We start from the raw sequence: 72,089 nt of genomic DNA on the forward strand, positions 1-72,089 counted from the left end.
CTTCCAAGGATTCATTTCAGTATGGGTAGAAATGAAAAGGAGTTTTGTGCACAATGCCCACCAAGATGCAGGCTGCAAAATTTGAGAAACATGTGACTAATTGGGACAAAAGATTTGTGATCCAAGGGCACAAGTTTCGGTTTCCATGTGTTCTACTGAAACTGAGTTTCCATTGGATTCTTTCTCTATTGAGATACCATATTTCCTCTTCATGATCTTCCGGTCAAACGTTCTGATGCCGTCTTCAAGGAAAAAAGTATTTTGTAAAATATTAACCGTGAAATCCAGTTAGATAGTTAAAAAAATTCATAATGCAAAAGTCAACTTTGTACAATGTTAACCATGAAATTCAATGATATTTAATCACAACAGTGTTGAACCTTGATTGTTTTGTTATTTAAACTGTTAAATGTGTCGACTAGTTTATTCATTTTACCATGTCACCTTTTAATTTTTCCTAGGCGTCTTAATTAAATTAAACTTCTCTTCCCAATAATTCATAGATGGAACTCATTTCATTGATGAATTGTTGTATATACTAAGCTAGCATGCATATGTATTAAGTAGCACCAACAGTTATACAGGTAAACTTGTGCTACTACAAAACTTGGTGAGATAGTTGAATCATAATCACTCAAGCTTTATCGTCCATTGATTTTTTATACTTACATTAGTTATTTAGTAATTCATTTATTTTCCATCTTTAATTTTACTACAAAATCATTCTTTTGCTGGATCATATTAAGAAAATTAAACTACTTGTTTTCCATTTTACAAATGATTAGTGTTTTCACGGTCGGCGATGGGCCATGTCAAGGAGTGTGACGGCCTAGGGCCCATCTCAAATAAGGGCCCAATGCATCAATATATTATGAAACTATGTTTTCAGAACATAAAACCAGCAATAATAAGAAGTTAAAATGAATTTGCTGATGGATACCTAACTCCACCACAATGAAGCATCAAGAAGAAGCAATCATCTTAGGCGATTTGAAATCTCAAGCACACGGGATGCATACAATATATCAACTTTATGGAAGATCTGCATATGATAAGTCCCACATAAATTTGAACTATTATTCTAATAAAGCCAGTGCCCGACAGAGCCCCTTTTTAATGTTGTGTTCATACTAAGCATTTGGAAACTAGGAACTACATTTCTGTAAATACTATGTTGGACAACATAGGAGAAGGATGAGGGCTATGGCGAGTTGGTGCATGAGTGAGCTCAGGTTTACACGAGAGAGATAGGCATCTTAAGAAGATGGTAAGCTCAGCCGAGCTTTCGGTTGAGGTGAGGTGTGAGGTTTTTTGACTGGCTGGAAAGAAAATATGAGTTACATAAACAGAATAAAAGATGAACAAGCTATCTAGGCAAAAAAAATCTAAACCATATTCCCTTGATAGTCTCTATTTTACTACTTTATAGCGACACTATAGGAGAAATTATAGAATAGGAGTGTAAGTTTTGGTAACTGTATTTCTTTGAGTTGAATGTTAGATGATGGTGTGACCTGCTTTTGGCATTGAACCTATAAGATATAGAAGAATATTCACAGTGGTCTCAAGAAAGTTTTATCCCACTCGTCTTATTGGAAGCTATTGTTGTTAATGTTGGTGCTGGGCAAACCACTCTTGTCTCGACTATCCTTGTGAAGGAAATATGCCCTAGAGGCAATAATAAAGTTATTATTTATTTCCTTATATCATGACAAATGTTTATTATTCATGCTAGAATTGTATTAACCGGAAACATAATACTTGTGTGAATACATAGACAAACAGAGTGTCACTACTATGCCTCTACTTGACTAGCTCGTTGATCAAAGATGGTTATGTTTCCTAACCATTGACATGAGTTGTCATTTGATTAACGGGATCACATCATTAGGAGAATGATGTGATTGACTTGACCCATTCCGTTAGCTTAGCACTCAATCGTTTAGTATGTTGCTGTTGCTTTCTTCATGACTTATACATGTTCCTATGACTATGAGATTATGCCACTCCCGTTTACCGGAGGAACACTTTGTGTGCTACCAAACGTCACAACGTAACTGGGTGATTATAAAGGTGCTCTACAGGTGTCTCCGAAGGTACTTGTTGGGTTGGCGTATTTCGAGATTAGGATTTGTCACTCCGATTGTCGGAGAGGTATCTCTGGGCCCTCTCGGTAATGCACATCACTTAAGACTTGCAAGCATTGCAACTAATGAGTTAGTTGCGTAATGATGTATTATAGAACGAGTAAAGAGACTTGCCGGTAACGAGATTGAACTAGGTATTGAGATACCGACGATCGAATCTCGAGCAAGTAACATACCGATGACAAAGGGAACAACGTATGTTGTTATGCGGTCTGACCGATAAAGATCTTCGTAGAATATGTGGGAGCCAATATGAGCATCCAGGTTCCGCTATTGGTTATTGACCAGAGACATTTCTCGGTCATGTCTACATAGTTCTCGAACCCGTAGGGTCCGCATGCTTAACGTTTCGATGACAGTTATATTATGAGTTTATATGTTTTGATGTACCGAAGAATGTTCGGAGTCTCGGATGTGATCGCGGGCATGACGAGGAGTCTTGAAATGGTCGAGACATGAAGATTGATATATTGGAAGCCTATATTTGGATATCAGAAGTGTTCCGGGTGAAATCGGGATTTTACCGGAGTACCAGAGGGGTTACCGGAACCCCCCGGGGGTTAATGGGCCATAGTGGGCCTTAGTGGAGAAGAGGAGAGGCGGCCAGGGCAAGGGCCGCGCGCCCCTCACCCTAGTCCGAATAGGACAAGGAGAGGGGGGGCCCCTTTCCTTCTTCTCCTCCACCTCTTTCCCCCTCTTCTCCTAATCCAACAAGGAGTTGAAGTTAATATTTCAAGTAAATGCCCGGATTGAGAGATATGAAGTCTCCAATAAGTTCTACAGCTGCAAGATGGAGGAGAATAGTTCTGCTAGTGAGCATATACTCAAAATGTCTGGGTATAACAATCACTTGAGTCAACTGGGAGTTAATCTTCCAAATGATAGCGTCATTGACAGAATTCTTTAATCACTGCCACCAAGCTACAAGAGGTTCGTGATGAACTATAACATGCAAGGGATGGATAAGATGATTCTCGAGCTCTTCACAATGCTAAAGGCTGCGGAGGTAGAAATCAAGAAGAAGCATCAAGTGGTGATGGTCAATAAGACCACCAGTTTCAAGAAAAAGGGCAAAGGGAAGAAGAAGGGGAACTTCAAGAAGAACAGTAAGCAAGTTGCTGCTCAATAGAAGAAACCCAAGTCTGGACCTAAGCCTGAGACTGAATGCTTTTACTGCAAGCAGACTGGTCACTGGAAGCGGAACTGCCCCAAGTATTTGGCGGATAAGAAGGATGGCAAGGTGAACAAAGGTATATGTGATATACATGTTATTGATGTGTACCTTACCAGAGCTCGTAGTAGCACCTGGGTATTTGATACTGGTTTTATTGCTAATATTTGCAACTCAAAACAGGGACTACGGATTAAGAAAACACTGGCCAAGGACGAGGTGACAATGCGCATGGGAAACGGTTCCAAAGTCGATGTGATCGCCGTCGGCACCCTACCTCTACATCTACCTTCGGGATTAGTATTAGACCTAAATAATTGTTATTTGGTGCCAGCGTTGAGCATGAACATTATATCTGGATCTTGTTTGATGTGAGACGATTATTCATTTAAATCAGAGAATAATGGTTGTTCTATTTATATGAGTATAATATCTTTTATGGTCATGCACCCTTGAAGAGTGGTCTATTTTTGATGAATCTCGATAGTAGTGATACACATATTCATAATGTTGAAACCAAAAGATGCAGAGTTGATAATGACAGTGCAACTTATTTTTGGCACTGCCGTTTAGGTCATATCGGTGTAAAGCGCATGAAGAAACTCCATAGTGATGGACTTTTGGAACCACTTGATTATGAATCACTTGGTACTTGAGAACCGTGCCTCATGGGCAAGATGACTAAAACACCGTTCTCCGGAAAAATGGAGCGAGCAACAAATTTGTTGGAATTCATACATACAGATGTATGTGGTCCGAGAATATTGAGGCTCATGGTGGATATCGTTATTTTCTCACCTTCACAGATGATTTAAGCAGATATGGGTATATCTAATTAATGAAACATAAGTGTGAAACATTTGAAAAGTTCAAAGAATTTCAGAGTGAAGTTGAAAATCATCGTAATAAAAAAATAAAGTTTCTACGATCAGATCGTGGAGGAGAATATTTGAGTTACGAGTTTGGTCTACATTTGAAAAAATGCGGAATAGTTTCGCAACTCACGCCACCCGGAACACCACAGCGTAATGGTGTGTCCGAACATCGTAATCATATTTTACTAGATATGGTGTGATCTATGATGTCTCTTACTGATTTACCGCTATCGGTTTGGGGTTATACTTTAGAGAAGGCTGCATTCACGTTAAATAGGGCACCATCGAAATCCGTTGAGATGACGCCTTATGAACTATGGTTTGGCAAGAAACCAAAGTTGTCATTTCTTAAAGTTTGGGGCTGCGATACTTATGTGAAAAAGCTTCAACCTGATAAGCTCGAACCCAAATTGGAGAAATGTGTCTTCATATGATACCCAAAGGAGACAGTTGGGTACACCTTCTATCACAGATCCGAAGGCAAGACATTTGTTGCTAAGAATGGATCCTTTTTAGAGAAGGAGTTTCTCTCGAAAGAAGTGAATGGGAGGAAAGTAGAACTTGATGAGGTAACTGTACCTGCTCCCTTATTGGAAAGTAGTTCATCACATAAACGGTTCCTGTGACACCTACACCAATTAGTGAGGAAGTTAATGATGATGATCATGGAATTTCAGATCACGTTGTAACTGAACCTCGTAGGTCAACCAGAGTAAGATCCGCACCAGAGTGGTACGGTAATCCTGTTCTGGAGGTTATGTTACTAGACCATGACGAACCTACGAACTATGAAGAAGCGATGGTGATCCCAGATTCCGCAAAATGGCTTGAGGCCATGAAATCTGAGATGGGATCCATGTATGAGAACAAAGTGTGGACTTTGGTTGACTTGCCCAATAATCGGCAAGCCATTGAGAATAAATGGATCTTCAAGAAGAAGACTGACACTGACGGTAATGTTACTGTCTATAAAGCTCAACTTGTTGCGAAAGTTTTTCGACAAGTTCAAGGGATTGACTATGATGAGACTTTCTCACCTGTAGCGATGCTTAAGTCTGTCCGAATCGTGTTAGCAATTGCCACATTTTATGATTATGAAATTTGGCAAATGTATATCAAAACTGCATTCCTGAATGGATTTCTAGAAGAAGAGTTGTATATGATGCAACCAGAAGGTTTTGTCGATCCAAAGGGAGCTAACAAAGTGTGCAAGCTCCAGCGATCCATTTATGGATTGGTGCAAGCCTCTCGGAGTTGTAATAAATGCTTTGATAGTATGATCAAAGCATTTGGTTTTATACAGACTTTTGGAGAAGCCTGTATTTACAAGAAAGTGAGTGGGAGCTCTGTAGCATTTCTGACATTATATGTGGATGACATATTGTTGATTGGAAATGATATAGAATTTCTGGATAGCATAAAGGGATACTTGAATAAGAGTTTTTCAATGAAAGACCTCGGTGAAGCTGCTTATATATTGGGCATCAAGATCTATAGAGATAGATCAAGACGCTTAATTGGACTTTCACAAAGCACATACCTTGACAAAGTTTTGAAGAAGTTCAAAATGGATCAAGCAAAGAAAGGGTTCTTGCCTGTGTTACAAGGTGTGAAGTTGAGTAAGATTCAATGCCCGACCACTTCAGAAGATAGAGAGAAGATGAAATATGTTCCCTATGCTTCAGCCATAGGCTCTATCATGTATGCAATGTTGTGTACCAGACCTGATGTGTTCCTTGCTATAAGTCTAGCAGGGAGGTACCAAAGTAATCCAGGAGTGGATCACTGGACAGCGGTCAAGAACATCCTAAAATACCTGAAAAGGACTAAGGATATGTTTCTCGTTTATGGAGGTGACAAAGAGCTAGTCGTAAATGGTTACGTCGGTGCAAGCTTTGACACTAATCCGGACGATTCTAAATCGCAAACCGGATACGTGTTTACATTGGACGGTGGAGTTGTTAGTTGGTGCAGTTCTAAACAAAGCATCGTGGCGGGATCCACGCGGGAAGCGGAGTACATAACTGCTTCGGAAGGAGCAAATGAAGGAGTCTGGATGAAGGAGTTCATATCCGATCTAGGTGTCATACCTAGTGCATCGGGTCCAATGAAAATCTTTTGTGACAATACTGATGCAATTGCCTTGGCGAAGGAATCCAGATTTCACAAGAGAACCAAGCACATCAAGAGACGCTTCAATTCCATCCGGGATGTAGTCCAGGTGAGAGACATAGAAATTTGCAAGATATATACGGATCTGAATGTTGCAGACCCGTTGACTAAGCCTCTTCCACGAGCAAAACATGATCAGCACCAAGGCTCCATGGGTGTTAGAATCATTACTGTGTAATCTAGATTATTGACTCTAGTGCAAGTGAGAGACTGAAGGAAATATGCCCTAGAGGCAATAATAAAGTTATTATTTATTTCCTTATATCATGATAAATGTTTATTATTCATGCTAGAATTGTATTAACCGGAAACATAATACTTGTGTGAATACATAGACAAACAGAGTGTCACTAGTATGCCTCTACTTGACTAGCTCGTTGATCAAAGATGGTTATGTTTCCTAACCATTGACATGAGTTTTCATTTGATTAACGGGATCACATCATTAGGAGAATGATGTGATTGACTTGACCCATTCCGTTAGCTTAGCGCTCGATCGTTTAGTATGTTGCTATTGCTTTCTTCATGACTTATACATGTTCCTATGACCATGAGATTATGCAACTCCCGTTTACCGGAGGAACACTTTGTGTGCTACCAAACGTCACCAACGTAACTAGGGGTTTATAAAGGTGCTCTACAGGTGTCTCCGAAGGTACTTGTTGGGTTGGCGTATTTCAAGATTATGATTTGTCACTCCGATTGTCGAAGAGGTATCTCTGGGCCCTCTCAGTAATGCACATCACTTAAGCCTTGCAAGCATTGCAACTAATGAGTTAGTTGCGGAATGATGTATTACAGAACGAATAAAGAGACTTGCCGGTAACGAGATTGAACTAGGTATTGAGATACCGACGATCGAATCTCGAGCAAGTAACATACCGATGACAAAGGGAACAACGTATGTTGTTATGCCGTCTGACCGATAAAGATCTTCGTAGAATATGTGGGAGCCAATATGAGCATCCAGGTTCCGCTATTGGTTATTGACCGGAGACGTGTCTCGGTCATGTCTACATAGTTCTCGAACCCGTAGGGTCCGCATGTTTAACGTTTCAATGACAGATATATTATGAGTTTATATGTTTTGATGTACCGAAGATTGTTCGGAGTCCCAGATGTAATCACGGACATGACGAGGAGTCTCGAAATGGTCGAGACATGAAGATTGATATATTGGAAGCCTATATTTGGATATCGGAAGTGTTTCGGGTGAAATCGGGATTTTACCGGAGTACCGGAGGGGTTACCGGAACCCCCCGGGGGTTAATGGGCCATAGTGGGCCTTAGTGGAGAAGAGGAGAGGCGGCCAGGGCAAGGGCCGCGCGCCCCTCCCCCCTAGTTCGAATATGACAAGGAGAGGGGGGCGGCGCCCCCCTTTCCTTCTTCTCCTCCACCTCTTTCCCCCTCTTCTCCTAATTCAACAAGGAAAAGGGAGGGAGTCCTACTCCCGGTGGGAGTAGGACTCCTCCTGGCACGCCCCTCCTGGCCGGCCGCACCTCCCCCCTTGCTCCTTTATATGCGGGGGCAGGGGGGCACCCTAGAGACACAACAATTGATCGTTTGATCTTTTAGCCGTGTGCGGTGCCCCCCTCCACCATAGTCCACCTCGATAATACTGTAGCGGTGCTTAGGCGAAGCCCTGCGTCGGTAGAATATCATCATCGTCACCACGACATCGTGCTGACGAAACTCTCCCTCTACACTCGGCTGGATTGGAGTTCGAGGGACGTCATCGGGCTGAACGTGTGCTGAACTCGGAGGTGCTGTGTGTTTGGTACTTATCGGTCGGATCGTGAAGACGTACGACTACGTCAACCGCGTTGTGCTAACGATTCCTCTTTCGGTCTACGAGGGTACGTGGACAACACTCTCCCCTCTCGTTACTACGCATCACCATGATCTTGTGTGTGCGTAGGAATTTTTTTGAAATTACTACGTTCCCCAACACTTTGTACTAATCATTTTTATAAGACACTTTGTTATGGTAATATTGATCATAATAAAACTTCTATTGACTTTTGGGAGAACTCGTTGAGCCATAAATTCTACCCACAGATCTATCTTCTTGTAACTAAAGATCATGTTTAACGTTATCATCCGCCATTACTGTATTCATGATGACTCATTAGAAATGGATGTCAATACAAAAAGCTTCTAAAATAGGCACATCTGCATATCATGAACCTATAAATAAAGTGCAATACTAATGCAATTAGCACTTCCAGTGTGTGGAGCATGCATTGGTGGTTAGCTGCATATTTTCTAAAGCATAGCAGACAGAAGTGGTGCTGACGGGACGCTCCTACCACAAAATATATTGATGTCATATGTGGTACACAACTATCGTCATTTTATGTCCTCATTTGACATCAATATCAAGGCATGAATCCTAGTGTACCATTATGTCTCTCACAAGAAAGGAACACAATGGAGATTCGTGAGTGTTGGAGAAGACAACATCAACATTAGAGTTACACTGAATGGAGCAAGGCAAGCACATGACCCAGACGTCTACATATTGGGATTTGTGGTGCTTTGAAAAATTATATTCATGACTTTGTTGTCTTGTGGTATTCAACTAGACAAAGTTTTTCACGATTAAATCCTCTTATCGACAACATTGGATCCCTCCAACCTAAAGCAACAAGTTTCATTAATTGCTTGAACACCTCGCTCCTGGTTGTAGGAGAATGATGACATAAAGTGTGTTTCCAGGGAGAGTTCCATGGTCTATACTATCGCTATAATCGATGATTGGGCAAGTCTATTGAAGGAAAAGTTAATGTAGATATCCATCAAGCATCCAGATGGAGGCCATGAAAGCTGATGGAGGTGTTTGATCGGACAAAACGATTGTACTAGACGGTTCAGGGAAGACATATGGCTTAACGGCGACGTACTTTGAAAAACACCATCTGCCTTTTATTCCAAAGGGGTACGGGGTAATCTCGGTCGTACATGTGTTTAGGCGGGGGGGAGGGGTGCGTTGTACCCAAGTAGAGGCCATTTCCTTTGCACATCCACAGTTTTTTATCAGAATCGACACACTAGTGACACCATATGTCTTCCCTGAAACATCTGGTACAATCCTTTTGCTGATCAAACACCTCCATTGGCTGCCATGGCCGCGAGATTTTTGGATCCTCAGCGGAGATCTGCATTGCCCTTTCCTTCAATAGACTTGCCCAATCATCAACTATAGCAACATGATAGACCACACGAACTCTATATGGAAACACACTTTATCCTATCATTCTCCTACAACCAGGAGGGAGGTGTTCGAGCAATTAATGCAACATTTTGCTTTAGGTTGGAGGGAACTGATGTTGTCGATAAAAGGATTTAACCGTGAAAACCTTTGTCTAGTTAAATATTGTTGGAAATATGCCCTAGAGGCAATAATAAAAGCATTATTATTATATTTCCTTGTTCATGATAATTGTCTTTTATTCATGCTATAATTGTGTTATCCGGAAATCGTAATACATGTGTGAATTCTTTGACACCAACATGTCCCTAGTAAGCCTCTAGTTGACTAGCTTGTTGATCAACAGATAGTCATGGTTTCCTGACTATGGACATTGGATGTCATTGATAACGAGATCACATCATTGGGAGAATGATGTGATGGACAAGACCCAATCCTAAACATAGCACAAGATCGTATAGTTCGTTTGCTAGAGTTTTTTCCAATGTCAAGTATCTTTTCCTTAGACCATGAGATCGTGTAACTCCCGGATACCGTAGGAGTGCTTTGGGTGTGCCAAACGTCACAACGTAACTGGGTGACTATAAAGGTACATTACAGGTATCTCCGAAAGTGTCTGTTGGGTTGGCACGAATCGAGACTGGGATTTTTCACTCCGTATGACGGAGAGGTATCTCTGGGCCCACTCGGTAATGCATCATCATAATGAGCTCAAAGTGACCAAGTGTCTGGTCACGGGATAATGCATTACGGTATGAGTAAAGTGACTTGCCGGTAACGAGATTGAACGAGGTATTGGGATACCGACGATCGAATCTCGGGCAAGTAACGTACCGATTGACAAAGGGAATTGTATACGGGGTTGCTTGAATCCTCGACATCATGGTTCATTTGATGAGATCATCGAGGAGCATGTGGGAGCCAACATGGGTATCCAGATCCCGCTGTTGGTTATTGACCGGAGAGCCATCTCGGTCATGTCTACATGTCTCCCGAACCCGTAGGGTCTACACACTTAAGGTTTGGTGACGCTAGGGTTGTAGAGATATGAATATGCAGTAACCCAAAAGTTGTTTGGAGTCCCGGATGAGATCCCGGACGTCAGGAGGAGTTCCGGAATGATCCGGAGGTGAAGAATTATATATAGGAAGTGCAGTTTCGGCCATCGGGAGAGTTTCGGGGGTCACCGATATTGTACCGGGACCACCGGATGGGTCCCGGGGGTCCACCGGGTGGGGCCACCCATCCCAGAGGGCCCCATGGGCTGAAGTGGGGAGGGGAACCAGCCCATAGTGGGCTGGTGCGCCCCCCTTGGCCCACCCCCTGCGCCTAGGGTTGGAAACCCTAGGGTGGGGGGGGGGGCGCCCCACTTGCCTTGGGGGCCACTCCACCCTTGGCCGCCGCCCCCCCTTGGGGAGCCTATATAAAGCGGGGGGAGGGAGGAGCAGCCGCAACCTTGACTCTTGGCGCCTCCCTCTCCCCTGCTACACCTCTCCCTCTCGGAGAAGAACGACGAAGCCCTGCTGCGGTGACTGCTGCATCCACCACCACGCCGTCGTGCTGCTGGATCTTCATCAACCTCTCCTTCCCCCTTGCTGGATCAAGAAGGAGGAGACGTCACGCTGACCGTACGTGTGTTGAACGCGGAGGTGCCGTCCGTTTGGCGCTAGGATCTCCGGTGATTTGGATCACGTCGAGTACGACTCCCTCATCCCCGTTCTCTTGAACGCTTCTGCTCGCGATCTACAAAGGTATGTAGATGCAATCCGATCACTCGTTGCTAGATGAACTCATAGATGGATCTTGGTGAAACCTTAGGAAAATTTTTGTTTTCTGCAACGTTCCCCAACAGTGGCATCATGAGCTAGGTCTATGCGTAGTTCTCTTTGCACGAGTAGAATACAATTTGTTGTGGGCGTAGATGTTGTCAACTTTCTTGCCGCTACTAGTCTTATTTTGCTTCAACGGTATTGTGGGATGAAGCGGCCCGGACCAACCTTACACGTACGCTTACGTGAGACCGGTTCCACCGACTAACATGCACTAGTTGCATAAGGTGGCTGGCGGGTGTCTGTCTCTCCCACTTTAGTTGGAGCGGATTCGATGAAAAGGGTCCTTATGAAGGATAAATAGAAGTTGATAAATCACGTTGTGGCTTTCACGTAGGTAAGAAAACGTTCTTGCTAGAACCTTATTGCAGCCACGTAAAACTTGCAACAACAATTAGAGGACGTCTAACTTGTTTTTGCAGCAAGTGTTCTGTGATGTGATATGGCCAAAGTTGTGATGAATGATGAATGATATATATGTGATGTATGAGATCATGTTTTTGTAATAGGAATCACGACTTGCATGTCGATGAGTATGACAACCGGCAGGAGCCATAGGAGTTGTCTTTGTTTTTTGTATGACCTGCGTGTCATTGAGAAACGCCATGTAAATTACTTTACTTTATTGCTAAATGTGTTAGCCATAGTAGTAGAAGTAATAGTTGGCGAGCAACTTCATGGAGACACGATGATGGAGATCATGGTGTCATGCCGGTGACAAGATGATCATGGAGCCCCAAGATGGAGATCAAAGAAGCTATGTGATATTGGCCATATCATGTCACTATTATTATTTGATTGCATGTGATGTTTATCATGTTTTTACATCTTGTTTACTTAGAACGACGGTAGTAAATAAGATGATCCCTCATAATAATTTCAAGAAAGTGTTCCCCCTAACTGTGCACCGTTGCGACAGTTCGTTGTTTCGAAGCACCACGTGATGATCGGGTGTGATAGATTCCAATGTTCACATACAACGGGTGTAAGAAAGATTTACACATGCAAACACTTAGGTTGACTTGACGAGCCTAGCATGTACAGACATGGCCTCGGAACACAGAAGACCGAAAGGTCGAGCATGAGTCATATAGAAGATACGATCAACATGAAGATGTTCACCGATGTTGACTAGTCCATCTCACGTGATGATCGGACACGGCCTAGTTGACTCGGATCATGTTATACTTAGATGACGGGAGGGATGTCTATCTGAGTGGGAGTTCATTGAATAATTTGATTAGATGAACTTAATTATCATGAACTTAGTCTAAAACCTTTACAACATGTCTTGTAGATCAAATGGCCAACGTTGTCCTCAACTTCAACGCGTTCCTAGAGAAAACCAAGCTGAAAGACGATGGCAGCAACTATACAGACTGGGTCCGGAACCTGAGGATCATCCTCATAGCTGCCCAGAAAGATTATGTCCTACAAGCACCGCTAGGTGAAGCACCTGTTCTCCCTGCAGAACAAGACGTTATGAACGCTTGGCAGACACGTTCCGATGATTACTCCCTCGTTCAGTGCGGCATGCTTTACAGCTTAGAACCGGGGCTCCAAAAGCGTTTTGAGAGACACGGAGCATATGAGATGTTCGAAGAGCTGAAAATGGTTTTTCAAGCTCATGCCCGGGTCGAGAGATATGAAGTCTCCGACAAGTTCTTCAGCTGTAAGATGGAGGAAAACAGTTCTGTCAGTGAGCACATACTCACTATGTCTGGGTTACATAACCGCTTGACTCAGCTGGGAGTTAATCTCCCGGATGACGCGGTCATTGACAGAATCATTCAGTCGCTTCCACCGAGCTACAAGAGCTTTGTGATGAACTTCAATATGCAGGGGATGGAAAAGACCATTCCTGAAGTATTTGCTATGCTGAAATCAGCAGAGGTAGAAGTCAAAAAGGAACATCAAGTGTTGATGGTGAATAAAACCACTAAGTTCAAGAAAGGCAAGGGTAAGAAGAACTTCAAGAAGGACGGCAAGGGAGTTGCCGCGTACGGTAAGCAAGCTGCCGGGAAGAAGCCAAAGAATGGACCCAAGCCCGAGACTGAGTGTTTTTATTGCAAGGGAAGTGGTCACTGGAAGCGGAACTGCCCCAAATACTTAGCGGACAAGAAGGCCGGCATCACGAAAGGTATATGTGATATACATGTAATTGATGTGTACCTTACCAGTACTCGTAGTAGCTCTGGGTATTTGATACCAGTGTAGTTGCTCACATTTATAACTCAAAGCAGGAGCTGCGGAATAAGCGGAGACTGGCAAAGGACGAGGTGACGATGCGCGTCGGGAATGGTTCCAAGGTCGATGTGATCGCCGTCAGCACGCTACCTCTACATTTACCTACGGGGTTAGTTTTAAACCTCAATAATTGTTATTTAGTGCCAGCTTTGAGCATGAACATTGTATCAGGATCTCGTTTAATTCGAGATGGCTACTCATTTAAATTCGAGAATAATAGTTGTTCTATTTATATGAGAGATATGTTTTATGGTCATGCTCCAATGGTGAATGGTTTATTCTTAATGAATCTCGAGCGTAATGCTACACATATTCATAGTGTGAATACCAAAAGATTTAAAGTTGATAATGATAGTCCCACATACTTGTGGCACTGCCGCCTTGGTCACATAGGTGTCAAACGCATGAAGAAGCTCCCATGCAGATAGACTTTTAGAGTCTCTTGATTATGAATCATTTGACACGTAAAACCATGCCTCATGGGTAAAATGACCAAGACTCCGTTCTCAGGAACAATGGAGCGAGCAACCAACTTATTAGAAATCATACATACTGATGTGTGCGGTCCAATGAGTGTTGAAGCTCGCGGTGGCTATCGTTATGTTCTCACCCTCACTGATGACTTGAGTAGATATGGGTATGTCTATTTAATGAAACGCAAGTCTGAGACCTTTGAAAGGTTCAAGGAATTTCAGAGTGAGATTGAGAATCAACATGACAGGAAAATCAAGTTCTTGCGATCAGATCGTGGGGGAGAATACTTGAGTCACGAATTTGGCACACACTTAAGAAAATGTGGAATAGTTTCACAACTCACGCCGCCTGGAACACCTCAGCGTAATGGTGTGTCCGAATGTCGTAATCGCACTCTATTAGATATGGTGCGATCTATGATGTCTCTTACCGATTTACCGCTATCATTTTGGGGCTATGCTTTAGAGACTGCCGCATTCACTTTAAATAGGGCTCTGTCGAAATCCGTTGAGACGACACCATATGAATTATGGTTTGGGAAGAAACCTAAGCTGTCGTTTCTAAAAGTTTGGGGATGGCGATGCTTATGTCAAGAAACTTCAACCTGAAAAGCTCGAACCCAAGTCGGAAAAATGCGTCTTCATAGGATACCCTAAAGAAACTATTGGGTATACCTTCTACCTCAGATCCGAAGGCAAAATCTTTGTTGCCAAGAATGGATCCTTTCTAGAGAAAGAGTTTCTCTCGAAAGAAGTAAGTGGGAGGAAAGTAGAACTTGATGAAGTATTACCTCTTGAACCGGAAAGTGGCGCAACTCAAGAAAATGTTCCTGAGGTGCCTGCTAGAGAGGAAGTTAATGATGATGATCATGAAACTTCAGATCAAGTTGCTACTGAACTTCGTAGGTCCACAAGGACACGTTCCGCACCAGAATGGTACGGCAACCCTGTCTTGGAAATCATGTTGTTAGACAACGGTGAACCTTTGAACTATGAAGAAGCAATGGCGGGCCCGGATTCCGACAAATGGCTGGAAGCCATGAAATCCGAGATAGTATCCATTTATGAAAACGAAGTATGGACTTTGACTGACTTGCCCAATGATCGGCGAGCCATAGAAAATAAATGGATCTTTAAGAAGAGGATAGACGCGGATGGTAATGTGACCATCTATAAAGCTAGGCTTGTCGCTAAGGGTTATCGACAAGTTCAAGGGGTTGACTACGATGAGACTTTCTCACCCATAGCAAAGCTGAAGTCCGTCCGAATCATGTTAGCAATTGCCGCATTCTATGATTATGAGATATGGCAAATGGACGTCAAAACGGCATTTCTTAATGGTTTCCTTAAGGAAGAATTGTATATGATGTAGCCGGAAGGTTTTGTCGATCCTAAGAATGCTGATAAGGTGTGCAAGCTCCAACGCTCGATTTATGGGCTGGTGCAAGCATCTCGGAGTTGGAACATTCACTTTGATGAGATGATCAAAGCGTTTGGGTTTACACAGACTTATGGAGAAGTCTGCGTTTACAAGAAAGTGAGTGGGAGCTCTGTAGCATTTCTCATATTATATGTAGATGACATACTTTTGATGGAAAATGATATAGAACTCTTGGACAGCATTAAGGCCTACTTGAATAAGAGTTTTTCAATGATCGACTATAGCAACATGATAGACCACCCGAACTCTATATGGAAACACACTTTATCCTATCATTCTCCTACAACCAGGAGGGAGGTGTTCGAGCAATTAATGCAACATTTTGCTTTAGGTTGGAGGGAACTGATGTTGTCGATAAAAGGATTTAACCGTGAAAACCTTTGTCTAGTTGAATATCACAGGACAACAAAGTCATGAATATAATTTTTCATCCAAAGCACCACATACGCCAATGTTTAGATGCATGGTGTCATTATGTGTAAATTCTGGTAAAACAACTGTAGATGTGCAAAAAAAGGCTTCTGCTTGGATACAACACCCCACTCCCCCGCGGCCGCCTAAACGCATTTACGACTGAGATTACCCCGTACCTCTTCAAAATAATGGGCAGATGGTGTTTCTTAAAGTACGTCGCCGCGTTGGTACGTGAGCTACTAGGCCGTAAAATATAAATATACATAAAAATAAAAGGAAAGCTCGAGACCTCCAACTTAAGGCGCGCACTGCTAGCCACTTCACATCATCACTTCTTGTGCTGTTCTATAGCGCGAAAAATATATAAGAACACACCACAATGTTCATATATACGAAATCCTTTACGAAAAATTAGAAAATTCTAATGAAAAAATATGTGAACTATTTTGAAATGCCGAATTGTTGTTGAAATTATGAACAAAATTTGAAAACACAAACATTTTCAGAAATTTGAACAAGATTTAAAAATGAACTTAAAAAAACCCGTACATCTTTCGAAACATGAACAATTTCCGAACATCTTTCAAAAGATGACTTTTTTATTTTTTTTAGGGAAAAAGATGACTTCTTTAAAAATTTATGGTTTTTTTTTTAGTTTTCGTTTGTCCCGTTTTCCTTTTGTTTTTTCTCTTTCTTTTACTTTACTTTTTTCAAAATTCGTGAACTATTTTCAAATCATGAACTTTTTCTTAAATCCGGATCTTTAAAAAATTGTGAACATTTCTTAAATTCACACGCTCTGCTTAAAAAAGGACAACGCTAACGCCCACACGTGTGGTGGGAACAAAACCTGCCCACTGCGCCATGTCACTGCATGCATGCATGTGAATTTTTTTTGAATTTTCAGTTTTTAAAATGTTTTATCTCTTAAATGAAAAATCCGATTGAAGATCCGTTTTCACCATTAAATTTCTCGCGACGAGATCTTCAAAACTAAATCTCATATCAATGTGTTTCGACAAATTTTTTTGAGGGTTAAAATTTGTCATGTCTATTGCACATGAATTACCATGGTGTTTGCACTGAAGTTGCCATGATATGTTTCAGCTATTTTTGTCTACATTTAAAAGTAATTTTTGACATATTATAAAACATGAAATTAAGAAACTAGACTTACCATGAACCGTAAACTAAAATTGCCATGATACATGCAATTAAAATTGCCATGGTTCATACAAATAATAATTTGCATGGTCAAAGCACTGGAATTGCCATCATCAAAATATTAAAATTGTCATGCTCTACAAACTAAAATTGCCACATGGCAACTTTAGTTTAAGCACTATGGTAACTACAGTGTAAACATCGTGTCAATTTTTGGGCAAAAAAATTTCGTCAAAACATATCAACATGGGGTCTAGTTTTGTAGATCTCGTCAGGACGGATCTAATTGTGAAAACAGATTTTTAATTCGATTTTCTAATTAGGAGATAAAATATTTTAAGCCAAAAACTAACAATATTCCTGCTGATGTCATCTGTTCACACATCACAAAATGAGTGGTAATGGAGGCGTGTGGGCGATGTGCAAGATGTCACACGTGTGGGCGTTACTTTTTTCCTAAAAAAATTGTTCATAAATTAGGAAAGTGTTCACATTTTCTAATTTTATTCAGAGTTTAAAATTTATCTCTTTTTTGGAAATTTGTTTGCGAACCGAAAATGTTCTCTTTTCTGGAAAAAAATAAATTTTTAGAAACATACTTTTTTAAAAATTTATTCACAAATTTTAAATATTCTTGTTTTCCAAATATTGTTCACAAATTTTTAAAAATATTTGTGGAATTTCAAAAAAAGTCATGTTTTGAAAAATTGTTCCTGGTTTTAATTTTTTGCAAAACTTCGAAAAATCTGCATGTTTACAAATTTTGTTCATAAATTTAAAAAATGTTCATGAATTTTAAAAATTGTTCTCATTTCTTAAATATTGTTCATGTTTCGAAAGATGTTCGGAAAGTTCAAATTTCAAAAATGTTTGTGTTTTCTAATTTTGTTCATAATTTTAAAAATAATTCAGTATTTTATAATTGTTCACTTGTTTTCCAATAAAAGTTTTGATATTTTTCAGAAATGTTTTCTTATATGAATGCTGCTGTATGCTCTTATATATCTCGCGTTGTAGAACATCACAAGCAGCAGTGAGGTGAAGTTGGTAGAAGCGCCCACGTTAAGTGGGTGATCTTGAGTTTGAGTCCTCGTGAGCTCACCCTTTTCTCTGTAGTAGGAAGTTGCCCGTGGGTTACAACAGGGCATACATATGCTAGTGATTTCACGCCGATTGTGTCTAGCATATGACTTTCTCCACTCATTATCTCTGTCTAATACCTCTTTGAAACACTTAAGACCGTCCAAGTGTGAATGCTCACCCAATGCAAACTTGATCCCAACAAAATACTTGCTCGTGCTTGAGCTGCATCTCATCAAGAGGCATCATCAACAAACAAAATTCTAAAACGCAAGGGCAATTCGGTAGCAATAACAAAATATAGCTCTAAAAACCGACCATAGTACTCAAGCATCGTTGCCTCGTTGGCGCCGGAGAGCGCACTGGTGCACAAGTTAGAGTCGAGCATGAGCACGACAACATAGTACTCGAGCACCTTGAGGTTCTTGCGAGCGTTGGCGAGGGTGTAGAGTGTCTGCTCCTCGACGTTGAAGTAGATCACTAGGGTGGCCAAGGTCCCCGGCGCGGCTGCCGAACCCTTATGCCACCACGTTGAATGTACAACGACTGCAGGCCCTGGCATGGCAGCGAAGGCCTCCCGGATGCATAGGGAGTCGAAGCGCTGGACGTTGTGACCCACCCAGTCACAAAGGACGGTGCAGCGCGGGGAACGCGACCAAGAGGACAGAGGAAGCATTTGGAGATTGTAGAGAGGTCCCTGGCGGGATGAGGGTTTTCTAGCGCTTCACCGTCAGTAGCTGGACACCTCGACAAGGCAGCGCCGGATCGTGACGAGCAAGGCAAGAGACATGGCGAGTGGCAGGTGGGATAAGTGATAAAGGAGAGCATCGAGGAGACGGGATCCACGAAGGCGAGATAAGGGAATGACTAGAGGAAATAAAATTTCGACGAGATTTGGTAAGGGCAAAAATTTCGTACGTTCTTTTAGATAGGAAGGAATTGAATAGATTTTTTTGGATCAGGAACAGGAGAGATTATCGTGCGTGATTGACCTGAATCAATTGCGTTATGCGTTACGAAATAACATATGAGTTACCAAATAAAAGATTCTTAGTTAGGAAGGAATAGGGAAGATTGATTGGCCTGAATTAATTGTGGTACGACATTACCAAATACTAAAAGATAGGTTACCGAATAAGAGACGTAAATTTGATTGAATTACCAAAGATTGATTGGAGAGAAAAATTATTGGAACGAGAGTGAGACGAAGAGGTTGGACGAAACGTAAGATGGGAGAGGGAACCTTACATTTCTTTTAGGTAGTATATATATTAGGAGAGATTCTTAGTTACCAAATGAAAGATTCTTAGTTAGGAAGGAATAGGGGAGATTGATTAGCCTGAATTAATTGTGGTATGACATTACCAAATACTAAAAGATAGATTACCAAATAAGAGACGTAAATTGATTGAATTACCAAAGATTGATTGGAGATAAAAATTGTTGGAACGGGAGTGGGACGAAGAGTTTGGACGAAACGTAAGACGAAAGAGAGAACCTTACGTTTCTTTTAGGTCCTATATATAATATATATAAAGATCTTTATGTTGCTTACACAGAACGTGGTAGAAGCGACATGGCTTCATGAGCCGGCCCACTCGCTCGCGCCCGTGCAATTCTTATACAATGTTCCGCATATACATTTTGCCAAAGGCCATTATTATTCTTTATACGTTAGTGAAAGGGGTGTGCAAAGCGGGGTACATGCAAAATTGAGATTCTGTGTCATAGATTTTTCCGCCCTAAAGTGTACTAATATGACTCCTTTAGGGGTCTAATGCTAAATAAAGAAATATGTCCTCGGGATATCTTCTTAAAAAGTAGTTTAGTCCTATTTGCTATAGCTTGAAGCAGACCCAAGGGTCAGCATATTCAGGACCAAGGGGCTTGTGCAAAATTGTGATTCTGTTCGCAGCCCTACAGACTAATGAGCGTGTATCTCTTGCTAATTTCCTTTAGGCGATGGCTGTCAAGTATCAAACGTCTGATGATTTAGATCCTCAAAAAAAAAAAAACGTCTGATGATTTCAGGGGAGAAATCCCTTCATTAAAAGATGAAAAGAAGTTCCTCAAAGAGTATGCGAGACTGTACCGTCGGCTGCCTGCTGGTGTCCGGGTCGGGGCTGCCTGCTGAGACGCTGCCGTCGCCTCGCCTTGGTCCTCGCCGAACCTGTTTCTCACACCGTCCAGGAACTCGGTCAACACCGGATCTTGGATCGGCGATTCCTGCACGCAGCAGACCACCTCGACGCCCACCTTGTCCCAGCAACCGCGGCGCGGCCCCTCCATCCAGCGCACGGTGAAACGGCATGCGCACCGCTCCACGCCATCCATGGTGCCGTGCCCTGCCCTTTCTACCTGCATATTTGGTCGGCACCTATTATTACTGAAGCATATGCGTGTTGAGGAACGCACTAAGTAGGGCGAGAATAGGAGGACTTACGGTCTCGAGGACAACGTCGTAGTACTTGAGCTCGTCGGCGTCGCCGTAGATATCGCAGGCGAGGCAGAGCTGGTTGCCCGGGCGGAGGTCTCCGCAGCGGGCGTCGTTGAGGGCCGGGCTTTCCCGGCGGAACCTGGCGCGGAGCGCGTCCACGTCGCCCGGGGATGCGAGGTCAGCCACTGGATCGTATCACTCGTCCGCATCCTCGAGGAAATTCTCGAACATGACGCGCAGCCAGCTGTCCTGCACCACCACACGCGCGGGGTACCATGCTTCGTCGGACTGCGCGCGGTACTCCATTCCGGGTCGTGGGTGGCGCGGCGTCGGCGCCGGCGCGACGGTGGCCTGCCGCTGTTGCGACTTCGGCATTTCCGCGGTACTGTGGGAGTGGCGGCGCCCCGGGTGGTCCGTGGGATTTGGGCCCTCGAGAGGACAGGGCGGCGAGTTTCCCAATGCTTTATACCGTCGAGATTGCGGTAATCTTTCTAGGTTTTAAGTTTTTAGATTTCGTCGGCATAATGTGCATAAACGTCCCTCAATAAAAAGAAAATCATAATATGCAAATACAAAAGGGGATAATTATATAAGGGATATCTCTCCAAATTGCCTAGAGGTTGTTTTGACCAAGATAATCACATTTCAGATTACACACTTGTTTTGTAAACTAAGATTTGGACCCATTACTAATAATTCATCTATGGAGCCTTCGTTTCAAAGATGTGCTTCGATTGAGCACCTATTGATATGGGAAATGCTTCAGTATCATACTCCCTCCATGCGGAAATACTAGATGGAGAAATGAATGTATCTAGACGTATTTTAGTTTTAAATACTTTTATTTTTTATTCATTTCCCCGACAAGTATTTCCCGATAGGAGTAGTGTTGGATTATGGATGGGCTTAGGCCCATATAAGACACTAATCTCTGGTTAATTTTGAGGCCCATGTATGAGATGGTAAGTGGTGGGAAGTTTAGTCCCACCTTGCTAGTTCAGGAGAGTTGAGACCCCTTTATAAGGGCTGCTCTATCACTTGCCATTGGGAGCTTGGGAAGAGGAGTGGTACACGCGCTCCTCCTCCGCCGCCGCCCGCCTCGCCACGCCACGCCACGCCACGCACCGGGTTGCGGGAATGAGCCGAAGCTTATGTTTACCGCTCAGGAATTAATTAATTAATCAGGGATTAATTAACGCGTCGCTAACATGTGGGCCACTATCCAAGACGTTGGACTGTGGGCTGACTTGCGTTGCCGGGATTCGTCGACTTGCTTGCCGGGGGTGCGACCCTTGCCGGGACCCGCATATTCGTCGACTCCCTTGCCGGGAACAACGACTCCCTTGCCGGGAGTGGGCCGACTCGGTCGTGGGCCTCGGCAAGGACCATGACTTTCTTCCTTACGAACTATATAAGAAGGCTCTGGCCAATGAAGTAACCTAGTTCGGTTCACTCACTCCCTCTCGCGTGACCTAGCCGTCATCTACTGTTCCTCACTCTGTGCTGCCTCCGGCGATCCCATCCCGACGACCGCGTGCACGGCTGGTCGGGACAGCAGGTGCCTCCGGAACCCTATCGTTCGAGATCCTGCCCGGGAGAACAGCAATAAGGTTTTTGGGGAGCGTCTCGGCGTGATTGCTCCCGATCCGTCCCCAACTCTGTTTTCCTCTGCTTCAACTACTTCCTCTGCATCGACACCATGGCCGCCGCCGCCGCAGCTAAGAAGAAGGCCGCGGACGAAGCCGAGGCTGCTGCTGCAGCCGTCGCGTTGGCCTGTCCAACCGGAGGATATGATCTGTTCATCCCTCGTTTACTCGTACTTATACTAGCCGTATATGTGCTTCTCATAGAAGGTTCGGTTCTATGTTCTGCACGCGCTAGTATGCTTAGGTATCGCTATGAGATGCATACCTTTTATGCCTTGCTTACTGTTTACTCGTGGATAAGTCTAATCAGAAAAGTGCTAATATTTCCAACAATCCAAAAACCTTATTTTAGGCACTTTTCGATTCAAGGCTTTGCTGCTACTCTAAAACCGGAAAAGTTTACCGGGACGCATTTTAAGTGTTGGCAGACTAGGACCACCTTGTGGCTCACAGTGATGAACGTGTTCTGGGTTGGTGGTGTGTCCCTCACAGAAACGATTGCTCCTGAATAGGAGAAGGTGTTTAGGGAGGCAACCACAATCTTTCTGGGAGCAGTTCTGAGTGTGATTGGAGACAAGTTGGTTGACGCCTATATTCATATGGGCGTTGCCAAAAACTTGTGGGATGCGCTCGAAGTCAAATTCGGCGCAACTGATGCTGGCAGTGAGCTGTATGCCATGGAGCAGTTTCATGATTACAGGATGGTTGATAACCGTTCTGTATTGGACCAGGCTCATGAGATAAAGTGCATTGCTAAGGAGCTGGAGCTCCTGAAGTGTGAGTTACCGGACAAGTTTGTCGCGGGTTGCATTATTGCAAAACTCCCTCCTAGTTGGAGGAACTTTGCTACTTCTCTCAAGCACTTGAGACGTGAATTCTCTGTTGAGGATGTCATTGGTCATCTCAGTGTTGAGCAGAACTCGAGAGCAAAGGACTCACACGTGAAAGGGGCAGAGGGTTCTTCTAGCGGCAATGTGGTGCAGAAGAACTTCCACAAGTTCAAGGGAAAGAACTCTGTCCAGCAGAATACTACCTTTAAGAAGAAGGGTAAGAAGAAAGACAAAAAGAGAGATGGCTGCTTTACTTGTGGTTCAGATGAACATTGGGCAAACAAGTGTCCAAACAAGTACAAGAAGCCAGCATAGGACTCCAAGTCTGTGAATGTCACTCTGAGCAACAATGATGCGGCATCTGGGTATGGTAATCTGTTTACCATACTTTTAGTTTGTTAGTCCACCGATTGGTGGATTGACACTGGGGCCAATATTCATGTGTGTGCTGATGTGTCTTTGTTTTCTTCCTACCAGGTCGCACGAGATTGTTTCGTCCTGATGGGGAATGGCTCGCATGCTTCTGTTCATGGTGTTGGCATGGTAGATCTGAAGTTTATTTCGGGAAAGATCATGCAACTGAAGAACATGCAGCATGTCCCCGCCATAAAGAAGAATCTCGTTAGTGGCTCTCTTCTATGTAAAGAAGGGTTAAAGTTAGTATTTGAGTCGAACAAAGTAGTCGTATCTCGGTATGGACTATTTTTGGAAAAGGATATGATTGTGGTGGTTTGTTCTGCCTTTCCCTGGAGGATTTCTGTAATAAAGTCGTGAACCAAATTCATTCTAATGTGAACGAATCTGAGGTTTGACATTCACGTCTCTGTCACATAAATTTCGGTTGTATGACGCGGCTAGCTAAGATGGATTTAATCCCGAGTTTCACTTTAGCCAAAGGCTCTAAGTGCCATGCGTGTGTGCAAGCTAAGCAACCTCGTAAGCCTCACAAGCTTGCGAAGGAGAGACACCTGGCACCTCTAGAGCTCATACATTCAGATCTTTGTGAGATGAATGATGTGTTGACTAAAGGTGGAAAGAAATACTTCATGACTCTGATTGATGATTCCACTAGGTTTTGCTATGTGTATTTGTTAAATACTAAGGATGAGGCTCTACACTACTTTAAAGTCTATAAGGCTAAAGTTGAGAACCAACTTGAGAAGAAAATAAACCGAGTCCGGTCTGATCGTGGTGGAGAGTACTTTTCTATTGAGTTTGATTTATTCTGTGCGGAACATGGCATTATTCATGAGAGGACGCCTCCCTACTCACCCCAGTCAAACGGGGCCGCCGAACGAAAAAATCGTACTCTAACTGATTTGGTTAACATCATGTTAGATACATCGGGTTTATCCAAGGCATGGTGGGGGAGGCTGTATTGACATCTTATCATGTCCTGAATAAAGTTCCCACAAAGGATAATGAGACTAATCCCTATGATCAATGGGAAAAGAAAAGAACTACACTCTCTTACTTGCGCACTTGGGGCTGTTTGGCGAAAGTCAATGTGCCGATAATCAAAAAGCGCAAGTTGGGACCAAAGACCGTGGACTGTGTTTTTCTTGGCTATGCCAAGCATAGCGTTGGCTATAGATTTCTAGTGGTGAAATATGAGGTACCTGACCAGAAGGTCGGTACAATTATAGAGTCTAGGGATGCTACATTCTTTGAGGATATTTTCCCCATGAGAGATATGCAAAGCAATTCTAGACTGGAATCTGATGAGACTCCTGAACCTGCTATTCCGATGGAATATTATGAACATAAAAGTGATAAGAGTTCCACGGAGGATGACGAGGAAGCTCCTGTTAGGAGCAAGAGACAGAGGACTGCAAAGTCCTTTGGTGATGATTTCCTCGTGTACCTCGTGGATGATGATACTCCCAGCTCCATTTCAGAAGCTTATGCATCTCCGGATGCTGACTACTAGAAGGATGCGGTCCGTAGTGAGATGGATTCCATCTTGGCTAACGAGACATAGGAGATTACTGATCGTCCTTATGGTTGTCGGCCATTAGGATGTAAGTGGGTGTTCAAAAGGAAGCTTAGGCCCGATGGTACTGTTGAGAAGTACAAGGCTAGGCTTGTGGCCAAGGGTTATACCCAGAAAGAAGAAGAGGATTTCTTTGACACTTATTCACCTGTGGCTGGACTAACAACCATTCGAGTGTTACTCGCTTTGGCTGCCTCGCATGGTCTTCTCGTTCATCAGACGGACGTTAAGATGTCTTTCCTTAATGGAGATCTAGACGAGGAAATTTACATGCAACAGCTGGATGGCTTTGTAGTAAATGGTCAGGAAGGAAAGGTGTGTAAGCTAGTGAAATCTTTGTATGGCCTGAAACAAGCGCCTAAGCAATGACATGAGAAGTTCAACACTACTCTGACATCTGCTGGCTTTGTTGTGAACGAAGCTGACAAATGTGTATACCATCGCTATGGTGGGGGCAAATGAATTATACTGTGTCTGTATGTCGATGACATACTGATATTTGGGACCCACCTCAAGGTCATTGAGGAGGTCAAGTCTTTTCTATCTCACAACTTTGAGATGAAGGACCTGGGTGTGGCTGATGTTATCCTGGACATCAAGCTACTGAGAAATTCTGAGGGTGGAATTACACTTTTGCAATCCCACTATGTTGAGAAGATTTTGAGCCGTTTTGGATATTCGGACTGCAAACCTTCTACAACACCATATGATCCTAGCGTGCGGATTCGAAAGTTCGAAGGCACGACTGTAGATCAATTGAGATATTCTCAAGTGGTTGGTTCACTGTTGTACCTAGCATGTGCTACTCGTCCTGACATCTCGTTTGCTGTGTGCAAACTGAGCCAGTTTGTTTCCAATCTGGGAGATGTGCATTGGCATGCTGTTGAGCGAGTGATGCGTTATTTGCAAGGTACTGCAAACTATGGAATTCACTATTCTGGGTACCCGACGGTACTTGAGGGGTATAGTGATTGAATTGGATATCTGATGCTGATGAGATGAAAGCCACAAGTGGACATGTCTTCACACTTGGTGGTGGTGCTGTTTCCTGGAAGTCTTGCAAGCAGACGATCTTAACCAGATCGACTATGGAAGAAGAACTCACAGCATTAGACACATCATGCGTCGAAGCAGAATGGCTTTGAGAGCTTTTGATGGATTTGCCGGTGGTTGATAAACCAGTGCCGGCTGTCCTTATGAACTGTGACAATCAAACAGTGATTGCCAAGGCTAAGAGTTCAAAGGACAACATGAAATCCACAAAGCACATAAGAAGAAGATTGAAATCTGTCAGAAAATCAAGAAACTCCGAAGTAATAGCGTTGGATTACATCCAGACGGCTAAGAATCTGGCACACCCTTTTACGAAAGGGCTATCACGGATTGTGATAGAAAATGCATCGAGGAAGATGGGTATGAGACCCACGTAAGTTGCCATGGGGGTAACCCAACCTATGTGATCGGAGATCCCGTGAATTAGGACCTGGAAAAACAATCCAGCGGTCAACTGAGGAGAGTATCCTTAATTAACCCACTCCATTGGAGATGCATAATACTCTCAATCCTGTAAGGTAGGCTGACTTTTGTCTTAATGTGTTCCAAAGCTTGTGTAAGCAAGATGCTAACCTACAGAGCATTCTTTGGAGGAACACACCTATGTTAGCCCGACTGCTGCTCACAGTCTATGAGATTGGGTAATCTCTAGTAAGCTCATGAGAAAGTACGGAGTATGATTGATAGGCTCCACCCGTGGGGTTTAGCCTTCGGCAGCCATGTATCAGCTGACAATAGGCGAAACTTCTGCATGCCAAACTGACAATTCAAGGCATAGTCCATTGTTCAGTTTTGAAGAAGTCTAATCATGTTGCTCTAGGTGGAAGTTCAACTTAACAGTCTCCACTGAAAATTCTGGTATATCAAACATTGTTTGGAACAGTTGACAAACCTATGTGCCTCGAGATCTGGTGGGGGATTGTTGGATTATGGATGGGCTTAGGACCATATAAGAACACTATTCCCTGGTTGATCTTGAGGCCCATGTATGAGATAGAAGGTGGTGGGAAGTTTAGTCCCACCTTGCTAGTTGAGGAGAGTTGAGACCCCTTTATAAGGGCTTCTCTACCACTTTCCATTGGGATCTTGGGAAGAGGAGTGGTACACGCGCGCTCCTCCTCCTCCTCCTCCGCCGCCCGCCTCGCCACGCCTCGCCTCGTCACGATGCGCGCGCGCCGCGGGTTGCAGGAATGAGTCGAAGCTTATTTTTGCCGCTCAGGAATGAATTAATTAATTAGGGATTAATTAACGAGTCACTAACATGTGGGCTATTGTCCAAGACGTCGGACTGTGGGCTGACTTGCGTTGCCGGGATTCGTCGACTCCCTTGCCAGGGGTGCGACCCTTGCCGGGACCCGCGTATTCGTCGACTCCCTTGTCGGGAGTGGGCCGACTCGGTCGTGGGCCTCCGCAAGGCCCACGACTTTCTTCCTTACGGACTATATAAGAAGGCTCTGGCTAGTGAAGTAACCTAGTTCGGTTCACTCACTCCCTCTCGCGTGACCTAGCCGTCATCTATTGTTCCTCACTCTGTGCTGCCTCCGGCGATCCCATCCCGATGATTGCGTGCACGGCTGGTCGGGAGAGCGGGTGCCTCCGGAACCCTGCCGTTCGAGATCCTGCCCGGGAGAACGACAATAAGGTTTTTGGGGAGCGTCTCGACGCGACTGCTCCCGATCCGTCCCCAACTCTGTTCGCCTCTGCTTCCACTACTTCCTCTGCACCGACACCATGGCCGACGACGCCGCCGCTAAGAAGAAGGCCACAGACGACGCCGAGGCTGCTGCTGCAGCCGCCGCGTTGGCCTGGCCAACCGGAGGGTATGATCTGTTCATCCCTCGTTTACTCGTACTTATGCTAGCCATATATGTGCTGCTCATAGAAGGTTCGGTTCTATGTTTTGCACGCGCTAGTATGCTTTGGTATCGCTATGAGATGCATACCTTTTATGCCATGCTTATTGTTTACTTGTGGATAAGTCTAATCGGAAAAGTGCTAATATTTCCAACAAGTAGATGCTAAGAAGTACATGTTCCCTCATTATTTGTTTCATAATAAGGAAAACTAGCTTGTGTCTCACACAATTGCGCAAGGAACTTCATCCGTAATATCTAATTTGTGTGGACTCGATCACACGGGTATATTCCAATCATTCATGTTACAAAGTTAGCAAATTAACTGTGAGATGTCGTTTTTGTACTTGAAATATGATTAGTTCACATAAATAAAGAATGGGTTATGGGATGTTGGTTCATTATTTCTATAACATATTAGCTCGACAACATGGCATTGAAGTATAAATCCCGATGAACTATTCAGATCATATTCAACCTTTGGTACTAACATAAGTATGTCCTATATAGTTTCCTACTCGCCATACCCGAGCGGTGGCAAGCCACGAGCCGTTGATATGGTAGAAAAGTATGTGAATCTAGAATGCTTTTTTATATATTACAGAGAAGTAGTAGAAAAATTAGAAATAGACAGAATGATGAACTTAAATTAACCACAGAACTAAACAGTGCCCAACATAGAAGATTAAGATTCAACCCTTGAATCTGAAATTGTAATCAAAAGAATTTGAATCTGAAATTGTAATCAAAAGAATCATCCCTTGAATCTGAAATTGTAATCAAACGAATCAACCATTGAATCTGAAATTGATATCAAATCGAAAGGAGTGAAGTATCCAAACCGAAAGCATTGAACCGTCTAAATGAGAAATCTGAGCTAATGAACTGTAGGACAACCAGAGACTACTATATGACCACATAGAATTAAAAGACATGGTCAAGGGAATGAAGTTGCAGAGATGGAGCATGACTGATGAAAACCTGGAGCATAAAAGGAGGCTATTTTGGAATACGATCACTTTATGAACTATACACTTAGTCAAAGCGAGTTGAAAAGTGGATGGCTTTGAAATGCAATGAAGCATCCAGCTAGATCAATTAATCTTTAGTAATCAAAATGCTATATGTTATCTGTAGTCCGATTACAACATATGTTTATCGGTCTGCTTTAATAAAAGGCACACCTAAAACGGAACCGTGTTCATCTCTAACTGTGCTATATAAACAAAACTGAAAAAATAGACATAAAGCAAAGAAATACATTCTCATTAGATTGACTCTATCTTCTTTTATCAACAATAGATCCTTCAAAATTGTCTTAATAGCAAGATAATCCAGAATCTAAGAATCTTCTTCGAGAGGAAATACTGGCTATTTCCAACTTTTGTACCCCAAAAGAATATATAGCACTATGTCTGCACCCTAATATTAATTTCCCCATTGAATTAACATCAGGATAATCTTCAGAAAGAAGCACCAGTATTTTACATTTCTTTCCACATCCTACAAATGGAGCAATGCTTTTTATTGTAAAAGTAGGTCACTAAATTAAATGGACAAAAGAAAATTCAGTAAGTACAAATGAACCACATTTACATGTCGTATTACTTTATTATTTGACAAAAATTACAGAGTATCAAAATCAACTTATACACTAAAATTAAATTTAGGTACTCATGTTAATGATTTAACCGAATAATAAAAATCAAAGCTAGAACTGCTACTTTTGCCCACCTTGTTCAGGCTAAGCCAAATAATATCTTAACTTCGAAATGATATCTTAACTTTTTTCTAGAATACGCACGAGTGTGTATATCATGCATTAAAGAAGGAGAAAGGGGAGAAGAGCCCTGTCCACCAAAAGTTTACATGTAGTTACATCACTACTACACCACACGGCCCACAAAGGGCAAGAACAAAACACCTAACTATTCACCCTATAACACCTAGCAAGCATGGACAGGAAGTTTGCGGTGTTATGCTTGAACATCCCTGCTAGCTTCCACACTACCCTTTCCTCGGTCTCAATTCGAGTAACAAGGGCAGTGGCTGAGGGCGATGCCCCCTCAAAGACAACCTTGTTTCTATGCTTCCAAAGCTCCCATAAGCAGAACCCGCGGATGTACATGTGTTGCACCATTCGACTAGGATAGCATCTTGGGAAGGAGTCCACTCAGGTTTGCCCAAGGCCGAGAGAACGACAAACCATACTGTTCTGGCAAGCACACAAGTCAGAACGATGTGATTGCTCGTCTCCTTGCCCTGGTCATAGGAAGGACAAGCCAACTAGTGAGGGAGCCCACGCCGGGCTAACCGATCCAAAGTCCAACACCTATCCCGACCCCCCATCCAACTAAAGAAACTGCACTATAAGGGAGCTTTCAATTTCCAAGCCAAATTAGCATATGGTGCCCCCTAGAGGCCCCAGAACTTCGTCGCACACACCAAGCTTGCGTAGTAGGTGCCATTGTCTTCCCACGCCCATCTAATAATGTCACGCACAACCACCACAGGCTGACACATTATAGTGGTGGACCATAGGGCAAGGTACTCCCATAAGATGGGCTCCTCCATGTCTGGGCCAACATCCAAGGCCAAGAACCCCCCTTCCAGTGCATGAGATACATGCCTTGCCTTTCTAAACCTCCATGGAATTCTCTAATACAGGTTCGGCGCCAGATCCTGCACCCTGAGGCTATTAATCGATCTGTCCTCCCAGAATAGTGCCTGATGGCCATCCCCAACAATAGTGATGGTGGCTACTTAATATATCCTTGTTGTCTCCGCCGGAACCCTAATGTCAAGCCCCTTCCATGATCTGGAGTTATTAGTTCTCTGCAACCAAGGCCACCTCACTTGCAGCACCTGGTTCAGCCACTCTAGGTCAAGAACGTCGAGGCCACCCGCCCACGTAGGCATACATATTGATTTCCAAGTCACCCATGCATTACCCGCCATTGGCCTCTCCAGTGCCGGCCCATAAGAATCGCCGACAGATCTTATTAATCACCCTAATCGTCTTAGGTGGTAGTTGGTGGGCGAGCATGTCGTGAATCGGGGTGGCGTAGAGGACCGATCGGACGAGCACTAACATGCTGCTCCTTGGCAGTGACCCCCTCTCCGGGATGGTAATTTACGGGCCACCTTCATAACGAAATCATCAAGTTGTGCCGGCGTTAATTTCCGCAAACTCAACGGCATCCCAAGGTAGCGGCAAGGGGAAATCCCTACAACACAACCTAGCTTAGCAGCAATCATAGTGATATGCGGATCAGAACACCTGATGGGCATCACCAATGTCTTCACATTGTTCAGTCATAGCCCGGACGTGCCATCAAAGGAGTCAAGAATTGTGTTGCATAGTTGTAGTTCCAAGGCCTCCGGCTTCAAGAAGAGCATCACGTCGTCCGCAAAAATCAACACCCGCTGATTAGGCCCTCATGTCATAGGATTAAGCAGCCCACACCTATTAGCCAAAGCAAATAGTCACTACAATGGCTCCGTCATTAGGATAAACATCATAGAGACAGTGAATCCCCTTGCCCGAAGGCCTTATGGTTTCGAATTGGAGCACCAGGCACACCATTGAGAAGGATCCGAGTTGATGCCATTGATAGCAGGCCGACAATCCATGCCATCCACCTTCTGCCAAAGCCTAGGGCATGTAGAGCTTCCATGACAAAGGGTCGCTGGACTAGGTCAAATGCTTTGGATATATCCAATTTGATCATGAAAGTTGGGCTCCTGAGTGAGTTCAGTTTTTTAGCCATGCCCTGCACGGGCATGAAATTATCATGTATGGGCATCCATCGAACGAAGGCACTCTGGTGCATGTCCACCAAGCCCGGTAGCTCGTCCTTCAGCCGCAAGGATAGGATTTTGTCAAAGATCTTAACAGCACCCTGTATGAGCCTAACTGGTTTAAAATCCTTCAGTTCCTCCACGCCATCTACCTTTGGCAATAGGGTGACTAAGGCCTGGTTAGTCACATGCATACCCCTCATATCGTGTTGAAAGAAGCAGTCCATTGCCCTCATAAAATCAGCCTTGATGATATTCCAACAACATTCATAGAAATGCGTAGTAAACCCATCTGGGACTAATATCTTGTCTAGCATTGTAGCGACCCGATCCCAATGGACCATAGTCTCTGTGCTTAAGTGTCATCCTTGGATTGGTATTGCTGACACACACTGTACTCGAGTATTTATAACAGAGTTCAATCACACACTTATTACATCGAGTGTTTCTTAAAGAGTACTTATTACAATAATATGGCTAAAGGCCATCTAAATAACTTGCGGAAGCTTCGAAGGTAAATGAGTCCATCCAACTCCACGGCAAAACTGAGTGCATGACAATGACCTATCGCACCTTACTCTTCGTCTGAAAATTCTGCAACATGATATGTTGCAGCCGTGTAGGTCAGCACATGGAATATGCTGGCAAGATCAGACTATAGAGAAAATGATGTAATAAAGGCTATCACTACATGCATATTTGGCTGGTTGAGGCTCTAAGTTTAACATTTTCATAAAGCTAATTTTTCCCTACAACATAAGGAATATATTTTATTTAACTACCAATTTTATGCCATTATTGAGAAGGTCCCCTCAACTCAATTCCTAAAATAATATTAATAACCCAACAAATTCATTAAGTAAAGTGATGAGATCAAATCAATAATTCAAATACCAGATACTTAAGATGTCCATAACCGGGACACGGCTAACCATGAGTAGTTTATACACTCTGCAGAGGTTTGCGCACTTTTCCCCACAAGACTCGACCGCATCCATGATCGAAAGATTGAGACATAGTCTTTCTGAAGCATTAACTCTTTACTCTGGGTAGACAGCACCACCTACTTTCCCCTACACCTGCTAGCCTACCACTGAAAGAGGTCACACAACTTACTCAACTATGCCATAGCCCATAATGGCTTGTGGCTGCACACGGAAGTTTCTAGCATGAATAATATTGGGATCCCTTTGAGCCTGGGTGGCATTCCATAGGATGACCACACAGGTACTCCGGGATATCCTAGGACAACACTGGATTGCTCCAGGTGCCCGCAACCAATCCACCCATATGTGTATTAAAGTGGCCATCTTAAGTTTGCCTTAGTTAAAATCTCTCACAACTTGCATGATTCTCACATACCAATCCCCGTCTACGAGCATGGCTAAGCAATATGAGCATAAGGTATATTTTGGGGGTGATAAAAGGATAATAGGTTCCTACCTCATCAACTACTTGATAGTAACCACATGTTCACAATCCAACTCATGCAATGTTTGAGGGTTGAACTAATGCATAAAAACTGGGTAATAAAGGGATATGATCAAAGTGTAACTTGCCTTGCTGACAATGGGAAAACCCTAGAGATTCGTAGTAGCAAGCTTCGCACTCCGAAAAGTCTATCATAGACAAACAATAGAATACATAAGCACTCAAGCATAAGATGCAAAGGTAAAACCAAATAAAATGATCTAAACAAAAAGTTCAAGTGAAGAGCTTCGATATGCAAAAAGAATCAATCAAATCGGAGATACGAAACAAAAGCTACGATCGAAAGAAATTCAAATCTGTTTGAAACCAAATTGTAAACTTCCAAAGAACATGTTTAAGTTGATTATCTGAATAGAGGGGTTCGTAACGAAGAATTTGGCATTAGTTTCATTGGATTTGGATAAACGAGCAAAAAATTGTGATCGTTTAAAGATCAGGGACTAATCTGTGAAGAAAATAATTACAGATAGGTCTCTCGCCGAAAATAAACAAAAAAAGAAAAAATCTAACGAACGAACGTTCGATATAGAAACCTAACGAACGAAAACCATTCGCTACCGAAGACAAACGGACGAACGTCCGCTAAATAAACTACGCTATGAAATAAACCGGGTCGAGAAAAGAAAACCAAAAAAATTCGGATCGGGCGGCGGTTTATATCGGTTCGGTGGGTTGGCGAGAAAACCGGCAGTAGCGGCGACAAACTCCGGCAAGGCAGAATGGCGAGGGGCGACATCGACGCGAGGCGGCGAGGCTTGCGACGGCAACGCGACGAGGCGAGGCGTGCGGCGGCGCGGGGCTGCAGTAGGTGGCGTGGCGAACAGCGGCTACGGGGAGCGGTTGTGGCTCAGGGTGGCGGGAGGCGGTGGCGGTTTGTGGAGGATAGGGCGAGGGGGGGTGGGCAGCAGCTTTTAAAGGCCGGGGGAGGGTCCGGTCGGCTTGGGATGGGGGGCAAAGGCGGCGTTGGGGCGGAGTCGTACTCGGCGGCGGCGTGCGCGTGCTGGAGGCGAACTCCGATGCGGCTCTGGGAAGGCGGCGCTGCTGGGTCGGCTGGGCTTCGGCCGAGTCGGTCCGAAGAACCTTTTTTTTAAATAAACGCCACGAAGAAAAAATCCGAATAAATAAAATCCTAAAATTTCAGAAAGAATTTTCACCATCCCCTCCTAATATTTGGGACAATGTGAACATTTTTCTGGGCTAAATGCAATTTAAAAAATTGCCACCGAATAAAATTGCAAATAAAAATCAAATAAATATATTTTATTCAAAATTAAATTTCCAACATTTCCTAGATGTTTTGAAGAAGTCATATTATCTTCTCTCATTATTTTATTGGAAAATAATTTTGAATAAAAATATCACTTTAATCCAATTTGCCAATTTTGAAAATTCAAAAATGGATTGTTTGTGAAAACCCCCAACTCTCTCAATTGGTCCTTGAGTCTCTTAAGGTTTCTAGGATCAAAAGTCCAAATAAAACAAATTCAAAAATGCACAATTTATGGATGCATATGATGACCTAATGGTTAACATCCAAATTGAAAATTGGGATGTTACAAACCTACCGCCCTTAAGATGAATCTCACCCTCGAGATTCGGATTGGCTAGAAAAAAAAGGTGTGGGTGGTATTTCCGAAGGTCTTCTTCTCGCTCTCAGGTGGCTTCCACTGAACTTTGCAAAACTTGATGACCTTGCTGCATGTAACTCGGTTGGCGAACTCGAGAATCTTGATGGGTTTCTCCTCGTAGGTCTGATCACTTTCCAACTGAATTGCTTTCAGGGGCACTGTATCTCTCAGAGGAATATCGGCCATCTCTACATGGTATTTCTTCAACTGGGAAACGTGAAACACATCATGAACTCCTGACAAACCTTCGAGTAACTCCAACTTGTAGGCAACTTCACCCATACGTTCCAAAACTCGGTATGGTCCTACAAATCATGGTGCTAACTATCCTTTGACTCCAAATCGTTTAACTCCTCGAAGTGGTGACACACGAAGATATGTTCGGTCTTCGATTTCATAGGCTACCTCCTTCCGTTTAGTATCGGCATAGCTCTTATGCCTGGACTGAGCAACCTTGAGTCTATCACGAATCAACTTGACCTTCTCCTCAGACTCTCTGATTAAATCTGGCCCAAACAATTGTCGGTCTCCAAATTCATCCCACATCAAGGGTGTCCTGCACCTCTTTCCATACAAGGCTTCGAAAGGGGCATCTTCAAACTAGCTTGGTAGCTGTTGTTGTACGAGAACTCTGCGTAAGGCAAATTATCATCCTACCTAGATCTATAATCTAGCACACAAGCTCTCAACATGTCCTCCAGAATCTGATTGACTCTCTCGGTCTATCCATCTGTCTGCGGATGAAAGGCTGTACTGAACTCTAGCCTGGTACCCAATGTCTGGTGTAACTGATTCCAAAACTTCGAGGTAAACTGTGTTCCTCTATCTGATACGATGGTCCTCGGAACTCCATGTAGACATACGATCCTGGTCATATATATCTTTTCCAACTTCGCCCTCGTATAAGTGGTTTTCACAGGGATAAAGTGAGCCACTTTGGTCAAGCGATCAACTACTACCCAGATGGAGTCATATCCTGATCGTGTCCTTGGTAATCCGGTGATGAAATCCATGCCAAGTTTATCCCACTTCCATTCGGGTATCGGCAAAGGCTAAAGTAATCTTGCTGGCTTCTGATGCTCTGCCTTAACTGTCTGACATACATCACATACTACTACGTACTTGGCAATATCCTTCTTCATACCTGTCCACCAGAAATGTCCCTTCAAATCCAAATACATCTTGGTTTTGCCTGGGTGAATCGATTATGGTGAGTCATGAGCTTCCTGAAGAATTAACTTCCTGATCTCTGGATCATTTGGCACATAGATACGATTCTCAAACCATAAAGTTTCGTGTTCATCCCCACGAAAACGTTTGGCCTTTCCTTTACTCATCTTTTCCTTTATCTCCACAATCTCCTCATCAGTCTTTTGAGCTTCTCGAATCTTTCCCAACAACATGGACTGAACTTCCAATGCTGCAACAAAACCTCTCGGAACTATCACCATTCAAAGTTATCTGACATCGTCAGCTAACTCTTGAGGTAAACCTCCGGTTATGAGGGTATTAACATAACTCTTGCGGCTCAACGCGTCGGCTACAACATTGGCCTTTCCTGGATGATAATGCAGTTTCATGTCATAATCCTTTATGAGCTCCAACCATTGCTACCTCTTGAGCATGCATTGGTTTTCCCTTGAAGAGGAAAGGGTGATGCAGCAAAGTAGCGTAAGTATTTCCCTCAGTTTTTGAGAACCAAGGTATCAATACAGTAGGAGACAACGCACAAGTCACCTAGTACCTGCACAAACAATCAAGAACCTTGCAATCAACGCGATAAAGGGGTTGTCAATCCCTTCACAGTCACTCGCAAAAGTGAGATCTGATAAAGATAGTAAAGTAAATATTTTTGGTATTTTTGTTGTATAGATTGGAAAATAAAGATTGCAAAATAGTAAATGAGATGCGATGTAAATAAAAGAGATGCAATATAATAAGAAAGAGACCCAGGGGCCATAGGTTTCACTAGTAGCTTCTCTCAAGATAGCATGTATTACGGTGGGGGAACAAATTACTGTCGAGCAGTTGATAGAAAAGCGCATAGTTATGAGAATATCTAGGCAATGATCATGAATATAGGCATCACGTCAGTGTCAAGTAGATCGAAACGATTTTGCATCTACTACTATTACTCCACACATTGACCGCTATCCAGCATGCATCTAGAGTATTAAGTTCATAAGAATAGAGTAACACTTTAAGCAAGATGACATGATGTAGAGGGATAAACTCAAGCAATATGATATAAACCCCATCTTTTTATCCTCGATGACAACAATACAATACATGCCTTGCTACCCCTACTATCACTGGGAAAGGACACCGCAAGATTGAACCCAAAGCTAAGCACTTCTCCCATTGCAAGAAAGATCAATCTAGTAGGACAAACTAAACCAATAATTCAAAGAGACTTTCAAAGATATCAAATCATGCATGTAAGAATTCAGAGAAGAGCCAAATAATATTCATAGATAATCTTGTTCACAAACCCACAATTCTTCGGATCTCGGCAAACACACCGCAAAAGAGTATTACATCGAATAGATCTCCAAGAACATCGAGGATGCTTTGTATTGAGAATCAAAGAGGGAGAAGAAGCCATCTAGCTAATAACTACGGACCCAAAGGTATGTGGTAAAGTACTCATGCTTCATTGGAGAGGCTATGGTGTTGATCTAGAAGCCCTCCGTGATCGATTACCCCTCCGGCAGATCGCCGAAAAAGGCCCCAAGATGGGATCTTACGGGTACAGAAGGTTGCGGCGGTGGAAAAGTGTTTTCGTGGCTCTCTGCGGTCGATCTAGGGTATAAGAGTATATATAGGCGAAAGAAGTACGTCGGTGGAGCTTCATGGGGCCCACGAGGGTGGGGGCGCGCCTACCCCCTGGGCGTGCCCTCCTGCCTCGCGGCCGCCTCACGGAGTTCCAGACTTCCACTCCAAGTCTCCTGGTTTGCTTTCGGTCCAAGAAAGATCACCGCGAAGGTTTCATTCTGTTTGGATTCCGTTTGGTATTACTTTTCCGCGAAACAGTAAAATAGGCAAAAAAACAGAAACTGGCACTGGGCCTCCGGTTAATAGGTTAGTCCCAAAAATAATATAAAAGAGCATATTAAAGCCCATTAAACATCCAAAACAGATAATATAATAGCATGGAACAATAAAAAATTATAGATACGTTGGAGATGTAGCAAGCATCCCCAAGCTTAATTCTTGCTCGTCCTCAAGTAGGTAAATGATAAAAACAGAATTTTTGATGTGGAATGCTACCTAACATAATTATCAATGTAATTTTATTTATTGTGGCATGAATGTTCAGATTCGAAAGATTCAAGACAAAAGTTCAATATTGACATAAAAATAATAATACTTCAAGCATACTAATAAAGTAATCATGTCTTCTCGAAATAGCATGGACAAAGAAAGCTATCCCTACAAAATTATATAGTCTGGCTATGCTCTATCTCCATCACACAAAATATTTAAATTATGCACAACCCCGATGACAAGCTAAGAAATTGTTTCATACTTTTGATGTTCTCAAACTTTTTCAATCTTCACGCAATACATGAGCATGAGCCATGGACATAGCACTATAGGTGGAATAGAATGGTGGTTGAGGAGAAGACAAAAAAGGAGAAGATAGTCTGACATCAACTAGGCGTATCAACGGGCTATGGAGATGCCCATCAATAGATATCAATGTGAGTGAGTAGGGATTGCCATGCAACGGATGCACTAGAGCTATAAGTGTATGAAAGCTCAAAAAGAAACTAAGTGGGTGTGCATCCAACTTGCTTGCTCACGAAGACCTAGGGCATTTTGAGGAAGCCCATCATTGGAATATACAAGCCAGGTTCTATAATGAAAAATTCCCACTAGTATATGAAAGTGACAAAATAGGAGACTCTCTATCATGAAGATCATGGTGCTACTTTGAAGCACAAGTGTGGAAAAAGGATAGTAGCATTGCCCCTTCTCTCCTTTTCTCTCATTTTTTATTTGGGCCTTTCTATTTTTTTATGGCCTCTTTTTTTCGTCCGGAGTCTCATCCCGACTTGTGGTGGAATCATAGTCTCCATCATCCTTTCCTCACTGGGACAATGCTCTAATAATGATGATCATCACACTTTTATTTACTTACAACTCAAGAATTACAACACGATACTTAGAACAAAATATGACTCTATGTGAATGTCGCCGGCGGTGTACCGGGATGTGCAATGATTCAAGTGACATGTATGAAAGAATTATGAAGGTGGCTTTGCCACAAATACGATGTCAACTACATGATCATGCAAAGCAATATGACAATGGTGGAGCGTGTCATAATAAACGGAACGGTGGAAATTTGCATGGCAATATATCTCGGAATGGCTATGGAAATGCCATAATAGGTAGGTATGCTGGCTGTTTTGAGGAAGGTAAATGATGGGTTTATGGTACCGGCGAAAGTTGCGCGATACTAGAGAGGCTAGCAATGGTGGAAGGGTGAGAGTGCGTATAATCCATGGACTCAACATTAGTGATAAAGAACTCACATACTTATTGCAAAAATCTATTAGTTATCAAAATGAAGTACTACGCGCATGCTCCTAGGGGGATAGATTGGTAGGAAAAGACCATCGCTCGTCCCCGACCGCCACTCATAAGGAAGAAAATCAAAAAATAAATCAAGCTCCGACTTCATCACATAACGGTTCACCATACGTGCATGCTACGGAATCACAAACTTTAACACAAGTATCTCTCAAATTCACAACTACTCAACTATCATGACTCTAATATCACCATCTTCATGTCTCAAAACAATCATAAGGAATCGAACTTCTCATAGTATTCAATGCACTTTATACGAAAGTTTTTATTATACCCATCTTGGATGCCTATCATATTAGGACTAAATTTATATCCAAAGCAAAATACCGTGTTGTTCTAAAAGACTCTCAAAATAATATAAGTGAAGCATGAGAGATCAATAATTTCTATAAAATAAAACCACCACCGTGCTCTAAAAAGATATAAGTGAAGCACTAGAGCAAAATTATCTAGCTCAAAAGATATAAGTAAAGCATATGGAGTATTCTAACAAATTCCGATTCATGCGTGTCTCTCCCAAAAGGTGTGTACATTAAGGATGATTGTGGTAAACTAAAAAGCAAAGACTCAAATCATACAGGACGCTCCAAGCAAAACACATATGATGTGGTGAATAAAAATATAGCCTCAAGTAAAGTTACCGATAGACGAAGACGAAAGAGGGGATGCCCCGGAAGGCACCCCCAAGCTTAGGCTTTTGGTTGTCCTTGAATTTTACCTTGGGTGCCTTGGGCATCCCCAATCTTAGGCTCTTACCACTACTTATTCCAAATTCCATCAAATCTTTACCCCAAAACTTGAAAACTTCACAACACAAAACTCAACAGAAAATCTCATGAGCTCCGTTAGTATAAGAAAATAAACCACCACCTGAAGGTACTGTAATGAACTCATTCTTTATTTATATTGGTGTTAAACGTGTCGAATTTCGGGTTCCGGCAGACCCTTGAGGTTCGAACACTGGGGTGCGCGTGGAGATTTCGCCTCCTACCTACCTGCACCCCTCCGCCACGCTGGGATCTAAACTATGGAAAGAACAACACAAGAGACACATGGTTTATACTGGTTCGGGCCACCGTTGTGGTGTAATACCCTACTCCAGTGTGTGGTGTGGTGGATTGCCTCTTGGGCTGATGATGATGAACAATACAAGGAAGAACAGCCTCGCGAGGGTCTGTTCTTGGCTGAGGCGATGAACTGCTGGGAGGAGTTCAGTCACCTTTCTCTCTCTCTCTCTCTCTCTCTCTCTCTCTCTGATCGAGACCCTCTCTAGCGAGCCTCTTCCTTCCAACCTCCCAACCCCCTTTGCTCTGTGGGTGGCTGGTCCTATTTATAGAGGCCATGGTCCTCTTCCCAAATATCGAGCGGGAAGGGAGCCAACAATGGCGGGCTAATTTGAAGGGGGACAGCAAGTATCAGCTATTCTGACAAAAGTAGACTTCGTCTGCGCAAAGCTCTGGTGATGACGCCGTCTTGGGCTCCACGATGACCTCCGTCTCGTAGTCCTCCTGGTCTTGGTCTCGTTGCACCGAAATGGCAACCTTTGCCTGATGCCTCGGTACTCCGCGGCTGCGCTTGCCCCCTTTGCACCAAAGAGGAAAGGAGGACGCTGCGCGGGCTGGCACCCGCCTGGCGCCCTAAGTCGTCATGGCTTGCGTCACGGGCACCTCGTGAGGTACCCCGCCTTGATCTCTCCGCCTCCTCGTGAGCCAGCCTGACGAGGACGTGCCTGAGGAAGCTCCGCATCGTCCGCCCCGCGAGGCTTGGCCCCTCGCGTGGGTCTTGGGTTTGTGTTGGTGAAGATGGGACGTGCTGGGCCCCCTTTTGAGCCATGCCGTAGGCCGCAGGCAGGCAAGTCTGGGGACCCCCGTTCCCAGAACACCGACAGTAGTCCCTGGGCCCAAGGCGCGCCCGGACTTGGCCATGCAGGGAGGCGGAAGGGCAAGAGCGAAGCGTCGCGGGCACTAACAGGCTGCGGCCTTGGGCGCCGCGTGGCAGTTGATTGGACGTGGGCGTCTCCACTTCCCCATGGCGCCTCGGCAACTGCACGGATTGGACAAGTCCCTGCATGCAAAGCGGGTCATGATTACCTGCAATCGTGGGGGCCGTCGGTTGGCCCTCGCCAGCTATAAGTACTGATCGACGCGCGCCCTTCCAGTTCATCTCCACTTGCTTCTCCTTCTTCTTTATGGCCCCATCGAGGAGGTTCTCGGGCGCGGAGAAGGGGAAGGCTTGCCAGGTTGAGCATGCCTCTCCCCCGCCCAAGCGCGGCCGAGGGCGCCCTCGCAAACATCCTGTGGCCACCACGGCACCTCCCCGCGGCCGCGGAGATGCTTTCCAGCACGGTGACGGGCGGATTGCTGCGGCCGGGGGTGCGCTCCGGCTGCGTGTCCCCCTATGCCGCGCTTTCGCGCTGCTGAGGTGCTGCTGGAGTTCGTCGTGTGGTCGGCGGAGCCGACTAGCACCCGGCTTCCACTTCCTAGCTTCCTCCTTGGCGAGCTCCCAGCCGGCGCACCGGGCGGCCTCTGGATTCAGGCCGACGGCTGCTGCAGCCGGGCCTCATGGGTTTCACTGGAGGTCTCCGCAGCCGGGAGCCTGACCCTGGCCCGCGGTTGGCAGACGTTTGCCCGCGCGTGTGGCCTGGGCCATCGGTGCACCCTACACATCAAGTTCGACGGCGATGCCACCCTCTACGTGAGGGTGTTTGGGGAAGATGGTCGCCGCGCAGGGTGTTGCCCCGAGGGCGACGACCGCGGCTGGGAACCCGGCTCCGGCGATGATGGAGAGGGCAGCGCTCGCGCGGCTGGCGGCGCTCAGGGTTCCTCGAGCTTCTCCGGTTCTTCTTCAGGCGGCGACTCTTCTAGCGGTGGCCGCGGCCAGCCTCCACGCTGTCGTATCTGCTTGGGAGGTGGTAGCGTGTCCGCCCGCCGTCGCGCCCTGGTGAAGCGCGAGAGGGAGTCCGCCTGAGCTCCAGAGGCAACTCGGGCTTTCCCTGCGGGCCGGTGTGAGGCGAGCTGCACCAAATTTGTTCTTTCTTTTCCTTTTTTCTGCGTAAAAAAGACAGTAGTGTGGAGCCCCGCGGGGGCGTGTATGGGTTATTGCTGTTAATCATCGTTTTGCTTTCTTTATCGTACCTCCCGGCTACGTGCCCGTGCGTGGATAGTTCCCGGCCCCGGCCGTGGGGGTGACCGACCCAGGCCCTGTGTTTGTGTCATGGTGCCCGAGGGGCACGGAATGGAGGGGTGCTCATGCAAGGGGCCCAGGTCGCGAACCCTTTGAATGACTAGGATAAGAACACTCGCGAGGGCGCTCGGCTGCCCCCCTCGCGAGGCCTTGCACAAGAGAAATCGAGGCAGGAGAATGAAAAGCCAAAGAACCACAAGCCAAAGACGGCAACAACTTCAATAAAACTTCGAATGAGAAGGAACAAGCCAACCGCGGAAAGCAAATGAAAAGCCACGTCCGGCACCTAGTCTAGTCTTCGACGTCTTCTCACCAGCGCGGAGCTAAGTGCTGCCACTGGGTGTGGGAGGGAGCCCCAGGGCCTCAGGTCGGCGCTCCTGAGACTCCGGGGTGTGTACAGCCCCAACTCATTATTACGTGAGAGTGTCACGGGCGGCGAGCTTCACAGGCGTTGGCCTTCTTCACAGGCTCCGGGCCTTTTCCAAAACGCGATAGCTTCACAGGCATTTGCCTTCTTCACAGGCTCTGGGCCTTTTCCAAAACGCGATAGCTTCACAGGCATTTACCTTCTTCACAGGCTCCGGGCCTTTTCCAAAACGCGATAGCTTCACAGGCATTCGCCTTCTTCACAGGCTCCGGGCCTTTTTAGGGGTAGAACCTCCGAAGATGCTGGATGTTCCATGCGTTCTGGACCGGCACCCCCTCCCGAGTCTCCAAGCGCGCGGAGCCGGGCCTGGAAACATGAACAACTTTGAACGGGCCCTCCCACATGGGAGAGAGCTTGTGCAGCCCCTCCCTGGAGAGAACCCGCCTGAGCACGAGGTCTCCTACCTTGAGAGTCCCGGGGCGGATGTTGCGGCAGTGATATCGCCGCAGCGCTTGTTGGTACCTCGCCGCTCGCAGCGCGGCTTCTCGGCGACGTTCCTCCCACAACACGAGGTCCATCCCCCGCATGGCGCCCTGCTGCGCCTCGTCGAACGCCAGGACCCGCGCGGAGCGACGTCTGACCTCGTGGGGGTGGACCGCTTCGGCTCCGTAGACCAGGAAGAACGGGGTCTCTCCAGTCGGCTTGGTCGCGGTTGTGCAGATGGACCACAACACGGACTGAAGCTCGTCGTACCAACCTCTGCTGCAGGCCTCCAGCTTCTTCTTGAACGTCCTGGTCTTGAGGCCCCTCAGGACCTCCGCGTTGGCCCGCTCGGCCTGGCCGTTGCTTCGGGGGTGCGCCACCGAAGCATAGCATATCTGCGTTCCAAGGTTAGCGCAGTATGTTTTGAAGAGGTTACTGGTGAACTGCGAACCGTTGTCCGTGATGATGCGGTTTGGCACCCCAAACCGGCTAACGATGCCCTTGATGAACTTGACCGCAGAACCCGCGGGAATGGTGCGGACAGCCTCTAGTTCAGCCCACTTGGTGAACTTGTCCACGGCGACGTAGAGGTAGCGGTAGCCCCCTGGCGCCCGTGGAAACGGGCCCAAGATGTCCAGTCCCCAGACTACGAATGGCCACAAAAGGGGTATAGTCTGCAGGCCTCCTGCTGGCTGATGGATTTGCTTGGCGTGGAACTGGCAGGCCTCACAAGCTTTCACTAATTCGACGGCGTCATTGAGTGCGGTGGGCCAATAAAACCCACTGCGGAACACCTTGCCGACAAGGGTCCGTGACGATGAATGATGTCCATAGTCTCCGCCGTGTATATCTTCCAGCAGTTCCTTCCCTTGCTCCCTGGAGATGCAGCACAGGGATACATCGTTCGGTCGCTTCCAGTAGAGCTCTCCATCCTTGATGCAGTATGTCGTGGCCTGGCGTGCCACTTGCTCCGCTTCCTCCTCCTTCTCCGGCAGGGTCCCTTGCGTTAAGTAACTCCGGAGCTCCGTGATCCAGCATCCCTCCTGAGGTTCCATCGTCAGGAGCAGGCGTGCTCCTGATGCCGGGCCGCAGGTCGGAGCTCCTGAGGCAGGTGGCTGGGGGAGCTCCTCCCGAGGCTGAGCCGTGTTTGACATTGACGGCAAGGCCGAGGGCTTGAAGAGCCGCTCCTCGAAAACGCCAGGCTCCTGAGGTAACCGCCTGGACGCCCGTTTGGCGATGTCGTCGGCCTCCTGATTGGTGCCACAGGGCAGATGCTGCAACTCCAACCCCCAGAACTGCTTCTCCATCCTGCGGACCTCCGCAAGGTAGGCTTCCATGTGCTCATCTTTCGGCTCGTACACCTTGTTGGAGAAATTGACAAGGAGCTGCGAATTGCCCTTGATGGTGAGGCGTTTCACTCCCAAGGCAGCTGCGGCCTTCAAGCCCTCTATTAAACCTTCATACTCCGCTATGTTGTTGGAGACCTTTTCACCTTGCTGGAAACAGAGCTGCACAGCGTAGTAGAGCTTGTCCTGAGTGGGCGATATAAGCACCGCCCCAGCCCCAGCGCCATGCCTGGAGAACGCCCCATCTAAGTGCATGACCCAGCCTTCTGGTGCCTCGCTTCCAGGGGATAGGGACCGATCCTCGTCGGCCTTGAGGCCTGGCGCCTCCGTCCATTCTGCCACAAAATCCGCCAACGCTGCTCCCTTGATGACTCTGGTCGTGCTGAATTCGAGCTGAAACGCTTGCAGTTCTATGTTCCACTCAGCGACCCTTCCATCTGAATTGGGGTTCCTAAGCACTCTCTCCAGGGGGTATGACGAGACGACCTTGATGGGGTGACCCTGAAAATAGTGCCGCAACTTGCGCGAGGCCACCAGTAGCGCGAGGAGGAGTTTCTGAGGCATGGGGTACCGCGCCCTTGCATACCGCAACACCGTGTTGATGAAGTACACTGGGTGCTCAACGAGGTGGAGTGCGTCAGTGCTGGTGGCTCCCTTCGGAGACCATGGCGCCTCTTGAGGCAATAAGGCCTCCTGAGACTGGCCATCTGGGAGAGGGGCCTCTTCCGCCTTCGGTGCGCCCCTCTGTGGCGGCTGATCCTCCTCAGCCGCTGTGGCGGTTTCTGTGGGCCTTCCTTGTTCCTGTTCCGCCTTGTCCCGGGCCGCTGCCGCGGTTTTGATTCGACGCTCCTCTCTGACTGCCACCAAGGCTGCGCTGGCGGAGTAGGGAGTGGCGGCGAGGTAAAGCACCAGGGGCTCTTGAGGGCGCGGAGCCACCATGACCGGTGGACTGGTCAGGTATCTCTTGAGATCCTGGAACGCCTTGTCGGCCTCTTCAGTCCACTCGAAGGGCCCCTTTTTCTTCATTAGCTGGAAGAAGGGTAGTGCTCGCTCCCCCAACTTGGAGATGAAGCGCCCTAGCGCGGTCACACGCCCCGTCAGCTTCTGCATTTCTCTGAGGGTCTTTAGCGGGCTCATGTCTTCCACCACCTTGACCTTCTCCGGGTTAGCCTCGATGCCTCGGTGGGATACGAGGAAACCCAAGAGCTTGCCTGAGGGGACTCCGAACACACACTTCTCTGGGTTGAGCCATAGGTTCATTGCGTTGAGGCGCGCGAAGGTTTCCTCCAGGTCTTGTATCAAGGTCCTGGCTTCCCGAGACTTTACCACAATGTCATCGACGTAAGCTTCAACATTCTTCCTGAGCTGCGGGCCCAAGGTGATGTGCATCAGCCGCTGAAAGGTTGCCCCTGCGTTACGCAGCCCGAATGGCATGCATGTGTAGCAGTACACCCCACACGGGGTTAGGAAGGCTGTCTTCTCGACGTCTTCTACCGCCATCTTGATCTGATGATACCCAGAGAAGGCATCCAGGAAGCATAACAGGTCGCATTCCGCAGTGGAATCGACGATTTGGTCGATGTGGGGGAGTGGGAACGGTTCTTGCGGGCACGCTTTGTTGAGGTTGGTGAAGTCGACACACATGCGTTCCTTCCCTCCCTTCTTTGGCACAACGACAGGGTTGGCCAACCAATCTGGATATCGAACCTCGCGAATGACCCCAGCGGCCTCTAATTTGTCGGTCTCTTGGACGATGAAGGCCTGCTTTTCTGTGGAATGCCGCCTGGCCTTCTGCTTCACAGGGCGCACGTTGGGGCATACGTTGAGGTGATGCTCGATTACACTCCTGGGGATCCCTGCCAACTGGTCTGGCTCCCAAGCGAATACCTTCTTGTTTGCGCGCAGGAACCCGACCAGGGCCTCCTCCTGCTCGGGTTTGAGGTGGGCGCCTATGGTGAAACTGGCGATGGTGGACCCGTCCTCATCGACGGGTATCTTCTTGGTTTCTGCCTTGTCTTGTGTGAACAACTGTTTCTTCTTGGCGGGCGCAGCTCCCTTGGGCTCGGGGGCTTCCAAGTCGGCAGGCTGTGCCGGCGCCGCCGTCTTGAAGGCGAGCTTGAGCACCCGCAGTGTGTCTCCGGTGTCCCCGTGTACGGTGAGGACACCGCTGCTCCCGGGCATCTTCATGAGGTTGTACGCCGGGTGCGTCGCGGCCATGAACTGGGCTAGCACTGGGTAGCCGAGGATGGCGTTATAGGGAAGGCCGATGGGGCGATGTCGAAGTCGACCAGCTCCATGCGGAAGTTGTTGTAGGTGCCGAAGGTTACTGGGAGCCGGATCTGTCCCAAGGAGCTGGATGACCTGCCCCCAACGCCTGAGAAGGGCCGGCTGGTCTGCAGCCGTTCCAGGGGTATGCAGAGGAGGCTGAAGGCCTCGACTGAGAGCACGCTGAGGCCCGCACCGCCATCGATGAGAGTTCTGGTGACGGCCACCTGGCAGATGGTGGGGGTGCACAGCATGGGGAGTGCACCCGAGCTGGCCGAGTTGGAGGGGTGGTCCTCCGAGCTGAAGGTCAGGCCGGTCTCGGGCGCCGCCCAATCCAGGGGAGCCCCCTGCCGCGTGGAAGCGGCGCTGACCCGGCGGATGAACGGCTTGACGTGGTGACTTGTGGGCGGCGCCTGCGAGCCGCCCAGGAGGGCCGCGACGACCGGGGGTGTTGGTGTAGCGCGATGGGCGGGGAAGAGGTTGCGGGGCTCTTCCCGAGAGGCCACGGAGGCTGCCGGCGGGTGGAGCAGCCATGTGCGCGGGGCACCGGTGAGGGCCATGGGGAGCCAGTTGGCCATAACACTATAGTTACCTCCTGCTTCGAGGAGGGCCTCCTTGCTCGCCAGCAAGAAGGCCAGCGGATCTGTCGCGCCGCCGCGTCGTTGGCTTGAGCCTGTCCGGCCGCCGCACCCGTTGCAGGGCTGGGGCCCGGGCTCGGAGCCCCCTGGCCCCCGTGCTGGCACCGGCAGCCGGAGCCGGCGACGCGATGCTCATCGTGAGGCAAGCCGTGGCGGTGGTGGAAGAGAAAACTCTAGTGCACCCCCTACCTGGCGCGCCAAATGTCGGATTTCGGGTTTCGGCAGACCCTTGAGGTTCGAACACTGTGTTGCGTGCGGAGATTTCACCTCCTACCTACCTGCACCCCTCCGCCACGCTGGGATCTAAACTATGGAAATAACAACACAAGAGACACAGGGTTTATACTGGTTCGGGCCACCGTTCTGGTGTAATACCCTACTCCAGTGTGTGGTGTGGTGGATTGCCTCTTGGGCTGATGATGATGAACAATACAAGGAAGAACAGCCTCATGAGGGTCTGTTCTTGGCTGAGGCGATGAACTGTTGGGAGGAGTTCAGTCACCTTTCTCTCTCTCTCTCTCTCTCTCTGATCGAGACCCTCTCTAGCGAGCCTCTTCCTTCCAACCTCCCAACCCCCTTTGCTCTGTGGGTGGCTGGTCCTATTTATAGAGGCCCTAGTCCTCTTCCCAAATATCGAGCGGGAAGGGAGCCAACAATGGCGGGCTAATTTGAAGGGGGACAACAAGTATCAGCCATCCTGATAAAAGTAGTCTTCGTCTGTGCAAAGCTCTGGTGATGACGCCGTCTTGGGCTCCACGATGACCTCCGTCTCGTAGTCCTCCTGGTCTTGGTCTCGTTGCACCGAAATGGCAACCTTTGCCTGATGCCTCGGTACTCCGCGGCTGCGCTTGCCCCCTTTGCACCAAAGAGGAAAGGAGGACGCTGCGCGGGCTGGCACCCGCCTGGCGCCCTGAGTCGTCATGGCTTGCGTCACGGGCACCTCGTGAGGTACCCCGCCTTGATCTCTCCGCCTCCTCGTGAGCCAGCCTGACGAGGCCGTGCCTGAGGAAGCTCCGCGTCATCCGCCCCGCGAGGCTTGGCCCCTCGCGTGGGTCTTGGGTTTGTGTTGGTGAAGATGGGCCATGCTGGGCCCCCTTTTGAGCCACGCCGCGGGCCGCAGGCAGGCAAGTCTGGGGACCCCTGTTCCCAGAACACTGACAAAACCTACTGTATTCCAACTTGTCTATGGTTTATACCCCCGATACTAGCCATAGATGCATCAAAATAAGCAAACAACATGCGAAAAAACAGAATCTGTCAAAAACAGAACAGTCTGTAGCAGTCTGTAGGTTTCAAATACTTCTGTAACTCGAAAAATTCGGAAAAAATAGGAAGACCAGGATAAAAAGTATATTGATCTACTGTTGTTGGAATTGGTATTTTATCGCTCTCTGGTGAAAAGTGATGATTATTTTCGTGAGCGCATACTTTTTGTTTTTATCAGTAAGATCAAACAACAATCACCCAAGAAGATCCTAAAGGCTTTACTTGCACAAACACTAATTAAAACATAAAAAACACAATCATAAAAGAAGCTAGATGAATTATTTATTACTAAACAAGAACAAAAAGTAAATAACAAAAATAAAATTGGGTTGCCTTCCAACAAGCGCTATTGTTTAATGACCCTAGCTAGGCATCTATAATTTTAATGATGCTCACATGAAAGATAGAAATTGAAACACGAAGGGAGCATCATGAAGCATATGAAAATCGCATCTAAGACTAACATACTTCATATGCATAGGCATTATATAAGCAAACAAATTATCAAGACAAGCAAAAACTAGCATATGCAAGGAAGGAGAAAGAAACAATAGCAATCTCAACATAATGAGAGGTAATTTAGTGACACGAAAATTTCTACAACCATATTTTCCTCTCTCATAATAATTACATGTAGGATCATAATCAAATTTAACAATATAGATATCACATAAAATTTTCTCTTCATGATCCACATGCATGCAAAGTTAACACTCTTCCAAAATAGTGGGATTATCATAAAATAAAGTCATGACCTCTCTGTACCCACTTTTATCAAAAACTTCATAACATTGAACGTTATGCAAATATGTGGGATCTAAAGTTGACACTCTTCAAAACTCACTTTCAATATTATTGCAAACATTATTATCAATCTCATATTCATCATGTGGCTTAAATAAATTTTCAAGATCATAAGAAAAATCACCCCAATCATGATCATTGCAACTAGTAGTAGACATAGCAAAATTAGCATCCCCATGCTTAGGGTTTTGCATATCATTAACACAATTGACATTAATAGAATTTATAATAACACCATTGCAATCATGCTTTTCATTCAAGGAGCTATCGTGAATCACTTTATAATTTTCTTCTTTCAACACTTCATCACAATTTTCAGATTCACGAATTTCAAGCAAAACCTCATAAAGATAATCTAGTGCACTCAACTCACTAGCAATTGGTTCATCATAATTGGATCTTTTAAAAAGATTAGCAAGAGGATGAGGATCCGTAACAATAGATATTTAGCAAGCGAAGATGCATGCTAATAGAAGGTACATGGTAACATGAGCAAACAGAAGGACGGACGAAAGAAGGGCGAAGGAAAGGCAAATCTTTTCAAAAATCATTTTAGAAGTGGGGGAGAGGAAAACGAGAGGCGAATGGCAAATGATGTAATATGAGGGAGAAGAGTTTATGATGAGTACTTGGCATGTCTTGATTTGGCGTATATCTCCCCGGGAACAGCGCCAGAAATCCTTATTGCCACCTCTTGAGCATGCATTGGTTTTCCCTTGAAGAGTAAAGGGTGATGCAACAAAGTAGCGTAATTATTTCTGTCAGTTTCTGAGAACCAAGGTATCAATCCAGTAGGAGACAACACACAAGGCACCTAGTACCTACACAAACAATCAAGAACCTTGCAACCAACGTGATAAAGGGGTTGTCAATCCCTTCGCGGTCACTCGCCAAAGTGAGATCTGATAAAGATAGTAAAGTAAATATTTTTGGTATTTTTGTTGTATAGATTGGAAAATAAAGATTGCAAAATAGTAAACGAGATGCGATGTAAATAAAAGAGATGCAATATAATAAGAAAGAGACCCGGGGGCCATAGGTTTCACTAGTGGCTTCTCTCAAGGTAGCATGTATTATGGTGGGTGAACAAATTAGTGTCGAGCAATTGATAGAAAAGCGCATAGTTATGAGAATATCTAGGCCATAATCATGAATATAGGCATCACGTTCATGTCAAGTAGATCAAAACAATTCTTCATCTACTACTATTACTCCACACATCAACCGCTATCCAGCATGCATGTAGAGTATTAAGTTCATAAGAACAGAGTAACGCTTTAAGAAAGATGACATGATGTAGAGGGATAAACTCAAGCAATATGATATAAACCCCATCTTTTTATCCTCGATGGCAACAATACAATACGTGCCTTGCTGCCCCTACTGTAACCGGGAAAGGACACCGCAAGATTGAACCCAAAGATAAGCACTTCTCCCATTGCAAGAAAGATCAATCTAGTAGGAAAAACTAAACCGATAATTCAAAGAGACTTGCAAAGATATCAAATCATGCATATAATAATTCAGAGAAGGACCAAATAATATTCATAGATAATCTTGTTCATGAACCCACAATTCATCGGATCTCGGCAAACACACCGCAAAAGAGTATTACATCGAATATATCTTCAAGAACATCGCGGAGAACTTTGTATTGAGAATCAAAGAGAGAGAAGAAGCCATCTAGCTAATAACTATGCACCTGAAGGTCTGTGGTAAACTACTCACACTTCATCGGAGAGGCTATGGTGTTGATGTAGAAGCCCTCCATGATCGATTCCCCCTCCGGCAGATCGCCGGAAAAGGCCCCAAGATGGGATCTCACGGGTACAGAAGGTTGCAGCGGTGGAAAAGTGGTTTCGTGGCCCTCTGCGATTGATATAGGGTATAAGAGCATATATAGGCAAAAGAAGTACGTCGGTGGAGCTTCGTGGGGCCCATGAGGGTGGGGGTGTGCCTACCCCCTGGGCGCACCCTCCTGCTTCGTGGCCGCCTCACTGATACGTCTCCATCATATCTACTTTTCCAAACACTTTTGACCTTGTTTTGGACTCTAACTTGCATGATTCGAATGGAACTAACCCGGACTGACGCTATTTTCAGCAGAATTGCCATGGTGTTATTTTTGTGCAGAAATAAAAGCCCTCAAAATGACCTAAAACTTCATGGAGACTATTTTTGGATTTTATAAAAAATACTGGCGAAAGAATCAACACCAGGGGGCCACACCTTGTTCACGAGGGTGGGGGCGCTCCCCCTGTCTCGTGGCCCCCTAACGCTCCACCGACCTCAACTCCAACTCTATATATTCACGTTCGGGGAGAAAAAAATCAGAGAGAAGGATTCATCGCATTTTATGATACGGATCCGCCGCCAAGCCGTAATCTCTCTCGAGAGGGTTGATCTAGAGTCCGTTCGGGGCTCCGGAGAGGGGAATCCATCGCCATCATCATCATCAACCTCCCTCCATCACCAATTTCATGATGCTCACCGCCATGCGTGAGTAATTCCATCGTAGGCTTGCTGGACGATGATGGGTTGGATGAGATTTATCATGTAATCGAGTTAGTTTTGTTAGGGTTTGATCCCTAGTATCCATTATGTTCTGAGATGGATGTTTCTATGACTTTGCTATGCTTAATGCTTGTCCCTAGGGCTTGAGTGCCATGATTTCAGATCTGAACCTATTATGTTTCCATGAATATATGTGAGTACTTGATCCTATTTTGCAAGTGAATAGTCACCTACTATGTGTTTTGATCCGGTAACCCCGAAGTGATAATATTCGGGACCACTCCTGGAGATGACTATAGTTTGAGGAGTTCATGTATTCACTAAGTGTTAATGCTTTGTTCCGGTACTCTATTAAAAGGAGGCCTTAATATCCCTTAGTTTCCAATAGGACCCCGCTGCCACGGGAGGGTAGGATAATAGATGTCATGCAAGTTCTTTTCCATAAGCACGTATGACTATATTTGGAATACATGCCTACATTACATTGATGAACTGGAGCTAGTTCTGTGTCACCCTATGTTATAACTGTTGCATGAGGAATCGCATCCGACATAATTATCCATCACTGATCCATTGCCTACGAGCTTTTCACATATTGATCTTTGCTTAGTTACTTTTCCGTTGCCACAGTTACAATCACAACAAAAACTACTACTGCTACTTTTGCCACCGTTACCGTTACTTCCATATTACTTTGCTACTAAATACTTTGCTGCAGATATTAAATCTTTCAGGTGCGGTTGAATTGACAACTCAACTATTAATACTTGAGAATATTCTTTGGCTCCCCCTGTGTCGAATCAATAAATTTGTGTTGAATACTCTACCTCGAAAACTGTTGCGATCCCCTATACTTGTGGGTTATCAAGACTATTTTGTGGCGCCGTTGCCGGGGAGCATAGCTCAACACTTTGAGTCACTTGGGATTTATATCTGTTGATCACTATGAATAACTTGAAAGTTGAAAGAACCAAGATTTATCCCTCAACTACGAGGGGAGGTAAGGAACTGCCATCTAGCTCTGCACTTGATTCACCTTCTGTTATGAGTAAACTTGCGACACCTACTCCTGCTATTCATTCTAATATGTCGCATGTTATTGATGATGCCACTACTTATTTGCATGATACTTATGATGAAACTACTTCTATGCTTGATAATATTGTGCCATTAGGCGAATTTCTTGATGAACAACTTGCTAGGGTAAGAGAGAATGAAATTATAGAAACTGATAATATTGATGAAAGTGATGATGAAGATTCTCCCTCTAGATATGAATTGCATGTTGTACCTGAGGGTTATGTTATGGATGAAGAAACTTCTAGAGATTTTTTAGCCTGCAATGGTAGATATGATCTTAAGAAATTGTTAGCTAAGCTGAAAGAAAAATCTCTGAATGCTAGAATGAAATATGACCCTGCTTTTGCTACTTCACCTATCTGTATCTCCGATAAGGATTATGATTTCTCTGTCGATCCTGAGTTAATTACTTTGGTCGAATCTGATCCTTTTTATGGCTATGAATCTGAAACTGTTGTGGCACATCTTACTAAATTAAATGATATAGCCACCCTGTTCACTAACGAGGAAAAAATTTGTTACTACTATATCCTTAAGTTATTTCCGTTCTCATTAAAGGGTGATGCTAAAACATGGTTTAATTCTCTTGATCCTGGTTGTGTGCGTAGTCCCCAGGATATGATTTATTACTTCTCTGCTAAATATTTCCCCACTCTTAAGAAACAAGCTGCCTTAAGGGAAATATATAATTTTGTGCAAATTGAAGAAAGAGTCTCCCACAAGCTTGGGGGAGGCTTCTCCGATTACTTAATGCTTTGCCAGATCATCCTCTCAAGAAAAATGAAATACTTGATATCTTTTATAATGTACTAACCGATGCTTCTAGAGACCACCTGGATAGTTGTGTTGGTTGTGTTTTCAGGGAAAGAACTATTGATCAAGCTGAATTGCTATTGAATAATATGTTGAGTAACGAAAATGATTGGGCACTTCCTGAACCAACTCCTAAGCCAACTCCGAGGAAAAGGGGTATTCTATTTCTCAGTCCTGAAGATATGCAAGAGGCAAAGAAATCTATGAAAGAAAAGGGTATTAAAGCTGAAGATGTTAAGAATTTACCACCTATTGAAGAGATACATGGTCTTGATAATCCTACACAGGTAGTAAAGGTAAATTCTCTCTATAGATTTGACAAGCGCGAAATCCCATCTACTAAGTTTGCTAGCCAATGGTTGGATGAGTTTGATAATTTTATTGTTAAACAAGAAAACTTCAATGCTTATGTTGGTAGACAATTGAAACGTAATGCTTATATGGTTCAACACTTGAGTGATTATATGTCCAGAGTTAAAGGTGGACTTAAAATTATTAGTAATCATGCTTCCATGGTTACCACTCAAGTAGAACAAGTACTTAAAGCTTAGAATGATTTTCTCAATGAATTAAATAATAAGAAAGATAATAATGCTTTTAGAGTTGTGACTAGAGGGGGTAAAATGACTCAGGAACTGATAACCCGCAAGTATAGGGGATCGCAATAGTTATCGAGGGTACAGTATTCAACCCAAATTTATTGATTCGACACAAGGGGAGCCAAAGAATATTCTCAAGTATTTGCAGCTGAGTTGTCAATTCAACCACACATGGAAACTTTATATCTGCAGCAAGGTATTTAGTAGCAAAGTAATATGATAGTAGTGGTAACGGTGGCAAAAAGTAACGGTAGCAAAAGTAATATTTTTGGGTTTTGTAGTGATTGTAACAGTAGCAGCGGAAAAGTAAATAAGTGAAGAACAATATATGAAAAGCTCGTAAGCATTGGATCGGTGATGGAGAATTATGTCAGATGCGATCGATCATTCAACAATTATAACATAAGGTGACACAGAACTAGCTCCAGTTCATCAATGTAATATAGGCATGTATTCCGAATATAGTCATACGTGCTTATGGAAAAGAACTTGCATGACATCTTTTGTCCTACCCTCCCATGGCAGCGGGGTCCTATTGGAAACTAAGGGATATTAAGGCCTCCTTTTAATAGAGTACCGGAACAAAGCATTAACACATAGTGAATACATGAACTCCTCAAACTACGGTCATCACCGGTAAGTATCCACATTATTGTCACTTCGGGGTTAACGGATCATAACACATAATAGGTGACTATAGACTTGCAAGATAGGATCAAGAACTCACATATATTCATGAAAACATAATAGGTTCAGATCTGAAATCATGGCAGTCGGGCCCTAGTGACAAGCATTAAGCATAGCAAAGTCATATCAACATCAATCTCAGAACAGAATGGATACTAGGGATCAAGCCTAAAAAAACTAACTCGATTACATGATAAATCTCATCCAACCCATCACCGTCCAGCAAGCCTACGATGGAATTACTCACGCACGGCGGTGAGCATCACGAAATTGGTGATGGAGGAAGGTTGATGATGACGATGGCGATGGATTCCCCTGTTCGGAGCTCCGAACGGACTCCAGATCAGCCCTCCCGAGAGAGTTTAGGGCTTGGCGGCGGCTCCATATCGTAAAACATGATGAATCCTTCTCTCTCATTTTTTCTCCCCAAACACGAATATATGGAGTTGGAGTTGAGGTCGGTGGAGCATCAGGGGGCCCACGATGCAGGGGGGCGCGCCTAGGGGGGTAGGCGCGCCCCCACCCTTGTGGACAGAGTGTGGGCCCCCTGACGTGGATCTTTCTTCCAGTATTTTTTATATGTTCCAAAAATAATCTCCGTTGATTTTCAGGTCATTCCGAGAACTTTTATTTCTGCACAAAAATAACACCATGGCAATTCTGCTGAAAACAGCGTCAGTCCGGGTTAGTTCCATTCAAATCATGCAAGCTAGAGTCCAAAACAAGGACAAAAGTGTTTGGAAAAGTAGATACGATAGAGACGTATCAACTCCCCCAAGCTTAAACCTTTGCTTGTCCTCAAGCAATTCAGTTGATAAACTGAAAGTGATAAAGAAAAACTTTTACAAACTCAATTTGCTCTTGTTGTTGTAAATATGTAAAGCCAACATTCAGGTTTTCAGCAAAGATTATGAACTAACCATATTCACAATAACACTTAGGTCTCATGTTTACTCATATCAATGGCATAATGAACTAGCGAGCAATAATAATAAATCTCGGATGACAACACTTTCTCAAAAAAATCATAATATGATATAACAGGATGGTATCTCGCTAGACCTTTCTGAGACCGCAAAACATAAATGCAGAGCACCTTTAAAGATCAAGGAATGACTAGACATTGTAATTCATGATAAAAGAGATCCAGTCAAGTCATACTCAATGTAAACTAACAGTAATAGATGTGAATGACACTGGTGCTCTCCAACTGGTGCTTTTCAATAAGAGGATGATGACTCAACATAAAAGTAAATGGATAGGCCCTTCGCAGAGGGAAGCAGGGATTTGTAGAGGTGCCGGATCTCGGTTTTGAAATAGATATGAATAATGTTTTGAGCAGTATACTTTCATTGTCAACATAACAACTGAGAGATCTCGATATCTTCCATGCTACACACATTATAGGCGGTTCCCAAACAGAATGGTAAAGTTTATACTCCCCCTCCACCAACAAGCATCAATCCATGGCTTGCTCGAAACAACGAGTGCCTCCAACTAACAAGAGTCCCGGGGGAGTTTTGTTTGCAGTTATTTTGATTTGATTTGCATAAAGCATGGGACTGGGCATCCCGGTGACCAGCCATTTTCTCGTGAGTGAGGAGCGAAGTCCACTCCTCTTGAGAATAACCTGCCTAGCATGGAAGATACAGACAACCCTAGTTGATACATGAGCTATTCGAGCATACAAAACAGAATGTTTATTTGAAGATTTCGAGTTTGGCACATACAAATTTACTTGGAACGGCAGGTAGATACCGTATATAGGTAGGTATGGTGGACTCATATGGAACAACTTTGGGGTTTATGGAGTTGGATGCACAAGCAGTATTCCCGCTTAGTACAAGTGAAGGCTAGAAAAAGACTGGGAAGCGACTAGCTAGAGAGCGACAACAGTCATGAACATGCATTAAAATTAATCAACACCTAATGCAAGCATGAGTAGGATATAATGCACCATGAACATAAATATCATAGAGGCTATGTTGATTTTGTTTCAACTACATGTTCAAAAGAGGATACCACCCTATCATACGACATCACAACCATTTTAATAGTATGTTGGAACGCAAGGTAAACCATTATAAACTCCTAGCTAATTAAGCATGGCATAAGCAACTACAATGTCTAATTGTCATTGCAAATATGTTTCTTTCATAATAGGCTGAATCAGGAATGATGAACTAATCATATTTACAAAAACAAGAGAGGTCGAGTTCATACCAGCTTTTCTCATCTCAATAAGTTCATCATATAATCATCATTATTGCCTTTCACTTGCACGACTGAATAGTATGGATAATAATAATAGTGCACGTGCATTGGACTGTGCTGGAATCTGCAAGCATTCAATTCAAGAGAGAAGTCAAGGTAATAGGGGCTCTTTGTTAGATCAACAATAATATATATGAGAGCCACTCAACATTTTAATCATGGTCTTTCCTCTCGACCCCCAAATGAAAGAAAAGAAACAAAACTATTTACACGGGAAAGCTCCCAACAAGCAAAAGAAGAAGAGAAATCTTTTTGGGTTTTCTTTTTAATTACTACTACTACTACTACACGCATGGAAAGTAAACTAACTAAAAGCTACAACTATTTTTTTTTGTTTTTCTTAAGGTTTATCAAACACACAAGAAGAAAGCATAAAAAGGGAAAATAAACTAGCATGGATATTACAATGAAAAAGTATGAGCACCAACAACTACCATGAGTGTGTGAACAGGAATGTAATGTCGGTGAGAGATACGTACTCCCCCAAGCTTAGGATTTTGGCCTAAGTTGGTCCATGGCCACGGCTGGCCTGGCAGATATCCAAATTTGTAGTTGGGGTCGTACTAAGAAGGATCCTCCTGGTGCCACTGGTTGGCGATCTCTTCCGCATTCCACTGATAAACAGACTGTCGGTGAGGATCAAATTGTGGTTCCAGCTCTGGCTCTGTAGCTAGTATGGGGTTTCGGTAGGCGTGAATGGCCACCGGCGGAACATGGTACTTGCCTGTAGAGTAATAGTCTCAAGGTGATTTTTATCAAATATCAGCTTGTACTTAAGAATATTTCCTTATTCTTAACGATAAAATCATGTGCTACCATACTCTTATAGACTAGAAAAACAGGAGGTAACAACTTTTCTTCTTTCTCATAATGCCTAATAGGTATGTTAAAATGTGCAGCGAGGCGCGAGGCGAAGATAGCTCCCAATATGGGACCCTTCGTACGGTTAAGATTTAACCGCTTTGCAACAATGGCGCCTAGACTAAATGTGTCATCACGGAACAAGGCATGGCACAAAATAACAATATCAGGGGCACTAAGGTTGCCACAAATTCTGCGACCAATTAAGCATCTACTAGAAAATATTGCAAAGTAACATAAAACAGGAAAATGTATGCTAGTGATTCTTCCATCGAGAACTTTCCTCATTTCCCCTACAACAATCATATCAATAAATCCCTCCACATCATCACGATGTGGTTCCTCTATGCTGCCTTCAAAAGGGATCAAACAAACCCGACAAAAATCATGAAGTGACATCTCCTTATGCTTATCATATAAATAAAATTCCACCGAAAGTGGTGAGATCCTAGCATGGAAATTAAATTTTTGCACAAAGATATTCGTGAGTAAGAGATACTATTCGTGTTGGTCGTGGAGGAAGGCGGTGAGGCCTGCATTCTCAGCCAACTCATAGAAATCATCATAAATCCCGGCTACTCTCAAGAAATCATCACAAGGCCATTCACAAGGCCGAACCTCCGCGGTGCGAGGGAGATTATACTTGGGCTTCTTGTTGTCTTCACTTTGTTTATCCTTCGAGCTTCGGCTCGATGAGCCCCTCAAAAATCTCTTCATCTTTTTCTGAAATTTTATGAAGTTTTTAGCAACTCAAAATAAAAGTGAACCAAACTCAACAAAATTGATAGCAACTACTCCTACAAGTGCCTAGAGGCAATAGCATGCATTAAAACTACTTTTGACCATATAAATTTGACATGCAAGCTCAAGAACAGGGTCACCTAAGCAACAAAAATTTGCAATGAATAAAGCACTAGAACAAAAAACTAATTGGACCATTGGAGGAGTCACATACCAAAGAAAAATCCCCCAAAGTAGTTTTGTGAATGGAGCTCTGAGCTAGGACATCGAAAATGGCAGCAAGATGAGCTAGAACTCATGCTTGAGCTGGTTAGTGATTTTTTTGGGAGGAAGAAGGAGTGTGTGGTGGCTGGAATAAGTGGAGAGGAGCCACCATGGGCCCACGATGCAGGGGGCCCCCAGGGGGGTGGGAGCGCCCTGGACCCTCGTGGCCAGGTGCTTGCTCCCCCTGGTGTGTTCTCAGTGCCAGATATTCTCAAATATTCTAGAAAAAATCATATTTAATTTTCAGGGCATTTGGAGAACTTTTATTTTCGGGGTATTTTTTATTGCATGGATAATTCAGAAAATAGACAGAAAAATATTATTTTTGTTTTATTTAATATAAATAACAAAAAGTAAAAAGAGGGTACAGAGAGTTATGTTTTCTAAATTCATCCCTCTCATGCTCATCAAAAGGAATCCACTAACAAGGTTGATCAGGTCTTGTTAAGAAACTCATTTCGAATAGCATGAAACCGAAGAACTTTCGAATAACACTAGGTTACCTCAATGGGGATATGCATGTCCCCAACAATAAGAATATCATATTTCTTCTTGACAGTAGGAAGAGGAAATTCAAAACCTCCAATAGTAATTGTTGAAATTTTTCCAATAGAATTGATACTGTGGACTTGTGGTTGTTTCCTCGGAAAGTGTACCGTATGCTCATTACCATTGACATGAAAAGTGACATTGCCTTTGTTGCAATTAATAACAGCCCCTGCAGTATTCAAAAAGGGTCTTCCAAGAATAATAGGCATACTATCGTCCTCGGGAATATCAAGAATAACAAAGTCCGTTAAAATAGTAACGTTTGCAACCACAACAAGCACATCCTCACAAATACCGACAGGTATAGCAGTTGATTTATCAGCCATTTGCAAAGATATTTCAGTAGGTGTCAACTTATTCAAATCAAGTCTACGATATAAAGAGAGAGGCATAACACTAACACCGGCTCCAAGATCACATAAAGCAGTTTTAACATAGTTTCTTTTAATGGAGCATGGTATAGTTGGTACTCCTGGATCTCCAAGTTTCTTTGGTATTCGACCCTTAAAAGTATAGTTAGCAAGCATGGTGGAAATTTCAGCTTCCAAAATCTTTCTTTTATTAGTAACAATTTCCTTCATATATTTACCATAAGGATTCATTTTAAGCATGTCAGTCAAACGCATACGCAAAAAGATAGGTCCAATCATTTCAGCAAAGTGCTCAAAATCCTCATCATCCTTTTTCTTGGATGGTTTAGGAGGAAAAGGCATGGGTTTCTGAACCCATGGTTCTCTTTCTTTACCGTGCTTCCTAGCAACAAAGTCTCTCTTATCATAACATTGATTCTTTGATTGTGGGTTATCAAGATCTACAGCAGGTTCAATTTCTACATCATTATTATTGCTAGGTTGAGCATCAACATGAACATCATCATTAACATTATCACTAGGCTTATGTTCATTACCAGATTGTGTTTCAACATCAGAGATAGAAATATCATTAGGATTCTCAGGTGTGTCTACAACAGGTTCACTAGAAGCATGCGAAGTCCTATCATTTTTCTTTCTCTTCCTTTTAGAAGGACTAGGTGCATCAATGTTATTTCTCCGAGAGTCCTGCTCAATTATCTTAGGGTGACCCTCAGGATACAAAGGTTCCTGAGTCACTTTACCTCCTGTAGTTGCAACTCTAACAGAAAATTCATTATTCTTACTATTCAATTCATTGAGCAAATCACTCTGAGCTTCAAGTACTTGTTCTACTTGAGTGGTAACCATAGAAGCATGTTGACTAATGAGTTTAAGTTCACCTTTAACTCTAGACATATAATCACCCAAGTGTTCAATCATAAGCATTGTGTTTCTGTTGTCTACCAAAATAAGCATTAAAATCTTCTTGCTTAACCATAAAGTTTTCAAATTCATCCAAACTTTGGCTAGCAAACTTAGCAGGAGGGATTTCAGCTTTATCATATCTATGTAGAGAGTTTACCTTTACTACCTGTGTCGGGTTATCGAGACCGTGTATTTCTTCAATAGGTGATGAATAAAAACCATGTATTTCTTCAACATGAGGTAAATTCTTGACATCTTTAGCTTTTATACCTTTTTCTTTTATAGATTTCTTTGCCTCTTGCATATCTTCAGGACTGAGAAATAGAATACCCCTTTTTTTCGGAGTTGGCTTAGGAGTTGGTTCAGGAAGTGTCCAATTATTTTCATTGGTAAACATATTATTCAATAGAATTTCAGCTTGATCAACTGTTCTGTCCCTAAAAACACAACCAGCACAACTATCCAGGTAATCTATGGAAGCATCAGTTAGTCCATTATAAAAGATATCAAGTATTTCACTTTTCTTGAGAGGATGATCAGGCAAAGCATTAAATAATTGGAGAAGCCTCCCCAAGCTTGTAGGAGACTCTCTTCTTCAATTTGCACAAAATTATACATTTCCCTTAAAGCAGCTTGTTTCTTATGAGCGGGGAAATATTTAGCAGAGAAGTAGTAAATCATATCCTGGGGACTACGCACACAACCAGGATCAAGAGAATTAAACCATATCTTAGCATCACCCTTTAATGAGAACGGAAATAATTTAAGGATATAATAGTAGCGAGTTTTCTCATCATTAGTGAACAGGGTAGCTATATCATTTAATTTAGTAAGATGTGCCACAACAGTTTCAGATTCATAGCCATAGAAAGGATCATATTCAACCAAAGTAATTAACTCAGGATAAACTGAGAAATCATAATCCTTATCAGTAATAAAGATAGGTGAAGTAGCATAAGCAGGATCTTATTTCATTCTTGCATTCAGAGATTTTTCTTTCAGCTTAGCTAATAGTTTCTTAAGGTCACTTCTATCGTTGTAGGCAAGAAAGTCTCGAGCAATTTCTTCATCCATAACATAACCCTCGGGCACAACAGGCAATTCATATCTAGGGGGAGAATCTTCATCATCACTTTCATCAATATTATCAGTTTCAATAATTTCATTCTCTCTGGCCCTATCAAGTTGTTCATCAAGAAATTCACCTAGTGGCACGGTAGTATCAAGCATAGAAGTAGTTTCATCATAAGTATCATGCATCGAAGAAGTGGCATCATCAATAACATGCGACATATCATAATTTATAGCAGAAGCAGGTTTAGGTGTCACAAGCTTACTCAAAACAGAAGGTGAATCAAGTGCAGAGCTAGATGGCAGTTCCTAACCTCCCATCGTAGTTGAGGGAAAAATCTTGGTTCTTTGGTCTTTCGAGTTCTTCATAATGCTAAGAAGATATAAATCCCAAGTGACTCAAAGAATAGAGCTATGCTCCCCGGAAACGGCGCCAGAAAATGTTCTTGATAACCCGTAAGTATAGGGGATCGCAACAGTTTTCGAGGGTAGAGTATTCAAACAAAATTTATTGGTTCGACACAAGGGGAGCCAAAGAATATTCTCAAGTATTTGCAGCTGAGTTGTCAATTCAACCACACCTGGAAACATAATATCTGCGGCAAGGTATTTAGTAGCAAAGTAATATGATAGTAGTGGTAATGGTGGCAGAAAGTAACGGTAGCAAAAGTAATATTTTTGGGTTTTGTAGTGATTGTAACAGTAGGAGTGGAAAAGTAAATAAGGGAAGAACAATATATGAAAAGCTCGTAGGCATTGGATCGGTGATGGAGAATTATGTCGGATGCGATCGATCATGGAACAATTATAACATAGGGTGACACACAACTAGCTCCAGTTCATCAATGTAATGTAGGCATGTATTCCGAATATAGTCATACGTGCTTATGGAAAAGAACTTGCATGGCATCTTCTGTCCTACCCTCCCGTGGCAGTGGGGTCCTATTGGAAACTAAGGGATATTAAGGCCTCCTTTTAATAGAGTAGCAGACCAAAGCATTAACACATAGTGAATACATGAACTCCTCAAACTACGGTCATCACCGGTAATTATCCTGATTATTGTCACTTCGGGGTTAACGAATCATAACACATAATAGGTGACTATAGACTTGCAAGATAGGATCAAGAACTCACATATATTCATGAAAATATAATAGGTTCATATCTAAAATCATGGCACTCAGGCCCTAGTGACAAGCATTAAGCATAGCAAAGTCATAGCAACATCAATCTCAGAACATAGTGGATACTAGGGATCAAACCCTAACAAAACTAACTCAATTACATGATAAATCTCATCCAACCCATCACCGTCCAGCAAGCCTACGATGGAATTACTCACGCACGGCGGTGAGCATCATGAAATTGGTGATGGAGGAAGGTTGATGATGACGAGGGCGACAGATTCCCCTCTTTGGAGCCTCGAACAGACTCCAGATCAGCCCTCCCGAGAGAGTTTAGGGCTTGGCGGCGGCTCCATATCGTAAAATGCGATGAATCCTTCTCTCTCATTTTTTTTCTCCCCGAACACGAATATATGGAGTTGGAGTTGAGGTCGTTGGAGTGTCAGGGGGCCCATGAGGCAGGGGGGCCGCCCGGGGGGTAGGCGTGCCCCCACCCTCGTGGACAGGGTGTGGCCCCCCTGACGTGGATCTTTCTTCCAGTATTTTTTTGTATATTCCATAAATAATCTCCGTTGATTTTCAGGTCATTCCGAGAACTTTTATTTCTGCACAAAAATAACACCATGGCAATTCTGCTGAAAACAGCGTGAGTCCGGGTTAGTTCCATTCAAATCATGCAAGTTAGAGTCCAAAACAAGGGCAAAAGTGTTTGGAAAAGTAGATACGACGGAGACGTATCAGGAACCTTTGTATCATGAGGGCCACCCTAAAAGAATTGAGCAAGATTCTCAGAGAATTAATGTTGATGCACCTAGTTCTTCTAAGAAGAAGAAAAAGAAAAATGATAGGACTTTGCATGCTTCTAGTGAATCTGTTGCTTACACACGTGAGAATCCTAATGATATTTCTATTTCTGATGCTGAAACACAATCTGGTAATGAACATGAACGTAGTGATAATGTTAATGATGATGTTCATGTTGATGCTCAACCTAGCAATAACATGATGCAGAGATTGAACCTAGTGTTGATCTTGATAACCCACAATCAAAGAATCAACGTTAAGATAAGAGAGACTTTGTTGCTAGGAAGCACGGTAAAGAAAGAGAACCATGGGTTTAGAAACACATGCTTTTTCCTCCTAAACCATCCAAGAAAAAGGATGATGAGGATTTTGAGTGCTTTGATGAAATGATTAGACCTATCTTTCTGCGTATGCATTTGACTGATATGCTTAAAATGAATCCTTATGCTAAGTATATGAAAGATATTGTCACAAATAAAAGAAAGATACCGGAAGCTGAAATTTTCACCATGCTTGCTAATTATACTTTTAAGGGTGGAATACCAAAGAAACTATGAGATCCCGGAATACCAACTATACCATGCTCCATTAAAAGAAACTATGTTAAAACTGCTTTATGTGATCTTGGAGCCGATGTTAGTGTTATGCCTCTCTCTTTATATCGTAGGCTTGATTTGAATAACTTGACACCTACTGAAATATCTTTGCAAATGGCTGATAAATTAACGGCTATACCTGTCGGTATTTGTGAGGATGTGCATGTTGTGGTTGCAAACGTTACTATTTTTAACGGACTTTGTTATTCTTGATATTCCCGAGGACGATAGTATGTCTATTATTCTTGGTAGATCCTTTTTTAATACTGCAGGGGCTGTTATTGATTGCAACAAAGGCAATGTCACTTTTCATGTTAATGGTAATGAGCATACGGTACACTTTCTGAGGAAACAACCTCAAGTCCACAGTATTAATTCTATTGGAAAATTTTCAATGATTACTATTGGAGGTTTTGAATTCCCTCTTCCTACTGTCAAGAAGAAATATGATATTCTTATTGTTGGGGACATGCATATCCCCATTGAGGTAAACTAGTGTTATTCGAAAATTCTCCGGTTTCATGTTATTCAAAAAGAGTTTGTTAACAAGACTTGATCAACCTTGTTAGTGGATTCCTTTTGATGAGCATGAGATGGATGAAGTTAGAAAGCACAACTCTCTGTACCCTCCTTTTACTTTCTGTTATTTAGATTAAATAAAGCAAAAATAGTATTTTGTGTCTGTTTTCTGAATTTCCTTGCAATAAAAAATACCCCGAAAATAAAAGTTCTCCAAATGCCCTGAAAATTTTATATAATTTTTTCTAGAATATTTAAGAATTATTGGCACTGAGAACACACTAGTGGGCCTCACCACCTGGCCACGATGGTGCAGGGCGTGCCCCCCTACCTCGTGGACCCCACGTGGGCCCCCTCCACTTATTCTCTTGCACCCACACACTCTGTCTTCCTCCAGAAAAAAATCATCCACCAGCTCAAACCCGAGTTCTAGCTCATCTTGCTGCAATTTTCGATCTCCTTGCTCAAAGCTCCATTCACAAAATTGCTTTGGGGGATTGTTCTTCGGTATGTGACTCCTCCAATGGTCCAATTAGTTTTTGTTCTAGTGCTTTATTTATTATAAATTTTTGCTGCTTAGGTGACCCTGTTCTTCAGCTTGCATGTCAAATTTATGTGGTCAAAAGTAGTTTTAATGCATGATATGGCCACTAGGTACTTGTGGGAGTAGTTGTTATCAATCTTGTTGAGTTTGGTTCACTTTTATTTTGAGTCACTAAAAATTTCAGAAATTTTTCAGAGGAAGAAAAATGTTTAGGAAAATGTACCAAGGTGGTTCCTCAAGGAAGCAAGGACCAAGGCTCACGATACGTGAGCCGGACAATGAACTACCAAGGGAAGCTCAAGTGCGGCCATGTGAATGGCCGTCAGAGGAGTTCATGGTCCAGGCAGGCATCAAGGATGAATTTGATGCCTTTGTGCGTAACGCTGATCTTGAGAGCTTCGTGTCAGATAAGTGCCGAAAATACCTCTATCTAACTGATTCATTTGTGAGAAGGTTTAAATATACACCCTCGCGCAATTATCACACTGTTTTATTTCATCTTTATGATAAATCATATACCATGGACCTAGAAGATTTTAATACTGCTTGCAAACTCCCGCACTGGGGCAATGTTAGTGAACCTCGCAAATCTGAATATAAAGACTTTCTTGCTAGTATTACCGTGGGGGAATCTAGGGAAATCACACAAGCTACCATAGGGAGCATTCATTTCCCTTCCATACATTATTTTGCTCTCTTCATTAGTAGATGCATTAACGGGAAAGATGAGGCTTGTCACATGTGCGTTCCAGATCTTAGTGTCCTCAAGAGTGCGGTATTAGGTGATAAACAAAATAACTTGGGGGCTATTATTGCACATAGGTTGCATCACAACAGTATAAGTGGAGATTTGTTTGGTGGAATTTATGCAACTCGCATACCTAACTATCTTGACATACCCATACATGGAATGATATTGAGTTGCCTTCTGCTCATCTAGATTATGATGCTATGGTTTGCCACCAGTTTCTTGAGAGGAACGATCAGTTCCTCCAGTACCGACTTATCTTTGACAGACAGTGCACCATCCATGTTGCTCTCCCTGCTCCTACTTTCTTTGACTTTCAGGCGAAAATGAGATATGTTATAACTAGGGAGGAGGCGAACGAGTATGAGAGGAGGACGGAGGCAGCTCGCCTTCAAGCTGCAGCTCGTCAGGCAGTAGCTGCTGAATCTCAGTACGACCCCAGTTACAACTTCGGATATCCACTAGGCCAGCCGTGGCCATAGACCAACTTAGGCCAAAAGCCTAAGCTTGGGGGAGTACGTATTTCTCGCCGACATTACATTCATGTTCACACACTCATTCCAGTTGTCGGTGTTCATACTTTTTCATTGTACCATCTATGCTAGTTTAATTTCTTTTTAAGCCTTCTTCTTGTGTGTTTGAAAAACCTTAATAAAAACCAAAAAAATAGTTGTAGCTTTTAGCTAGTTTACTTTCCATGCTTGTAGTAGTAATAATTAAAAGAAAACCCAAAAAGATTTCTCGTTATTCTTTTGCTTGTTGGGAGCTTTCCCGTGTAAATAGTTTTGTTTCTTTTCTTTTCTTTGGGGTCGAGAGGAGAAAACCATGATGAAAATGTTGAGTGGCTCTCATATGCATTATTGTTGATTTAACAAAGAGCCATATTACCTTGTCTTCTCCCTTGTATTGAATGCTTGCAGATTCCAGCTTAGTCCAATGCACATGCACTATTATTATTATCCACATGGTTCGGTCGTGCAAGTGAAAGGCAATAATGACGATATATGATGAACTTATTGAGATGACAAAAGCAGGTATGTACTCGACCTATCTTGTTTTTGTAAATATGATTAGTTCATTGTTCCTGATTCAGCCTATTATGAATGAAACATGTTTGCAATGACAATTCGAGATTATAGTTTCCCATGCCATGCTTAATTAACTAGGAGTTTATAATGGTTTACCTTGCGTGCCAACATGCTATTAAAATGGTATCCTCCTTTGAATAATTCGAGTGGCTTGACTTGGCACATGTTCACGCATGTAGTTGAAAAAAAATCAACATAGCCTCCATGATATTTATGTTCATGATCAATTATATCCTACTCATGCTTGCACTCAGTGTTGATTAATTTTAATGCATGCTCATGACTGTTGTCGCTCTCTAGCTGGCCGTTCCAAGTAAATTTGTATGTGCCAAACTCTAAACCTTCAAATGAAATTCCGTCTTGTATGCTCGAATAGCTCATGTATCAACTAGGGTTGTCTATATCTTCCATGCTAGATGGGTTATTCTCACGAGGAGTGGACTCCGCTCCTCATTCATGAGAAAATGGCTGGTAACCGGGATGCCCAGTCCCATGCTTAAATTAAAATAATTGCAAACAAAACTCCCCCAAGATTATTGTTAGTTGGAGGCACCCGTTGTTTCAGACAAGCCATGGATTGATGTTTGTTGGTGGTAGGGGGGTATAAACTTTACCATTCTGTTTGGGAACCAGCTATAATGTGTGTAGCATGGAAGATATCGAGATCTCTTGGTTGTTATGTTGACAATGAAAGTATACCACTCAAAATATTATTTATCTCTATTTCAAAAATCAAGCTCTGGCACCTCTACAAATCCCTGCTTCCCTCTGTGAAGGGCCTATCTATTTACTTTTATGTTGAGTCATCATACTCTTATTAAAAGGCACCAGTTGGAGAGCACCGCTGTCATTTGCATGCATTACTATTAGTTTACATTGAGTATGACTGTGACTAGATCTCTTTTACCATGAATTACAATGTTTAGCCAGTCCTTAAGCTTCAGAGGTGCTCTGCATTTATGTTTTGCGGTCTCAGAAAGGGCTAGCGAGATACCATCTTGTTTAATCATATTATGATTGTTTTGAGAAAGTGTTGTCATCTGAGATATACTATTATTGCTTGCTAGTTGATTATGCCATTGATATGAGTAAACATGAGACCTAAATGTTATTGTGAATATGGTTAGTTCATAATCTTTGATGAAAACTTAAATGCTGGCTTTACATATTGTAAGTACATCTAGTGCCACCCCTAGTTGGATTTGGAGTATTGACGACAAAACTGGTTGAGGGACTAATGTGTTTGTGAGAATTGCAGGATAACACAGGTAGAAGTCCCTCATTGATTCGGTTTTCCTACCAGAGATGACCCCTAAAAATGTATGAAGACATTGAAGTCAAAGGTGGTATGTGAAGACATTCACATTGAAGACTATGACAGGAGAGGACATCGCGTGAAGACTATGGAGCGCGAAGACTGAGCAGTTTCGTCGTTCTGTGTTTTTCTTTGTTGAGTCATAGGAACCACCGTACTGTTAAGTGGGGTCCAAGAGAACCAATCAGAATGACTGAAGTGATGCTTAACCAAAATCTTATGTCTTCGAGTGAAGACATTGAGAGCAAATCTTATCCAGAGTTGGATAAGTTAGCTTTTCTTGTAGCCCAAGTAAAGTTGCAGTGTGTGCTTGAAATCTGACCATTAGAACACGTGTCAGTTCCTTAGTGACCAAGGGTCATTTCGGACAAATCGGGTCGGGTTGCCTAGTGGCTATAAATAGCCCACCCCCTACAACCATAAACGGTTGGCTGCTCAGAGTTAGTGTACGGCTTTTGTCGTTTGAGAGCAACCCACCTCGAAACCTTTGAGAGAGAATTCCTTGCGAGGATAAATCCCTAACCACCCAGAGCCAAAGAGTGTTAGGCATCACTGAAGTCTTCCTGTCTGTGTGATCTGAAGACTTATTACACTTGAGGACTGTGAATCCTCCAGCCGGTTAGGCATCGCGTTCTGAGCATCCAAGAGTCATTGTGGATCGCCGGTGAATGAAGTCTGTGAAGGTTTGGGAGTCTAGCTTGAAGACTTACCAGAGTGATTGGGCGAGGACTGGGTGTCCTTAGCTCAAGGGGAATAAGGTGAAGACGCAGTCTTTTGAGTTGAATCTCAGCCTCCCTAACCAGACGTACAGTTGTCACAGCAACTGGAACTGGTCCAACAAATCATTGTCTTCAACGAGTCACTGGTTTCATCCTTCCCTCTCCTTTACTTACGGTTGGCCCTGGTGAAGTCATTGTATGATTGCATTATCTTTTGTCTTCACTGGGTGACTGCTTGTTCTGATTGGCTTCACACTATCTTCCTATCTGATCTAAACTGCCTAGCTGCTATTAGTCATTGTGCTTTCACTTCATTGAATATTTGACTATGGCTTGCTTAGTGCAGTCTACCTTCCGCTGCATGGTAATAGGTTTATTTCTATCGTTTGTCTTCGAAACTTCCATGTTTTGAAGACTTCAATAAAAATCGCCTACTCACCCCCCTCTAGTCGATCACTAGCACTTTCAATTGGTATTAGAGCAAGGTACTCCCTTGTTCTGTGTGATTCAGTTTAACCACCTGGAGTTTTAGCTATGTCGACTGCAGGGATAATCAAAGTCTCCGCTGCGTGCCCAGTCTTCGATGGAACTGAATATCCCTACTGGAAGAATAAGATGCGCATGCATCTTGAAGCCATTGATGTCGACCTATGGTATGTCGTCAAGAATGGCGTTCCCAAGGCTGGTGAAGGTGTCACCGCTGCTGATGTCAAGAAGTTCGTTCAACTGGACTCCACTGCCAAGAACATCATCTGTGGTCATCTGACCAAAGGAAAGTATGGCCGTCTGAGTGCTTTGGAAACATATAAGCTAGTCTGGGACTGGCTCTCCAAGGTCAACGAAGGCGTCTCAACCCAGAGAGATCAGAGAATTAGTGTCCTTCGCAACCTCTTCAACCGCTTCAAGAGAAATGACAATGAGAATGTCCAGCTCATGTTTGATCGACTCACTGACATCACCAATGAGCTTCAAGCCCTCGGCGCTACTGAGATCACCAAGCATGAAGTCGTCAAGACACTCCTGAGATCACTTGACAGCTCGTTTGACACCCTAGCCCTGATGATTCAAGAACGTCCTGACTTCAAGACACTCGATCTGTCTGACATACTTGAGAGGCTCAACACACATGAGTTTCAGCTTTCTGAGAAAAGAGACATCTACGGTCCCAACTATGGGTGAACTTGTGCCTTGAAGGAAAAAGCTGTCTCCTCTTTTGAAGAAGAATCTGATAGCAGTTCTGATGATGCTGAAGACATTGGAAAGGAGCTTGCCATGCTTGTGAAGAAGTTCCAAAAATTCACCAAGAAGAAAGGCTTTAGAAAGTCCTCATGATCAAGCTCAAGGAATGATGAAGCTTCTGCTCATGACTACAAGAAGAGAACATGCCACAAATGCAAGAAACCTGGCCACTACATCTCTGGGTGTCCATAGTGGGACAATGAGAACAAGAAGAAAAAGAAGAGCAAGTAGTATGATTCTGACGACAAGAAGAAGAAGAAATACTCAAAGTCTTCTTCCAAGTCTTCTTCAAAGTCTTCATCACACAAGAAGAACTCATCTGGCAAGGCTCGTGCGTTTGTTGGCAAGGAAATGGATTCAGAGGAGGAGTCCGCTTTTGAGGAGGCGGAGGTGGAGTCTGAGGAGGAGTCCGATTCTGGCGTGGCAAGTCTGGCTACCGCCTACATTGCCAAGTCCATCTTCAACACTGAAGACAATGACTCCGTCACCAACGCCGATGCTAATGACAAGGACAACTCCACTCCCACCTACTACTTCATGGCACGTGGTGCCAAGGTAAACTCATGCGCCACTCACTATCAAACATCAAGTGAAGATGACTCTGATTGTGGTTCCAAACCCGGCTACAAAACACTTGCTAAAATTGCAACTGAACAACAGAAAGCTATGGAACATATTCAAAAGCTATTAGACAAAAGCGATGACCTGTTAGATGCTGAAATGACTCGATCTCAGTCCTTAATTGAAGACATA

The 72,089-nt window shown here is 44.0% G+C and overlaps 1 pseudogene; it reads right to left on the reverse strand.

Annotated features, from left to right (window-relative positions):
* Nucleotides 1–19,182: 19,182 nt before the first annotated feature.
* Nucleotides 19,183–21,036, reverse strand: LOC119333784 (annotated as a pseudogene).
* Between the last annotated feature and the right edge of the window lie 51,053 nt (nt 21,037–72,089).

The sequence above is a fragment of the Triticum dicoccoides genome, chromosome 7A (assembly GCF_002162155.2).
Source record: "Triticum dicoccoides isolate Atlit2015 ecotype Zavitan chromosome 7A, WEW_v2.0, whole genome shotgun sequence".
NCBI lineage: Eukaryota > Viridiplantae > Streptophyta > Magnoliopsida > Poales > Poaceae > Triticum > Triticum dicoccoides.